Source organism: Lampris incognitus, chromosome 13, assembly GCF_029633865.1.
Source record: "Lampris incognitus isolate fLamInc1 chromosome 13, fLamInc1.hap2, whole genome shotgun sequence".
Taxonomy (NCBI): Eukaryota; Metazoa; Chordata; class Actinopteri; order Lampriformes; family Lampridae; genus Lampris; species Lampris incognitus.
In genome coordinates, this window is record NC_079223.1 from 9146346 (window position 1) to 9217977 (window position 71632).

The 71632-nt window shown below is 45.3% G+C and overlaps 3 protein-coding genes across 5 annotated transcripts; 2 read left to right on the forward strand and 1 right to left on the reverse strand.

The window, feature by feature from the left end:
• The first annotated feature begins 2805 nt into the window (after window positions 1-2805).
• Window positions 2806-11564, forward strand: ephx5 (epoxide hydrolase 5). Of its 3 annotated transcripts, none has more exons than XM_056291777.1 (9): window positions 2806-3154; window positions 4121-4319; window positions 4538-4718; window positions 4832-5041; window positions 5117-5246; window positions 8037-8248; window positions 8492-8600; window positions 10363-10488; window positions 10615-11564. In XM_056291777.1, exons 1-9 carry the CDS (start codon window positions 3135-3137, stop codon window positions 10814-10816), a joined length of 1389 nt encoding a protein of 462 aa, XP_056147752.1. In that variant the 5' UTR covers window positions 2806-3134; the 3' UTR covers window positions 10817-11564. The 3 variants fall into 3 exon arrangements, with proteins under 3 accessions (XP_056147752.1, XP_056147754.1, XP_056147753.1); XM_056291779.1 differs by having other exon boundaries at window positions 2827-2859; XM_056291778.1 differs by lacking the exon at window positions 2806-3154 and adding an exon at window positions 3899-3978.
• Window positions 11565-11680: 116 nt separating this feature from the next.
• mad2l1bp (MAD2L1 binding protein) lies at window positions 11681-21161 on the reverse strand. Its single transcript, XM_056292268.1, has 3 exons — window positions 20777-21161; window positions 14986-15266; window positions 11681-12258 (listed from the first exon to the last, which is right to left on the reverse strand). Exons 1-3 carry the CDS (start codon window positions 21159-21161, stop codon window positions 11728-11730), a joined length of 1197 nt encoding a protein of 398 aa, XP_056148243.1. The 3' UTR covers window positions 11681-11727.
• Window positions 21162-22083: 922 nt separating this feature from the next.
• kif16bb (kinesin family member 16Bb) lies at window positions 22084-58912 on the forward strand. The gene is given in 20 exon segments (XM_056292269.1): window positions 22084-22130; window positions 22864-22927; window positions 23028-23144; window positions 23427-23543; window positions 24727-24824; window positions 32373-32488; window positions 32602-32744; window positions 33094-33262; window positions 35168-35296; window positions 35755-35930; window positions 36105-36170; window positions 36647-36706; window positions 44717-44836; window positions 45495-45543; window positions 45660-45797; window positions 47560-47642; window positions 50135-50223; window positions 54804-54897; window positions 55491-57599; window positions 58769-58912. Coding segments are annotated over 20 exon segments (4128 nt in total).
• The last annotated feature ends 12720 nt before the right edge of the window (window positions 58913-71632 follow it).

A 71632-nucleotide genomic window follows, 5' to 3' on the forward strand; every position in this document is an offset into this window, starting at 1 on the left:
CAGACATATTTTAGTCCCCAACCCTCCAGGAGCAGGGTTGGGGACCACTGCAAGCATCCAAGATAGCGGTTGGGTCTTTCTTTTGATCCTCGGTCAACGTGAGGTTGTGCATGTAAATATGACGGCACTCGTTACCCATTAGCCGTCTCAGCGAGGCTGCCTGCACTTCATTCGGCTTCTCGTGTAGACCCGTTGTTAGCCAAATATCCTCGAATTCTGCCCGAAAAGCTTCCCAATTCTTTGCCAAATCCCCGGACATTTCAATGCCCTCGGGCGCCGGAAGGCTATTACTTTACTGCTTCTGACACCATGTTTCAGCTCAAGGTTTTTATTACAAAATGCCAGAACCCCCCACATACCAGATATATGACGTCTCTAACCGTGTCCGCGGGGCGTTATTATGAAACCCACTGCTTTTCTGGGCACTCTGTCTCTGATTGGCCAGTACTCGTACCCGTTTTCCGCGAACTCTGCCTCTGATTGGCTAGTACTCGTCGCCTCCGTTGGTTAGGTTGGTTAGGGTTAGGGTGGGGTTAGGGATAGGGTTAGCCAATCAGAGATAGAGTAGGGGCGGGTCTTCCTAGTCTTGCCCAGAAAAGCGGTAATGGCTATCGGACAGTCACGCTTCGCCGGAAGTGATCTCACCGGGCTGAACCCGACTGCGTTACTATGGAAACTTCAAACGCGTTCCCTCTCGTTGACAACGTTAAATATCTGCTTAAATTTGGGTGGAAAAAGTTCTATTAGCTAGCAGTTCTATTAGCTAGCCAGCCTACGTTAGTGTGTTGTTATCGTTTGCAACGGATATGGGGCATTGCGTCACTTCCTGCAAAGCGTGACTGTCCGATAGCCATCACCGCCACGACAGATTTCAATCACGTGATTGTTTGTTTCCGGGGTGGAGGCTCGTCCCGGAAACCACGTGATCAATACGAAGACAGCCGAGCAACTTCTTTTGTTTGCGCGCTCACTATTTAGATTGCAAACATTCCCAAATCGTCAGTGAGTAGTACACAAGACCATTGTATCTCTGATTAATGCTCACGCCAATATGTTCATGTGAAACGGATCATGTTATCGATTGTATCGTAGTTTATAAAGGTGGGGATACCTGCAGTCAGTGTAGACTGAAGAGGTCACTTTGATGAGTCATGAAACGTATGTCATTGTCACTTTTTTATAATGTCTATGGAGGGAATATATTCTTTTTTACTCTTTATAAATGCTCTGATGACACAAGTGTATGTTGTTGTTTTTTTTTGCAAAACCCAATAAACAATTTAAAAAAAAACATTATGAAGACATAATCTAATCTACATATGTCAAAAAACAAACATATCTGTCAATAAACGGTGTATCCAGATGAACTGATTCGGCTTACTTTGACTCACTATTTAGAGTACTAGTTCACAACGGTTTTTTGTTTTAAATTGAATGAATTCAAAGTCATCGAATCGCACACAATGCAATAAACATGACACCCGATGCACCGGCACAGCTTCAATAAAAACACGAGTCCAGGGGTCACACGTAGTAAATAAGAGTTCAAATACAAGTTAACAGAGGTTTATATACATTCTTTTTAGGCCATAAGGGTCCAATACAGAAGCACAGTTTTACAGCCTTCAGGTTTTTGGAATATTGTGTGCTGGTGTCCATGTGAGCATTGGTTTCGTTCACCAAAACAGCAAAGAAGGGTATCCTACCGCTCCGTTTACATTTATGGAGATGGAATTTTGCAAGCAAAAAAAAAACAAAAACATGTATTACTAAATATTTACCTTCGTTCTCATTCTTATAATCAAACACACACAAAACGGTATTTAAAGCTGCAGGAAAAAGCATGTATAAGACGGGTCTGACTAGGCCCAAGACTGTGTGAGCAGAATGTAAGTGTGTTGGTGTATCACCAGGACAGACATGTCATCTCTTCAGCTGCACTCCTGCAGGAAGAGCAGTCGGAAAACCTTGGTCAGATGGACTCTATGGATTAGTTTAAATGTGACTTATTTCACGTAGTAAGTAAAGGACCAGCTTCCGCAGGTAAGGACCAGACTTGTCCCCAAATAAGTTTCTAATATTTTCATTGTTAATGTGCTGCTTTGTAGAAAACAACATACCAGTAGTAGAGCGGGCTTATTCGAGTGGCCATGGAAAGTCTGCATCCCTCAGGGGCAGCAGCATTGCTACTCCAGGTGGGATTGCATCAAAAACAATCGAGTATTCCTTAACGCATATAGGAATTTGACATGTTTTTTTTAAAGGCGTAATTATTTGCACAACGAATTTGCATAATTACGGGGAATTTAAATAGTCAATAACTTCACTCTTATACAGTTTATTGTCAACACAGTCACATCACACGCCAGTGGCCTCCTGTTGGTTATACTACAACGCGTAGTTTGAGGTGGGGGGGGGGGCTCGTGCATAATTTTGGGGAATTTGCATAGGGAAAAATATTTCATAACTTCAATAACCAATCAAATGAAGGATGCGTAGGGTCACCCTGTGCTATTAGTTTAAAGGCAGTGGCCACGAGGCAGCCATGACACGATTTAGTAACCGTGGGAAAATTCAGCAAAACGGAAAACCCCCAAATTCTACAAAAGCCTCCTTTTTTTCCCCTCAAACTAAGTGTTGCAGTGTAGCCAGCAGGAGGCCGCCGGTGTGTGGAGTGATTTTGGGGGCGCTACGTTGTATAAGGGGGAAGTTGTTGAATATTAGTGTAGTAGTGCCTCTTTAGGGGGGTACTGCACTTTGTAGACGGTCCCTGCGCGCTCGCGCCACAGGCGGCTGCACGGGGAGACCGGCGTCAGCTGTCCGGAAGGGAGGACGGCTCGTTGTTTCCCCCTTACTACGGTAGGAAAGAGGCGTCGCTTGTGTTTTAACGACGTTCCTCTTGCGAGTTATTGATCCGGGAGGTTGGAATCTGTCAATAGATTTCCAATTTTACCTTAGTGTTCAGACGTCGGCCAGAGTTTATACTATAGTTTACCTGTATCCGCCCACCCCCCCGCCCCCGCTGGTCACGTGGTTTCCGACTGCGTCCGCGTGTCTTCCGGTTTATAAAGATAAACTTTGACCCCTGAGGTTTCTACCTGTACGTGCCGCCATTGAGCCAGTCGACACACGCAATGCAGAGACCCCTTGTGAAGTAAGTAGCCTGTTTCCCACAAATGCGGACACTTGCTCTGAAACGAATCGTTTGATAAAATATTACGGTGGCGCAGTGGTTAGCGCGGTCGCCTCCCAGCAAGAAGGTCGTGGGTTCGAGTCCCGGGGTAGTCCAACCTTGGGGGTTGTCCCGGGTCGTCCTCTGTGTGGAGTTTGCATGTTCTCCCCGTGTCTGTGTGGGTTTCCTCCGGGGGCTCCGGTTTCCTCCCACAGTCCAAAGACATGTAGGTCAGGTGGATCAGCCATACTAAATTGTCCCTAGGTGTGTGTGTGTGTGTGTGTGTGTGTGTGTGTGTGTGTGTGTGTGTGTGTGCGTGTTTGTTATGTCTCCCTAATCTCTCTCTACTATGTGGAGGCCTTGATAAAGTGCTGATGGCGTAACAACACACTTTAACAGATGGCACACATTAGCATGTGCAGACGAGTGTGTCCATTGGCATAGTAAAAAGATAGTGTGTTAGAGCGAGAGCTTAGATGCCTCAGACTGGGACCTGCCAAGGTCTTGTGTGTGTGTTGGCCCTGTGATGGCCTGGCGGCCTGTCCAGGGTGTCTCCCCGTCTGCCGCCCAGTGACTGCTGGGATAGGCTCCAGCATCCCCGCCACTCTGAGAGCAGGATAAGCGGTTTGGATAATGGATGGATGACATTACGATGTAAACCGGCATCCCCACTTCAACCCTTGGGTTGTTGTGAGTAGGGTGTGTGGACACCCAGCGGGACTAAAAACAAAACCTGTCAAAGGGCGGACGAGTTCCACTGTAAACCAAAGGCCATCCATACCTGGAGAGGAGATAGGGACCACCAGGTACACCGCCTACTGAAACACAATGATCACTCAACCCTGTTGGGGCATCAGCTGTGCTCCTACGACCTCCATAGGTTACGGAACTGATGATGATGATAATGATAATGGATGGAAATATTACAGGCAAACTTTTTTTTCCCAGTTTGGACCCCTTTCAGCAGCAGCTCCTTGCAGGATCGGCTGTGGCAGTAGGGGGGATATGTGTATATCTTATGTACAAAAGGAGGCAAGTCAAAAGTATACCCATTGGTGAAGGATGGTGGGGAGCAGGAGAGAAACCACCGGCAGAGGATGATAAAATCTATTCTTTTGAGGTTGAAACTTCACAAGAAGAGATTGAGGTAAACTGTACTATTTGATAATAGTAATAATGATAAACTATAGCGCTTTTCTAAAACAATGTTACAAAGTGATTTACAAAGAAATAAAACCAGACAAGGCAAAAATAAGAGTAAGACTAAATCAATAATGCATTGAATAAATATAAAGCCATACAATTTTTCATAGCAGAGGTTTGTGATCTGTATGACATTGTAGTAATCAAAATTACTTTCTTTAGGAGCTTCACAGACGCATTGACAGAACTCGCTATACCGATCCAATAGAGGATGGCTGTTTCCAGTATGGTTTCAATTCCACCTATCTTAAAATGGTGGCTTCTTACTGGAGGCATCAGTTTGACTGGAAAAAGCAGGTGGCGGTACTTAACAAGTATCCCCACTTCAAAACCAGAATAGAAGGTAAACCCAGTCTTTTGCTGGTTTGTCATTACACCTGCAGTGTCCGCAGTTCACATGTCTAGTCTGGTCATCTCACATGATACCCATTGTCTGTTGTCATCCGTGTATGCCAGGATTGGACGTGCACTTCATCCACATACAGCCACCACATCGGGAGGGTCAGCAGGTGTTGCCTCTCATGCTTGTCCATGGCTGGCCTGGCTCATTCTTTGAATTCTACAAGATGCTTCCCTTGCTCACAGATACCCAAGCTGGTCTTGCATTTGAGGTCATATGTCCATCCATCCCTGGCTATGGTTTCTCAGAGGCGCCACATAAGCAAGGTAAGTAGAGTGTGAACGTGTATGTATTAGTTTTAATAGCATTTGTCTAAATGAATGCTTCTTGAATCGCTCTAGGATTTGACAGTCTTGCTGCTGCAAGAGTTTTCCTGACACTGATGGAGCGCCTCGGGTTCTCACAGTTCTACTTGCAGGGTGGGGACTGGGGCTCCCTCATCACCACCAACATGGCACAGATGCAACCACAGTAAGCTTGTGCACACAAACAAGATTTATCAACATAGCACTGGAATTTGCAACAACATGTTGTTTTTCCAGAGAGAACATTGTGAAATAGTGACTCAATTATGAATGAAACACAGCTTGTATTGTGCCAAAGCGCACAATTCACCATGAACAATTCACCAAGAACACCAAGTCACAAGTTCATTGGGTCAATGTTTGAGTGCGGCTGAGTTTCATTATACTTTTGCCATCATAGCACTTTTTAAGAAACGGGGATTATGCTACATTTTAAAGATAAAATCCTGAGGATTTACATACAAACAACCGCCCCTTTTGATACTTTCCATCCTTGGTGTATTTATGACAATAGCTCATCTATGAATAGTTAGTCAGGTAGGACTTTCCCTGGGAAAACGTTACAGTGCAAGGTGTTTTACATTGTCACTTAGAAAGGATATGGCAGATGGCAATGAGTTTGAAGAAGCATAGTTGACATTGTAAACAAGCAGCTATGGCAGACCATTACCAACATACACAACAACATCAATAGACAAAATTACAAAATTCAGGTGCAATCATATTTTTTGAATCTGGTGCTGGAGAAGGTGATGACACCACTTAGGTGTCTGTCTTATGTCGAGTGACTCTGTGAGATTTAGTGGCCAAACACCGATGCAGTTATCAGTATTACACTAAAGGTGTTCAAAGTTGGCCACAAACACTGACCTCTAGGGGCTGTATTCATAAAACATCTTAAGGCTAAAAGTAGCTCTCAACTTGCTGATTTAGGAGAAACCCTTAAAAATAATTGGTGTGTCAGTCCTAATTTTAGAACTCCAAAATTTGTGGTCTTAGAGTATTTCACAAAGTGTTTTAGCGCTAAAACCAGCTCCTAAATCTGTATAACGTTAGGGGGAGTCAAGAGGACTCTTAGGTCACTAAGACCAAATCACAAACAATCATAAAATGGCTGCTGCCGCTCAACATTTTAGAAACTTTCAATGATACTGGGCTTTTAAAAAGGTACTGCCTTTATCATGAGGGTATTATGATCATAGAAGCGTTACTCAGGAATGCATGAGTCACTTGAATGCTGCAGTCTCTGCCCTTGCCTGAGACTGCAAAGAATACCAGCGCTCGTCAGTGGTTCTGGACAGAAGTGGGGAAGCCGCATTTACTTGCAAGCATATATTTTCCCACACTTCTTTTTTGGTTTTCGAAGCTATCCCAACTCCAAATTTTCCTTTAATAATGTCATTCCTTTCATGCACAAGATGGGCAAGAAGTAAAAGCTGTTCTTACGTCCAGTTTGGTTTTTGTTTTCACGATGAAGTGTTAGATGTCTTAATGTGAAGAAGAACTGGTCAACTTGCATCTAAAGAAGGTTCAGGAGACCTGGACCTGGAACTTTTATTGAAGCTTGAGTTGAGGAGAACAGAGATCAGCAGTAAAACTGTAGGCACTGTGTAATGCCACCCAGTCCTGGAGGTTACTTTCTGACAGGGTATTTAAAACCCTCCCCTGGACCCACGGTTAGCTTATGTTAACAGAAGTCATGTCTGCATTCAAAGAAGGTTGCTGGTCCACCCCCTCTGCCGATCTGAGCAGGGCTGTAGACTACCACATGCCTCCTCCTATACATGTGGAGTCACTAGCCACTTCTTTTCACCTGACAGTGAGGAGTTTCACCAGGGGGAAGTAGCGCATGGGAGTATCACGCTATTCCCCCCAGTTCCCCCGAACAGGTGCCCCGACCAAGCAGAGGAGGTGCTAGTGCAGCGACCAGGACACGTACCCACATCCAGCTTCCCACCCGTAGACACGGCCAATTATAGACAAGCCGGAGGTAACTCGGGGATTCGAACCGGCAATCCCCATGTTGGTAGGCAACAGAATAGACCGCTACGCTACCCGGACGCCCCACATGCAATACATATCTAAGAGGAGTCATCCTGACCGTCCCCGGCCGTCTGAAACAGAGCATCGCATCCTCTGCAGCCTTGATTTCCATAGGAGACAGCTCAGTCTTATCAGGACCTCTGCCTTGCCCAGTCAACCCTAGCAGACAGAGAGATATGAACCGTTCAGAGATGGGCCTTAACCCCCCACTCCCAGGTCAGAAGTAGAGTTCATGGGGACACTGTCATATAACCTTTCAGCCTAAAGAGGAAAATTCCACCACACATACTATCAGCCATTGTTATTCTAGTCTGAAAAGGCTGCTTATATGTATATCTGCTAATTGTTTATGAACTGCCAGACACATAAGAGGCTGACAATTAGCTGAACATCTGCTTGACTAGTAAGTGTATTTTTCTTGATTTCATGTTTAATCAGTGACACTTGGCATACATCTTCGTTAAAATCTTTGAGTACGGCAACATGATACCTCCTTCTACAGTGTTTCTATGATGAAATCACTGACAGACCCTATCAGCCAATCACTGTGGGCATAGTATGTAAGCTTGTTCATGAAACACGACTTCATCCATAGCAACGAAGTCAACCCCACCCTTTCTCGTAAGATTTCTCCCCATTCCTCGGTAAAAGTTGGTCTGGGCAGCTTTGTGAATAGGTTTTAAGAGGAAACTCTTAGGTATAAATTACTTTACTGCTATTTGGGAGACCTGTTAATGATAAAATGTTTCATGAATACAGCCCCAGGATTGTAGCTTTAAGTGATCACCAGTGTAAAATCTAGAAGGCAGAATATCATTATTGATCGACGATGTCTTTAGAGCTTCAGGCTTGAGCTAAATGAATGCTACTGTTCTCACGATCTCTTCTATGATCCCTTCTCTACCATTTTGAGGCATGTGAAAGGTCTCCATCTAAACATGGTTATCGCACGGAGGAGTCTCAAATCAATGTTGTCGATTCTGATTGGTCGCTACCTACCCTTCCTCGTGGGTTTCACAAGGGAAGATGTTCGCCGGCTGTTCCCTTTCATGGAGAAGAATGTCTACGAGACCCTAAGGGAAACGGGGTATCTTCATATACAGGCCACCAAGCCAGATACTGCAGGTCCGAACACACACATGCATGAAGTATCCTTAAAAATTTAGGTGAATACTTACAAGTCAAAATATATCTTGTATAATAGCTGAATTCTTGGTTATGGCAGTCTACTTGGCTTAATATGCATTTGTACTGGAGGCAAAGATATTTGTTCCAACAAATAACAGGGAACCAGTGTGAGATAGGCTAATGGGTTGATTTCGGTGCGTGTTATTTCAATGCCTGACATTGTCTTTCTTCCGTCTACAGGCTGTGGACTGAATGACTCTCCTGTTGGTTTGGCTGCCTATATTTTGGAAAAGTTCTCCTCCTGGACAGACCTCAAGAACAGAGACTTAGAGGATGGAGGATTGGAAAGGTACAAGACATTCAATCTTGTTTTTTTTTGTTAGCAGGTTTTGAGTGGATAAAGATGAGTCTGCAGGTATGTTGTGAACTAATGTATAAAAAAAAGATCTCGTGTGGATGTTGTTTGAACATGGATATTCTTTATTCCATAGTTTTTTCTCAGCTTTTTCATTTACATCTTGACATCATTTGACATGCTGCAGTTTGTAGAACGCAAAAGCAACTTTAAAGGTAGAACGAGTAGGATTTGTTGGCGGTTTGTAAACGCAACATTAAAAGTTGGCCCCTCCCCCCAGCTCAACGTCACCAGAACACATCCCAGAGTACAGGCCAACTCTGCGTCCCTCTTCATTCCCCCCCTGTCCTTCAGTGTTCGCCAGCAGGTGAAAACCAACCCCAGATTCACTCTCGTTTTGGAACGAGCTTTGTCCGCTTGGCGTTTCACCTCGCTGTATTTGCGTCTTTTTGGCGCTGTGTCCGCCATTGTCGTAGCTTCCTCTTGGATGCGAGCTGATGGCTACATTTTTAGTCCCGCTGCCCAAAGGTTAACACCCAGAAATGTCCTGTACACAGCAAAGAAAATACAGGCAGAGGACAGGGTCTCTACAGATACAGACACCGCCACACACGTCTAGTGGGTCATAAGTGATAATTGAGAGGGATTATTTTTGTATGAGTCTTTACATTTATTTTTATGAAATTCCCACTTGCTCTACCTTTAAAGTTTGGGACAATATGGTTTATATATATATATATATATTTTTTGTTTTGTTTGGATTTTCCCCCCTTTTCTCCCCAATTGTTTCCAGCCAATTACCCCACTCTTCCGAGCCGTCCCGGTCGCTGCTCCACCCCCTCTGCCGATCCGGGGAGGGCTGCAGACTACCACATGCCTCCTCCCATACATGTGGAGTCTCCAGCCGCTTCTTTTCACCTGACAGGAGTTTCACCAGGGGGACGTAGCGCGTGGGAGGATCACATCATTTCCCTCAGTTCCCCCTCCCCTGAACAGGTGCCCCGACCCACAGAATAGAGATCCTACAGAAGTACCAATGAGCTGTTCTACGTCAGAAAAGACGTAAAGACGCAAGCGCGTCCGCCATTGTTGTTTACCTGCAGCAGCCGGTGATCGCGCGCTGTCAGTAATTTAATGGCGCCACGACGAAGATTGTCTCGTTTCAATCAATTGATTCAAATCTGTGTTCATTTATCACAAACACACAGCTGCGGAGAGTTAATCTGACCTAATCGACAAAGAGCATTAAATATCATGCATTATTAGTGGCGAATTAGGCCCCGTTTGTCCCAAAACATCAGCACAGAAGTGATCTCACCATTTCTTCTTAGCCCCTTTGTTTACAAATAGTATTATGGGCAAACTGTAGAAATATCACTCAGAGAGAATATTTTGTACTGTGATGCAATATAAAGATGCAAAATTTCCCATCTGAACGCCATCGGACCTCACTCAGAGTGAGACTTGAACTAAACTGTTGACACTGGTACTTCTGTACGATCTCTATTCTGTGCCCTGACTGACCAGAGGTGCTAGTGCAGCGACCAGGGCACAAACCCACATCCGGCTTCTCACCCACAGACACAGCCAGTTGTGTCTGCAGGGACCAAGCAAGAGGTAACACGGGGATTCGAACCACCGATCCCCGTGTTGGGAGGCAATGGAATAGATCACCATCCCACCCGGACGCCATGTTTTATATTATTAATGTTTACACAGTCATAGTGAATCAGCATGTTATCACATTTCATTGCAGAAAGTTCAAGCTGGATGAGCTCCTGACCAATGTCATGATCTACTGGACCACAGGTACAATAGTCTCTTCAATGCGCTTCTACAAAGAAAATCTGCAGACTAACATTGAGAAAAGAGGGGATATGAGGTATGTGGCTACTTGCTCATCTTGTTGATATTTTGCTTTTGTACTGGACTGAGTTACCTCAGTGTCCCATTTTGGTCTACATTGGTTCATGTTGTCCAAGCCTCTGAGATTACATTCTTGTTTTAGGTCCGGAATATTTGTGCCTACAGGAGTGGCAGCCTTCCCCGGTGAGCTGGTGCACTGTCCCCGTTCATGGGCAGAAATTAGATACAGGAACATCCTGTCCTACTCTTACATGTCTCAAGGTGGACACTTTGCAGCCTTTGAGGAGCCCCAGCTGCTAGCTAATGATATCATCCAGTTCGTAAAGAAAGTGGAGAAGTTGTAAACTTGTTAGAGCAATGCACCTAAATTACTGTAAATTTTGTATTGCATGTGTCTCGGTACTGAGGCCATCAAGCCTAAATTCATGTTCACAACTCAGAATCTGTAGAAGCTTGGTTTTCCCTTATTTGACTGATCATTCAAAATGTGTCATACCTGCTACAACTTGTCACCTATTCTACACACCCCACTTTCAAAAGCACCAAAATTGTTGTGTACAAAATCCTTAATTAAAAAAAAATCATTTAACATGTCAAATCTTTTTGTAATACACATGTGAATAAGTTAATCGTTGTAAATTCGGTGGCCTTACGCACACGAAATAGGTAGCGATTGTACAGAAAACGGCTTGTGTTCTATTATAACAGGTGTCTGAAATTCAGATTTGACCAGAAATTTAAAGCGCTTTGAGTGGCTGTTGCAGCTAGAAAAGCGCTGTATAAAATGCAACTTGATTGATTGATTGATATTCAAATGGCCTGATGTGGAAAAAAAAACATAAAACAGAAGACCTTTTGTAAAAATACAGACAAATACACACAAGGACTTGGACCTTGTGTTGTTGTCTTCTGACTAGATCCTTGTTTGAGTTGTATTAACTCAGATGTACATCGCTTTGGATAAATGTGTCTGCTGAATGAAATTGTAACATTGTAAGGTGTGACAAAAGCTAAATGCTGGTTCTGTATGACTACTAAACATATCACAAAAGCATAATACCATATTCATTGTAATAAACTTATCATTTTAAACTGTGGCACATTTAATCTCAAATGTAAAACTAAACTATTTGTTAAAAATGTTCAGTTCAGAATTCCTCTTAACTACTGTTCAAATAATTGCAAAACATAGTCTGGAGGCTCCAGAGAGGCAGATTCTCCATTTTCTGAATTACATATTTCTCCTTTTTTGATGTCACTTGCTAAAGCCCTTGATGGTCAAAGGTGCCCGATACCATATATAATCCTGCCACTCAGATGCTGCCACCTCCAGGGGAACTCTTGAGACACCAGCAGTAGTCGACAGGGCAATAATTTGATTCTTAACACGGGTTGGCACTTTAAAATCCAATTTAGGTCGGAACCATCCCACACCGCAATCCCTGTGAGCCAGAACCAAGACTGTAGTGGCCATCAGTCGCACAGGTCTGGCATCAGACAAAAGATCGGCCACAAAAAGGGTACGAAAGAGCTGCCTCAGGCATGACGAGACCTGAAGACTCTGATCTCCGGCAGCTAAAACAAGCGCTTCCATATTGATCTCGTAGAGCTCTTTGGGGAGGATGAGGGAGCCGCCCAGCAACAATAGTACACGGGGCACCAGGCTGAGGGAGAAGAGCACTTGCAGCTGCTGCAACACCTCCTCCAGCTCGTGGAGGGTCTGCTGACACTTCCGCCAGTTCATGTCCACTGACTGCACCGGTCTCCAGCTTACCACCTCTTTATCCTGTATAGTAAATAAACTTGAAATGTAGCGACAAGCATCATACAGCACTTAATCTGTGACTTAAAAGAAAATAACGGTACTTTTCGACCTTGGTCTTATTTTCATAGTATTTTTCCATCATTCATTGCATTTACGAATTAGGCAGATGTTTTTATCCAAAGCGACTTATCCAATGCGAGTTTCTAAGGACAGGATGTTGTACTGCTGTAAAGCCCCTTCAGGCAAAGTTGTAATTTGTGATATTGGGCTACACAAACTTGACCTGACTTATTCCTATCAATTGTTATATTTTACCTACCTGCCATATTGTGGATGTCTTTGAAGACCAGCCACAACAGGCCCTCTGCTTCACAACGGCGTCAATACGACATACTAACATACAGGTTACCCCAAGCAGGTCCATTTTATCTAAACCTCTTCTTTGGACATGCAGGCAAAGTTGATATTTTATTTCTTTAGCCAAAATTAAAAGTAGTTATTTAATACTAGAACTACAACTTGCAGAAACAAGCGACCATACTTACATTCCTATTATATGATTTGGATTTGCCACCTGAGACTCACCAATGTAGCCTAAACAAATTTTGTTTGCGCACAGAATAGGTTGAGTACGGTAAGTGTCTGCATACTCAATAATCCAGGTAAGAAAATCAAAGTAAGTTGAATCAGTTCATCTGGACACAACGTTTAGTGACAAACATTTCATCACTCATCTAAGTGACCTCTAAAGTCTCAACTGACTGCAGGTATCCCCACCCTTATAAACAGTACAGTTGCATAACAACCGAAACCAACGATCAGTTACTTATGCAAATAGGCATGGCCATTAAATAGAGTTTCAGTGGCCATGTGTACTAATCAGTGTACTCAGCCCCCCCCCCCCAGTACTAGTATTAGTACTGTCCATCCATTATCCAAACCACTTATCCTGTTCTCAGGGTTGCATGGATGCTGGAGCCTGTCTACTATAGTGTAAACCAGTGGCGATTCCATATGTGGTGGGAATGTCGGAAAAGTTGAGATGTTTCTTTTTTTAATGTTTTTGGTGGTGTCGTTCTTGGAAAATTTTGGATGTGTGTTTTTTGTGTTAACACTACTGTGGGCTGGTGGGAAATGAAATTTCGTTTCTTTGTGTATGCAAGTACGTCCAAGAAATGACAAATTGTTCCGGATTCCTGATATTTTCCAAATACTGTGTCTCCGTTGCTTTCAAACCCCAAAAATTGGTCCACCCCAAGGATCAGGTCCCCCGGCACAAACAGAGCAATATAGTGTACGCTGTTAAGTGCCAGGAGGATTGCCGTGACTTGTACATCGGGGAAACCAAACAGACACTGGTCAAGAGGATGTCACAACACAGGAGAACTAACATGTCAGGCCAGGACTCCGCAGTCTACACCCATCTACAGGCAAGTGGCCACTCTTTCAGGGATGAGGATGTGCACATCCTTGATGGGGAGGAACACTGGTTTGAACGGGGAGTTAAAGAGGCCATCTACGTAAAAAGGGAATGACCATCCCTGAACTGGGGGGGGGCGCAATGAGTACATCTGTCACCAATCTTACAATGCTGCGATTGCAACTATTCCCAAATCCTCTGTGAATAGTACACATGGCCATTGAAACGCTACTTAATAGCTCCGGTATTTAAATATTTTGGTAACACTTTAGTATGGGGAACATAAAAAAACTTAATTACTAGTGAATTAGTAATGATCAAGATGTCACTTTAGTATGGGGAACATATTCTAAGTAACGAAAACTTAATTTACAGTAATTTAACACTATTAACACTTGTAGTTTTGTGTGTTGTTATGTAAGAACAGACCATATTCATTAAGTGCTAGTAAGGGAGAATAACTCTTCTTGTGGTACTACCACCTTATAAAGTCCATACTAAGCAAAGCATATTGAGATGGTACTACTAATAAGTAATAATTCTGAGGTTATAGAGGGAAAACTCATAGTTAATGGTTGTATAATAAGGCCATGCAGAATAAGGCATTAATGAGTACGTAATAATGACCAATTAAGAGCCAATATGTTGCTAATTTGCATGCTAATAAGCACCTAATTAACAGTGACTACGTTCCCCATACTAAAGTGTTACCAATATTTTCTGTCAATTTCAGCTAATCAAGTTTATCTTTCAACTTTTTTCATTTACAAATAAGAGGTTTAGTTAAAATGGAGTTGTTTGAATTAAATCGAACCTGTAGTGGTTATATGGCTACATAATTCCCCTTATTGAGCTGGTAGGAACGTTTGTTTACAGCTGCTGTTTTCTCGGTTCGGGTTTACAGCGACACACTTCCGCTGCGCGGGTTTTTGTCGTTGTTATGGCGGAAGGAATAAACGGCGCACGTTGTGTAGCCGAAAGATTGAGCTCCTCCACAAACCAATATTCTGTACCGACATTGTGAAGCAGTCTATAGCATAATCTTTCTGAATAATGAAAAACACTATGAGAATAAGACCCAGGTTAATCAATCAACTGGTATAATAATGATAATTAAATGTAACCGGTTATTTTCTTGCCCGGTGCGGGATTCGATACGAGTGTACTGCACCACAAGGCGGCACCACTAACCGCTCGGCTAAAGGGTTATTAGGAGTTTACATAAATTTGTATAGCGCTTTTCTATACAAAGGTATATACTTTTTTGGGATGTTCCTTTAATATTAGGTGTGTGTAGATCCCCCCCCCCCCCCGGTGGATCGACTGACCTGAAGTGAAGCCTGCTGTTTCTTCTGGAAGTGCACCAGTTGGTCGTAGGTCATGGGCAGCTGTTGTCTCTGATACAGGACGCACTTGAGGATCTCGCTGACGAAGCGGCAGCAGCCGTCCTGAGTGACGGCGCCGGGGAAGACCACGTCCACGCGGCCCTCCTCCCGGGCAGACCGGATCACCTCCTCGTCACTGACCTCAGCCCTGCCACGCTTGGCGGCAGTTAACGAGGGCATCTGCAAATCCTCCGGACAGTCGCCGTCTTCTTCGGCAGCGTTATCTGGCAAAGTCGAGCGAAAGCGTTAGCCGACTTAGCGCCGTACCCCCCCGCCCCCTCCGGATGACGCCACGTCAACCTTTTCCGATTTAATCATTTTTAACCGGAAGAAGATGGCGGCGGTCTAAGGAGGCGGATGTGAACTCCGTCGGACAAATTTGAGGTTTTGCGGTATGACAACCTGAATATTTGGATTTTTAGGTCGTGGAATGAACACATAAGTGAAGGGTTATCTTTGCAATTGGTACCGGGCATAGCTATCAGGGGAAATAAGACAGTATTTTGAAGGGGGAAAAAAAGCGCGGCGCTAAAAGTTTGAATCCAAATTAGCCGTTAGCTAAAATGTCTACCAATCCTAATGCTAACGTGAGTGACACTGAAACGTCCATGGAGTTGAATGTACCAGGTACGGAAAGAATGGTGCTTAATAACTCAGAGGGCCCTGTCGGTATCTTGTCTGCCCCACCTGCTGACTCTCCCTTCGAACCCGTCACCAAAAGGAAGAAGCGGGGGGGGGGGGTAACGGTAATGATCGCAGCAACAACGGCCGGCGCAGACATCTTGGCGGCAATCCGGATGCTCTCTAGCAAACACGACGAGACGGCACGCAAGATCTCAGTGATTGAAATGACAACAGGTGCCATTTCTAAACGCGCCGAGAAACTGTCCTCTATAGCGGAACAACTTGTAACCGACATAAAGAAATTCTGGAGCACACGGAGTCAGAAATTGAAGATTTAAAAAAGAAAACCGTGTAGGGGTTATGGGGCTACATAATTCCCCTTATTGAGCTGGTAGGAACGTTGGTTTACAGCTGCTGTTTCCTCGGTTCGGGTTTACAGTGACACACTTCCGCTGCGCGGGTTTTTGTTGTCGTGGTAATGGTGGAAGGAATAAACGGTGCACGTTGTGTAGCCGAAAGAGAAAGTTGTCACGACTCCTGCTTGAGCACCTCTACAACCGCATCTTAAGGGCATCCAAAGGAGCTGAATCAAGTGCAACTGGAGAATGAGAGCATTCACGGACATCTTAAGGGCAGGAGTCGCTGAATGTAAACGCCACAGTTGGAGATGGGCTTTGAAACTACGCGGGCTGAAAGGGGAAACCAACGAAAAATGTCAGAAAAACGGTGACTGATGTTGTCGGAAACGTTGCTCCCGGGCTTCAAGAATATCCGGAGGAGGGGGTTGACACTGCCCATCGTCTTGGCCCAAGATGAAAGGATGGATCCCACAGGTCTATCATCATCTTGTTTGCACTCCGCCGTGCTGCGTGGAAGAGCGCCAAAGGCTGCAAGTGTTTGCCGGATAACAAACTGCGGCTCACAGAGGCACCGAGTCCTGAAGACAGTCGCAAGAGAGAAGCTCTGCCCCCCCCTGTTAAAAAGCAAGAGAGGAAAGGGGAAAAGCTTCCTTCCGTGGCCCTTTTGCTCTGATCGATGGAGAGAAAAAAAATTGACCACTTGGACATTTAATGACTTTTGATACACTCCATGGACTTTTAGGCTCGCACGCTTGGTTGGATTGAGATGCTCACATTTAATAACTCTGTTGAGCAATTCCCCTCACTCTCTCGACCGGAGAATTAACTCAAGTGCACCTACTGAAAACAAAGTTTAAAATCCGAACTGTGGACTTTGGTTGGCTGCAGAGCGGGCCGTCCTCCACGTCAAGAAATACCCGGTAAAGAAACCTTATATTATATTGTCTTCATGATACTATATTTCTATTCATCTACTATATTTCTATACATGCTGCATTTCTTTACAAGGGTTAGCCAAGTTAAATTGCCATATATTGTATACTGTATTGAGTCATTGTATTTGGTCACCATATCCTACTGGTTGTCTATTACTCCCTCTTTCAAATGAGACTAAAACACCTTAAAGTTCTAGTTACCTGTTTACGTAAGAGCTTGTATTTTTATTTATTTATTTAATGGACTTTAAGTTAAATTCTCTATCAGTTATGTCATTGAATGTCAGGGGTATACGTGATGCTGTGAAGAAGGAAGCCACCTTTTTACTTTGTAAAAGAAGTGAGGCCGACTTAACACTTCTCCAGGAAACACATTCATGTGAGTCAGATGTACAATTTTGGAAGGGGCAGTGGGGAAATTGAATTAACTGTAGTCATGGTACCAATCACTACTAGAATCTCAATCTTCCTGCATAGATTTAAAGGGGATATTCTTGGGGTGGTTCCTTCAAACAATAGCAGATGGATTGCAATAACGCTTAAACAAGATAATTCAATTTTCATTGTTTGTAATTTTATGGTCACAACTGTCATTCCTCCAACAAGGTGCTTTTTTGAGATGATTTCTAAACTCATTGAACTCTTATATAAATATCCAGACTCTTATTTAATTTTATGTGGGGACTTTAATGAATGTGCTGATGATGCGAGGGATAGGTTTCCTCCAAAAATTTGTCATGGTCTTCAAAGAAGTAGTTTTGTTTTGAAACTGTTCTGATCTCTCTCCGACTGATGCGTGGCGCTTTTTAAATCCTGATATACAGGATTTTACTTGGTCTAATAAGAATTTGTTCTCTCGGTCCAGGATTGACCTATTTTTAATCTCATCACCTGTTCTTCATCTTGTAAAAGATGTCTCATTCTTTTACTCCGTTGTCAGATCATAAGCAAATTATTCTAAAGCTTGGTGGCCTACAGGATACTCCAAAATTAAGAGGTTACTGGAAACTCAACAATGTCCTTCTTAAAGACAGCCCCTTTAATGACAGTGTTAAAAAGTTAGTTAATTAAATATTTATTGATAACACAAATTGTGAATATAAACAAAAATGGGAATATTTTAAGTACATGATTAGAGGTGTTGTTATAGAGAAGTAAAGAGTTAAACGCCCTTAAAAGTAAAACAGAGTCTAATTAGACAGAATAAAAGTCCTCTTATCTAAGACTAGCATATCTACTGAAGGGGAACTGGAATTGAAGGAGATTCAACTAAAAATAGATCAAATTTATCTTGATTTGGCCAAGGGTGCATTTATAAGATCCAGAACCAAATGGCTAGAGGACGGGGAGACAAACTCTAGCTACTTTTTTTGCTCTTGAAAAAAGAAATGGCACAAGAAAGTCACTAGCTGCTCTTCATATTAATGGAACTCAGTGTACAGACCCAAAATTAATTTCCAATTTTGTCTCTTCCTTTTATGGGAACCTGTATATGTCTGAATTCAATGACTGTTCCTGTGGAAGTTTTATCAGTAAGATAAGAAAACATATTGATGAGGACTAAATACTCTGTGATTCTGATCTGACAGTAAACGAAATTAAAACAGCTCCTTTCTCATTGAAAAAAGGAAAATCAGTATTGATGGTCTTTCAGTTGAATTTTATGTTCATTTTTGGGACCTCATTCAAAACCCATTATTTTGTATGTACAAAGAATGTATTGATCTGAGAGAGATGAGCACAACTATGAAACAAGGTATTATTTCCCTTATCCCAAAACCGGATAAACACACTTTGTTAATAGATAATTGGCTATTGATTATAAAATGTTGGCCTTGGCTTATGCGAACAGACTAAAGACAGGGCTTAATCATATTGCTGCTGAAACACAGTCCGGTTTTATTAAAAGCTGGCATATTAGCAATAATAGACTTATCTTAGATTTATTGGACTATGCAGAGTCAGTACATTCAAAAGCTTTTATTCTTTTTTTTTAGATTTTTACAAAGCCTTTGATACTATTGAACATAAGTTTCTTTTAGAATGTCTTCAGTTGCTTGGCTTTGGGAAAACTTTTATAGGTACCATTGATAATGTTTTATAAAGATATCAATAGCTCTGTGGTTATCAACTTCAACACCTCCCATAGATTTGATATAAAACGTGGTGTCCGTCAAGGTTGCCTGATTTCACCCTTTTTATTTATTTTAGTTGTTGAATCATTATCCCTAAATATTGTACATCCAGAGTTTAAAGGCATGTCTATATTTAATAGGGAAATAAGAATTTCACAACTAGCTGACGACACAACTATTTTATTAAGAGATAAAGAGTTGCAGAAACCTATAAACCTAGTTGAACAGTTTTCACTAGCTTCAGGTTTGAAACTCAATGAATCTAAATGTGAGTTATTGCCCATACATGATTGTGAAGACCCATTAACATTTTTACTGGAACTCACATTTGGAATAAATTAACTGGCAGGAAACATGGCTTTTACCTTATACGTTTTGTATTCCTAACAAAGTCAAAGAAGTTCACTTTGAAATCTTACACAAAATCTATCCAGTGAAATGTATAATCTCCAGATATGTGGATGTCGACAACTCTTGTTCTTTTTGTGGACATGCTGACGAAACGTCGATCCATTTATTTTTTCAGTGTAAAATAACAATGAAATTTTGGTCTGATTTAAACTCTCATGTTTTCAATATCACTCATGTTACTCGTTGTTTTACTCTTAAAGGTGTAATCTGTTACTATGACGATATGAGTAACAAATCTCTGAAACATTTTTTTTTTTATTGGGGAAATTCTTTATTCATGAACAGAGGTTTTCAGGTTCACGACCTTCACGACCTCACCATCCCACCTCAGCTCGTCCGGACCGTCACAGCCTCACGGTCCTTCACGATCTCAATTCGTGCCCCCTTCCTTTGCGAAGGACGTCCCCGGCCGGACCGTCACAGCCGGGGCGCGAACTCGTGTCTCCCACACGACGAGCGACAACGTTAACCAGTAGACTAAAGGTTCCGACCCCTTAGCCATGGGCTACCGAGCCTATTCATCCGTGATCGTTACATTATATTGGCATTTTAGTATTATTATTTTGTGTTGTTATCAGCTCTCCTGTATCGTTTTTTTTTTGTACCTGACGTATTATATTGTAACGTGCATGGATAAGAAGACACGCTGGCCGCTAGGTGGCGGGTCTGACCCTTTAGTCTAGCGGTTAGCGATGCCTCCTGCGGTGCGGGCGATACGGGTTCGCTTCCCGGCCGCGGCAGTTCCTGTGGTTGCGTTGCCCCCCGAATTCGCTACATTGGTGTCAGAAGTGGGATGGAGCCACCGTAAGGCCATCGGAAGCGTATGCGCCCTGAGGCGTGAAGGAGCTGATTCCCGAAGGAGGGGGGGGTAGTGTAACGTGCATGGATAAGAAGACACGCTGGCCGCTAGGTGGCGGGTCTGACCCTTTAGTCGAGCGGTTAGCGCCGTCTCCTGCGGTGCGGGCGATACGGGTTCGCTTCCCGGTCGCGGCAGTTCCTGTGGTTGCGTTGTCCCCCGAATTCGCTACAATATACATTTTGTTATATTAAAAAAAAATCTTTTACCCGTAAACCCCAATCTTGACCTAACGTTGAATCCTAATCTAATGTTAACCCCCCGGCTGAAATGATGTACAGAAAGGCAGTCAAAAGAGTGCAGAGATCATTTCTAGGCAGGCAGAAAATCAAGGTAACTCCCGAAATTGGCCCGAGTGACGTAACCCATAAAGCCAAGTAACGCTGGTCCTGCTATTGACCCGGGCCTACTTACCAGCCGCGGGGGGTGTCGGGGACACGGCGGCGTTTTCCTTGTCCTCCGAGCTCCCCGTGTTACATTGTCTCGACTTGGGCAAATGTTCCGACAAGCCAGCTTCTTCGTCGGGCGTGTTTGGTGCGTTTAGAGACAAGCTTGTTTCCGGAGTCGAGAGCTGTTCGGCCGAACCGGTGGGCGACCGGTGCGAGTGTGTGCCGGCGTCGCTATTGGAGCGTGTGTGGCGAAAAGACAGTCTTTCACACCGCGTATCCGCTTCGTTGCGTGAGACGACGTCGTTCTCTGGCGAAGAGGCGATAGGCATTCTCCCCCGGGGGTCCACTCTGTCGGTACGCGTTGTGTTTTCCGAGACCGCCGACGAACGATTGAAATCCGCTTCCGCCATGGTTTCGAAATTTGTTCGGCCCCCCCCCCGCGGTGCATCATGGGAAAGCGGGATCAGTCTCAATCCGAGTTACGGCCGCTTTTATAACCCACCCCACTACTTCCCGAGCTCGTTTTTTTTTTAACGTAGTAATACGGTAAAGACATGACGTGTCATAATTGATTATATTTTTGTACGTTTAGTGTGATTCACTCGGTTTACTAATTTAACAGATTGCTTCTATGAGATTATGAAGGGAAGAATTAAGCGCCTATAGCGGGTTTCCCATTGAGACGGCGCCACTGCGGCCGTTCAATTACTGTACGTCGATGGCGCAAGCGGGTGGAGCTAGTGCAGGTTAAACCACGTAGGGTCACATTAAAAACACATATTTAGGCATTTTAAAATCGCTTTATTTGGCAGTTTTACAGTGGGATCACGCGGAATTTGATTTGAACTGCTCAAACACTACACTTACACGCAGGATTAACACACTGTGCAGGAGGAGGCTGCAGGATAAGACGTCATTGAACCACGCAAAGAGGGGTGAAAACGTTGGAGCCAAACAGCCATTCACTATTAATATCGTGTTCCCAAAACAAGCAAATAAACGCGAGGTTATCCCCCCCCCCGGTTTTCAGTTTTCCACTCAGGAGACTTGTAGTTAGAGTGTTGGCTGTACCCGCCCGCCCGCCCGCAGCGGGTCAGCGGCGCCTGTCATGCAGCGCACTCAACGACAGCGCGCAGGTGAGAGAATAAAGTAATTACGCTTAATGGGAAACGCTGGGCGATGACACTTAGTGCTGGAGGACAGGAGCTTTTTTTCTTTTCTTTTTTTTTTCTTGTATGTTTTAAGACTCACGTCGGTGAATTGACCGTGAAGACAAACAGTTATTGGTGATCTTTTTTTTTAAAAATTATTTTTATTTTAATTTGGCCAACTATGGCCCCAGTGCGCGTGGCGGTCCGAGTCCGACCATTGACCAAAAGGTAGGCTACATGTGTTCTCTCTCTCTCTCAATTCAATGATGCTTTATTGGCATGACTGCATTAATTACAATATTGCCAAAGCAGGTGACAGCAAAACAGGTCAACAGAGTACCAAACAAACAAACAGACAAAACAGAAAAAGGAATAGATAGACCTGGCAGAAACATACAACAGCACTTGAACAGGAACTGACAGTGTTGTGGTCACTCACAGACCCTTAGGCTATGGCATTGTGACACATATTGTGCCGTAATGTGTGCACTTTGGCCCTCTCCTAAAATAAGTGGCCATTGCTCTTTCTCATTCAGGAGTGGAACATTTGGAATCTGGTTTTCAAATTTCCCCTGGTGTTTTTTGCTTGTGTTCTGGGGTTTCTCACAATTTAGCAGGAAGTGCATCTCTGTCTCCACCTCCCCTGCCATACAGGGACCACATATTCTTTGCTCTTTTGGTAGCCAAGATTTTTTGTGTCTGCCCTTTTCAATGGCTAGGACTGTGATCACTGAGCCTGTACTTGTACCTGTACACACACTCTCTCCCCCTCACCCTGTCTCTCTCTCTCTCTCTCTCTCTCTCTCTCTCTCTCTGTCTCTCTTTGTCTCTCTGTCTCTCTCTCTCTGTGTCTCTCTGTGTCTCTCTGTGTCTCTCTCTCTCTCTGTTTACACATTCAGTTTTATGAAATTCACATTCACGCTTAATCACGTCGCTCAGATCTCATTGTTTCCACACGCAGAGAAAAACGGTTGTCTTCGAAAGTGATAGTACAGCTGAAGGGAAACACCGCCACCATCGTCAAGGTATAGTGCCTGCACAGCATAGTGGGTGATGATGCGTTGCACTTGATGGGCACATACAAAGTGGAATTAGAATAATTTCTGGTTTCCTTTTTCCTCTCAGCTCTCACCCAGTGTTATCCGTGGGAATGGACAGATGGATAGAGGGAAATCCTTTTCTTATGACTTCTCCTATGATTCCACTGACAGAAAAAGCCCCTCTTTTGCAGCCCAGGAGAAGGTGTCCGATCCATTTCAACTGTGTAATATTTGAAGTCTTTGTCTGCTGTTGGGAAAGTTCCTCACTGTATAACCTTCATTGCAAAGTTGAGGGTCGACTTGTGTCAGATGCCTAAATTTGTGCAGGATGACAAAAAGTGAGATCTAGTTATTGGCAATTAACCTTATCTGGCAGTCAGATAGTCAAACTTATACATGATCTGTTTCTATCCTCTTAATGTATTTTAGGTGTGCCGTGTGCAACATTTCTCTCATTTTTAGTAACCTGCCTCTGCCATTTCAGATTTTTCAAGACTTGGGAACTGATGTTCTGAAAGCTGCGTTTGAGGGTTTCAATGCCTGCATCTTTGCCTATGGCCAGACAGGGACTGGAAAATCCTACACAATGATGGGTGATATTGTAAGGCCTCTTCTTGGTGTCCACATCACATGCTGACACTGGATCGGATCCACCCACAGTCCGGCAGATCCGCAAAGAGATCACATCTGGTCCTAGACCGCCCCCGCCTCTGCGCCGATTCCGGCCATGGATGTATTATAGTTCTACTATAATACATCCATGATTCCAGCAGATCAGCATAGGGATCACATCCGGTCCTAGATTGCCCTGCACCTCTGGCCAGAGTGTGGTCTCCTTACAGAAGTCAGAACCCATATATAAATTGGGCCTTGCGGGTCTAAAATGAGTCAAGAGTCAGCACCTGAATTCTCCATTTCTCGCTTCACATTTTTTTAGAAACAGATTTTAATGGCCTGAAGAACGTTTACGTCACTGAATACGCTGCCGTGCATTTCTGTACCGGCATCATGGTGGGTGCCAGATGCTGTGATCCATTCGGTCCAGATCCAGCCCAGTTTCATTTTTCTGTCTGCTGCTTGTTTTGACATGTTAATTTGCTCATGATGGAAACCTTCTGAATGTCTCATTTGGATTGTCCGTTCACAAAGCAGTCTGACTAGCAACTGCACAGCGCCGAGGACGCAGGGGATGTTGTGTAACAATCGCAATGCTATAGAGTTTACACAGTTTGTGTACCTTCACTTCTTCATGCACCACTTCTTCCCAACTATGAAAGGACTGACTGGCAGCCTCATTAGATGTACCCCTCCTCCTCCCCCATTATGTTTGTCCTCTCTAATCAGAAAATACAATGAGGCGAGAGAGGTTCCCATCTTTCCCTCTCCCCACCTTGCACAGTGTTGGAAATTTCATGTGGCTGATGAGATTTATGCCTGTCTACCAGGAGACTCGTGCAAGGTCGTCAACTGAGTTGCTGTCAACATCCTAGATAATTATATACAGCTCTCAATGCTCACTATCTGTTACTTTGTAATTAAAACAAGAGGGCACACAATTCAGACTGGAATTGGTTTTATGCTTCGGTAGCTCCATCAGACGAGCTGTTATTTGTGTTTAGCAAGCTTTGCGCATCCTGAGTTGTGGTCAAAGAATGGGGAAATATGACTAAATTAAAAGACAGTGTAGGGACAGAATGTCATATTCATTTCACAGGTTTACCTAGTAACATTATGAGATTGTGTGTGTGTGTACATAATTTTGCATGTTTCCTATATTGTGGCAGGAGGATAAAGGCTTAATTCCACGGATCTGTGAACATTTGTTCTGTGAGATATCCAAGAGAAGCAAGAGCGATGCGGTGTCCTTTCGCACAGAGGTCAGGTAAGGGGTCATCATCCAGTGAATGAGGTAACGCTTCTGGTCATTCAAAAGAGAAGTTTCAGGACTAACAGAGGTCTCTCCAGTCACTATTCGAAGTCTCTCCAATTAACGACAAATTCACAACTTTCATTTTGCTACAAAAGATTTCATGATGATCAAAGAAAGTTGAATCAGTTCATCTGGACACAACGTTTATTTAGAGAAACGTTTCATCACTCAACTGACTGCAGGTATCCCCACCCTTATGAACAACACAGTGGTATAACAACTGAGACCAACCATCAGTTTCATTTGCAAATAGGCATGAGCATTAACTAATGTTAAAACGGCCATATTCGCCAGTGGCCACTCTTTCAATGATGAGGATGTGCACATCCTTGATAGGGAGGAACACTGGTTTGACCGGGGAGTTAAAGAGGCCGTCTATGTGAAGAGGGAATGACCATCCCTGAATGGGGGGGATGGGGCTAAGAGTACATCTGTCACCATCTTACAATGCTGTGATTGCAAACATTCCCAAATCCTCTGTGAATAGTACACATGGCCATTGTAACTCTAGCTAATGGTCACACCTATATTTGCGTATGAAACTGGTCATTGGTTTCAGTTGTTATGCCACTGTATTGTTTATAAGGGTGGGGACACCTGCAGTCAGTTTAGACTGGAGAGATTAAACATTTCTGTCAATATATGTTGTGTCCAGATGAACTGATTCAACTTTCTTTGATTTTGTTACCTGGATTATTGAGCATGCATAATGTCAGAGTTTACTCCCATAGGCTGTAGTTGGAGTACGAAATGAAGCTGTTTGAAAGGACTTAATGTTTTTCTACATGACCAGTAGACGGTACCTTATTACCCCTCAGGTTTGGCGTAATCATTTAGCCACTTGGCATGACAAGTAACCACGGTACAAAGGGGTAGAGCTGTAGACATTGAACTGTCGTTACTCATCATCGCAGTTGGGCAGTACTTGAGCCGGTGCATAACAGATTGAACAGGAAGCCCTTAGGGTCATCCCTAATTGCTCATTTACTGTGAGAAAGAATGCTAATGGACAATGAGCCTTAATATCAAATCAAGTGTAATAGCACTCCCTTAAGATGATGATGGGAGCTCTGTCTGGCTGGCAGATGAGGAGCGTGGGTAAAATAGTGATATAGTAGTCATTATGCACAGAGAGATGTCATTCTTTGCTCCTTTTTCTCTTTAATAGTGGTGCTATGTCCTTTGCTAGTGTTATTTGATTGCCAAGTGGTGTACTTCACCTGGACTATTTTTGCAGACAAAACGGTTATACATCCCCTTATGTTGGAACAGTATTTCTATATCCCAGAGACCTGTTTCCCCCCCCCCCCGTTTTTAAAAGGACAAAAAAAGTGTAAAAATAAGGGTAGCTGTGACTCGAAGGGTAAAATGGTAAAATGTTTTCCTTTTCAAACTGATTTGAGCTTTAGCTCTAGCACCACATTTGATTTAAGTTACTTTTTGAACGAGCTTTCTTGAAATTGAAATGGCTAATAGCTTGTGTAATGTGAAGATTATGTGTCTAGAATGGCACAAAATTTACACTGCATCTCAGGAGTTGAGGAAACGCATTGACAGTGCTTAAAGGAAGAATCTCAGGTCAAGAATTAAATTGTCTTCTAAAGCTTTTAGTTGAATGAAACTGTCCAATGTTTGTAATGCCAGAGTTTTTGTTAGGCTTATCCAAATAATTTAAACTTGGATGAGAATGCTGCAAATATAGATCTGTGTTTTCATTGAATAATAAGCTTTGCTAAAACTCAGAAGCCTCCACAAGCTGTCATCAAGCACAGGCACAAGTTATATGTTGGTCTCTTCATGCTGTTCCAGTGTTTCTCACTAAAGCTTTGAGGCATGTTATTGATCCTGTAAGGGAAATGATGGTGCCATAAGGGAACTGATCACAGAAAGTTGAATCGGTTCATCTGGACACAACGTTTATTGAGAGAAATGTTTCATCACTCACCGAAGTGACCTCTTCAGTCTCAACTGACTGCAGGTATCCCCACCCTTATAAACAGTACAGTGACATAACGACCGAAATCAACAATCAGTTTCATATGCAAATAGGCATGACCATTAACTAGAGTTTCAGTGGCCATGTGTAGTATTCACAGAGGATTTGGGAATAGTTGGAATCACAGCATTGTAAAATGGTGACAACAGATGTACTCTTAGCAATTCAGGGTTCAGGGATGGTCGTTCCCTCTTCACAGAGATGGCGTCTTTGCTCCCCATTCAAACCACCGTTCCTCCCTATCAAGGATGTGCACATCCTCATCCCTGAAAGAGTGGCCACTGGCCTGTAGATGGGTGTAGACTGCGGAGTCCTGGCCTGACGTGTTAGTTCTCCTGTGTTGTGACATCCTTTTGGCCAATGTCTGTTTGATTTCCTCGATGTACAAGTCACGGCAATCCTCCTGGCACATAACAGCGTACACTATATTGCTCTGTTTGTGCCGGGGAACCTGATCCTTGGGGTGGACCAACTTCTGTCACAGCGTTTTCTGGGGTTTAAAAGCAACTGAGACGCGGTGTTTGGAAAATACGCGTCTCAGCTTTTCTGACACTCCCGCCAAATATGGAATCACCACTGGTTTACCTTTAGGCAGCTGTTGTCCATCTCCTTTCTTTGATTGGCTGGTGCACTGTTTGGGCGTCTTCCTGGCTTTGACAAACACTCAGTTAGGATAACCACACTTAACCAGGGCCTGTTTGATATGAGATTTCTCCCCTTTGCCTGCCACTGTGTCAGTGGGGACTTTGTCAGCTCGGTGGTAGTGTCCTGATGACTCCTAGTTTGTGCTCCAGTGGGGTTGTCCACAAATCTGAACCAATGGCTAGGTGGTGTCCCTGGATAGGCCATCAGGGCCCTCTTTTCCACTTCCTCCTTAAACAAGTTGGCCACGGCAGGTGAGACTTGGGAATCCATAGCACACCCATGCCTCTGCCTATAGTACTGCCCCCTGTATGTGGACTGAAGACACAGCTTCAGGAGCAGACACACTTGGTCTGTGTTAAGGGTGGTCCTATTGCTAAGGGTGGGGTCATTTTGTAATTGCATAAGGACTACCTCCACTGCTTCATCAACAGGAATGTGAAGAGAGACTTAACATCATCAGAGACCATTGTTTCATCTCCCTCCATAATGATGTCCCTCACCTTATCCACAAAATCCATAGTGTTCTGAATGTGATGTTCATTACTGCCTACCAACAGGTTAAGAATAGATGCAAGGGGCATCTGGGTGGCATGGCGGGCTATTTCGTTACCTACCAACATGGGGATTGACGGTTCGAATCCCCGTGTTACCTCCGGCTTGGTCAGGCATCCCTACAGATACAATTGGCCGTGTCTGCGGGTGGGAAGCCGGATGTGGGTATGTGTCCTGGTCGCTACACTAACGCCTACTCTGGTCAGTTGGGGCGTCTGTTTGGGGGGTGATCCTCCCACGCGCTACGTCTCCCTGGCAAAACTGTCACCTGTCAGGTGACAGGAAGCAGCTGGCGACTCCACATGTACCGGAGGAGGCATGTGGTAGTCTGCTGCAGCCCTCCCCGGATCGGCAGAGGGGGTGGAGCTGTGACCAGGACGTCTTGGAAGAGTGGGGGTAATTAGACGGGTACAATTGGGGTGAAAAGGGGGGGTAGTTGCAGGAAACTTAGAGATGTTCTAGGTCACTGAGTTAATCATACAAACAATAGGCTGCAATGGCACATCCTGTTTATGTGTCGTAGGTAAACCATACAGACTAGGTGTAGCTTCCCCTGGATATAATCTTGGGTATAATCTATGGTATAAAATTCTGTCAATAGCATTGTCCTGTTCTAATAGCTTCAGACAGTCTATCACCTTTTTCTTGTAACCACTGCCCGGATCTTGTTCCAGGGGCTCATAAGTATTCATGCCGCTGAGTAACAGCATAACTGTCTCATGATAGTCTGTCTGGTTTGATACAACAGTGCATCTGCCTTTGTCTGCCGGAAGGATGATGATGTTATTGTCCTTACTGAGAGTTGTGAGAGCTGTCCTCTATTGATGTTGGATGGCGGCTGTCGCCATCTTACAATGCTGTGATTGCAACTATTCCCAGGAAAGATGCAACACACCCAGGTCTGTTTGTTCCCTTGCCATCGGGGAAAACATACCGCACCATCAAAACCCAGACTAACAGGCCTAGGAACAGCTTCTTCCCCAGAGCTGTAGCCTCCATCGCCCCCCCCCCCCCACACACACACAAACATACACCTGCCTACAGCTGCTGAGGACTAACTGGTACTAAAACCCCTGCAATATGGATAACTACATGTTATAATCCCATGCACTATTTTGAAAGTTGAAAGCCCGCTGCTATATTTTATTGTCTCACTATCATTTTTGCTACCTCTCTTATTTTTACTACCTCACTTGTTTATACTAAATGTTGTTTGTCCTGTTTTTAATCTTGTTTTTTTTTAATCACTTAGATGAGTGATGAAACATATCTCTCAATAAACGTTGTGTCCAGATGAACTGACTTACCTTTCTGTGATTTCCTTACCTGGATTGTTGAGCATGCATAAAGACAAGGGAAATTATGTTTGCTATAAGCAAATATGAGATCACATTACAATAACCTATCTAATTACACATGTTTGAAACAAGTTCCGTAAGTGTTAAGAAGAACATGTAGGCGTCATAAGGTAGACTGAAAATACTGATGGTAAACTACACCACGCAGAGGGTGATTCATGTTGTCTTTAATGGTGCGTGATTACTTTGTCATCTTTATCACATCACCCCAACGGAGTCTAATTCTTATCATTTCCCAAGTGGTGGCTGGCCAGTACAGGGCGCTGGGGCGCCGCCCCCTTCAAATATCAAGAGATTAAAATCTACTTAAACATGTTAAATATTATTTAGTTGTATAATGCAAATAATTATGAAATGAAATTGTTTTTCAGTCTGTCAGCAGCATTAAATATTGGTTCATATGGTATTTGGTTGATTTCTGTCTGAATACTTATACTTCCTGGGTGAGGGGCGCCAGCCAAATGATACCTTATGTAAGCCCTCAAACTTGTGGCGAGCAGGTGACCTGAGGCTGCTGTCTGATTGGTTTCTTCAGATTTTCCAAGGGGCGCAGTTCTGTGCCGCTCCAGACACTCCCACTTTTATTGGCAGCGAATTGGTATTGTTTTAATGTTTTTTAATCTAATGTGAGTGGACAATTCTCGTGGCTGTCAATCATGTTCACACCCACCACCATGCCTCGTCTCAACTGTCAATCATCCACCGTCTGCGAACCCTGATAAAATTTATAGGCTACATTGTCCTTCTTAATAACTCTGACTGTGTTGACATTAAAGCAGCTGTCAGGTGTGCTGTGCAAAGGTAAATTGCGCCCCTCCCGCCCCAAATTTTTTTAGCACCAGCCACCACTGCATTTCACTTGCTGTTTCCAAGAAGGCTGCCTCCCAAACATGCATCTGTTTGGTGAAAACATGCTTTCTTGAGCACCTTTGTAATGTTGACAAGAGATGCTTTTTACAGAGATCGCGTGGGGGTTTCTTTCCAATTTTGTCTGTATAGATTTCTAATATTTCAGGGAGTCACAGATTCCTAAATGTTGCACTGGGACACAATCTCCACCGCTTGCCCTTTGACGCTAATAGGGCTTGGCTCTGGCTACTTGTTCCTGAAATCCATGACAAGTTTCTCCCCACATTACGAAGCTGTCAGTTTCTCACAACACTGTGTTGACATTTGTTTTGCACAATTAAAACATTGTAAATTTATGTGCACCACAAGGAGGTGACAATAGATGGTAACATCTTTGAGTAGTGAAAAGAGCCCATTAACATGCAAATTCTATTGCATTAATCTTTTTAGTTGCTTTTAATTGTGTAACATTGTGAAAATGGAGATATGTATGGCTACACCCACAGTGTAAGGTCTCTGCTGTTTGATTGCCACCATGTTTTTTAGATTAATTTATCCACGACACTGCAAGGACTCCTTTTTTGTGAATTAGGTAATCTGCCAGTTTTTAATTATACAATCAGGCTCTCAACAATAGTGATATTGGTGTGTCTGCAAAATTCCAGTTCACATTGGTTTACATTACATTACAGTCATTTAGCCGACGCTTTTATCCAAAGCGACTTACAATAAGGGCATCATTAAAGTAGGAAATCAGGAGAACTACTAGTCATCAGAGGTCATAAGTGCATCTAAACAAGCTTCTAAGAGCAAAACCAGTGCTAAAGTAAAAGTGCAAGAAAGAGATTTTTTTTTAATGAGTGAATACAATAAGTGCTAAGAGCAAGTAGCAGGGTAGTAGTTCTTAAAGAGGTGAGTTCTCAACCTGCGCCGAAAGATGGGCAGCGACTCTGCTGTCCTGACATCAGTGGGGAGTTCATTCCACCACTGTGGGGCCAGGACAGAAAGAGCCGTGACCGGGTCGATCGGCAGCAGGGGCCTCTGAGCGACGGGGCAACCAGGCGTCCCGAGGCAGCAGAGCGAAGTGTTCGGGCGGGGGTGTAGGGCTTGACAATGGCCATGGCCCTGACTGGAGTTTACTTGTGATAGTTCCGCTTCCGGTGTGGGAAGATGGCGATGCGAATTCATGTTTGCAGTGGCCTCACTCTGTACCGTCCATGCAGTGTCTTTGTCCACATCTGCGTCTAAGTTTGTCTTCGTTTGATGGCTGGGAGAGCTTGTTCTGCTGCGGCCTGTGGGCCCAGGGACCACGGCCCTGCCTGGAGTTGTGCCCGAAGAGGTAACACTGAGGGCAGTCTGACAGGACGCGGAAGTGGGGCAGGCTAAGCTAACTGCTAGCCCATGCAGACCAGCAGTTCTGATAACACTGAGGGCGGTCTGGCGGCGGCCTTGCCTAGCCTTGACTGTGTTTTTAGTGTCATCGTGTGGAGTGCGATGAGGTGTCTGGCTGGGAGAGCTGGCATTGGATCAGCTGAGGGAGCCTGGTCTACTGCATCCTGTGGGCCCAAGAACCACAACCCGAGGAGGAAACACCGAGGGTGGTCTGACAGGATGCAGAAGCGTAGCAGGCTAAGCTAACTGCTAGCCCATGCAGACCAGCAGTTCTGACAGTCATCCTGGCCGGTGTTCGTTCTCCTGGACAGTGATTATTTTTTCATTTTTTTAGTTTAGCTATATGTGTTAGTTTGGATATATGTGTTCTTGTAGTTTTTTTGATATGTGTTTTTGTTTTTGTGTTGCACTGCTGTGGGCTGGGGGAAACGATGTTTTGTTTCATTTCACATGCGCAAGTGCGTGAAATGAAATGACAAAGTGTTTGTGATTCTGATCGTGCTTGCTTTTAGGTATACAATCGGGTTTTAACTTATTTGTACATTCCTCAGTAGATTATTTGTAGTTTGTGAATAAAACACAGTTTGTTTTGCCCCCTATAGTTGAATGTAGTCATAATCATAGTGACCCTTCATTATTTTCGTTTTTTTGGTACAGGCTTTTTCCTGTTCAGTGTGGTGTCAAATGTCTGTCCTTTCTTGGCATCAGCTATTTGCAGATCTACAATGAACGTGTGCAGGACCTTCTCAAGAGGAGGCCAACAGTCAGCGAAAAAAGAGGATTGAGAGTGAGAGAACACCCCGTGAACGGACCTTATGTAGAGAGTAAGGCAGCCTCACACTTGTACATCCCATGTCAAGCTCTGTTTGACTTTTAAGGTCTTAAGATTTAGTGTCTGAGAGTCAGGGCCAAAACTCTTCCAACAAAATGTGTCCAGACCTGTCGCAGCATCTTGTGTGCAGCTACAGCGATGTGGAGGAGCTGATGATGACAGGGAATGCCAACCGCACCACGGCCAGCACGGCCATGAATGACATCAGTAGCCGCTCTCACGCCATCTTCACCATCCGCTTCACACAGGTAAGCGACACCACATGCGCCTCCGGTGCTCAGTTATAGGAAGAGTTCATTCTCTGTGGCATGATCTCAATGTGTTGTGTTTGAACTTCAGAAGGCTTTAAGAAAAGTTTCTCAGAAAACTACATAGCCTTAGGTGTGAGGAAGGTCAAGCCCCAAGAGCTCTAATTAATTATATCCTATTTATATATTTTGTTTAATGGTATTTATTTTTTTTAGCAATTCTCTTTTGCCATCTTCAAAGCCTTTTAAGTAGCACTGTTGTGATACTGCCTATACAGCTAAGTATTCCTCTGTGAGACTGCCTTGTTTGAACTAAACGGGTTGCTCGGTAATGTTTCCCACGCCACAGGCGTTGTTTAATGCAGAGCTGCCATGTGAGACGCTGAGTAAGATCCACTTGGTAGACCTGGCAGGCAGCGAGAGAGCTGACGCCACGCATGCCACGGCTGTCCGGCTGAAAGAAGGTGCCAACATCAACAAATCTCTGGTCACCCTGGGCAGTGTGATCTCGGCTCTGGGTAAATGGAGGTCGCATCTTGAATGACTCATCATCGCACCGCACAGTCTATTACTGAGCAAGCCATTCGTTAATGGCCAAAAACCAAAATTTGTACAAGCACACAGATTTTAGACTGGCATCCTTCCACTTCTTACTGCAAAACAATAAATGGCATTTAGGCTGACTTCAAGTAGACTGTGGTAGTGCATTTAAGTTCTCAAAATCCCCCCTAATGAAAACCATGTTTTTTAATCTCACTGTTTTTTAACGGAGGGTATGTTAATGTAGCGGCATCATGGTGGCGCAGTGGTTAGCGCGGTCACCTCACGGCAAGAAGGTCCTGGGTTCAACCTTGGGGCTCATCCCGGGGCGTCCTCTGTGTGGAGTTTGCATGTTCTCCCCATGTCTGTGTGGGTTTCTCCGGGTGCTCCGGTTTCCTCCCACAGTCCAAAGACATGTAGGTCAGGTGAATCGGCTGTACTAAATTGTCCCTAGGTGTGAATGTGTCGGCCCTGTGATGGCCTGTCGGCCTGTCCAGGGTGTCTCCCCACCTGCTGCCCAGTGACTGCTGGGATAGGCTCCGGCATCGGGCGACCCTGATTAAGATAAGCGGCTTGGATGATGGATGGATGGATGATATGTTAATGTAAAGTTACCCAAAATATTAGAGCTGTTGTTGGTGTGAAAACATGACGAAAGCACCTTGAAAAGCTATCCTCCTGGTTGTCACCGTAAGTGTACTGTTTCAGAAAAACCAATCAGCTTCTGGGAATTAATTAAATTATTTATTGCCCTGGTTTGATTGGACGGTCAATGAACTGTCCTCGTCACTCTGTTGGTCTGTTTTTGAATAGTTGCCTAGCAACATCGTGTAAATTGGCGAGCTAGCTAGCTACCAATAAACTCAACCACCTGAGATTTGGCTGTGTTCGGAGAGGGGGCGCTAGAACAGTTTTACCAAATCGAATGATACTTCTGAAGCTGAAAATTGCCACTCCTAACACTAATTTCCCATGATAATACTTTACTGACTGAATTCAATTCATTGAAGACTGACTCTTTAAAGGGAACGTGGACACATGGCGAAAGCACAGTGAGGAAGATAGATTATGATATACACTAACAACTCGTGCAAATGACTGACATGTACAACTTACCAGGCCGTCTTCGACACTCAGTTTATAAGCAGAACTCCATCATCATCATCATCATCATCGAAGGACGCCACCGTTGGAACTGTTTTAACCGGATCGCTTGTTGCCGTTGTGATCAGAGGCCATTACATCAGCTGTTTTTTAACGTGCATTTTTTATTTATCAGCCGTTTTTTCCTCCCTCCTGTGCTCAAGGGCACCGTCAGTCTAATTTGTACTCGCTGGTCGCTGCATTTCGCGTGAATTTCCGCCAACTTTGTCTGTGGAAGTTCTGCCCCGCGGAGCCTATATGACGTCATGCCTCGCTCTTCCAGCAGACTACGTGGCGCCTCCTTCAACAATGCTCACAACTTGTTTTGTAAACAGTCAAATACTGTGCCCGGAACTTTTCTCTCACTGGCTCTCAATATTTAAAGCTACCCACCCACACACGCGTTAGCTAAAGTTATTACTCCTTCACCGGGATTCCTTGCAGGCTGACATGAGCTTAACTCCGAACGATGTCGTGTCTGACAAATACTGTGCCAAATGTACAATGGCGTAAAATTCACAGTTGAATAGAGTTTAAAATTGTTCACTGTCTCTACTCTTTTTTTCTTTTCTTTTTTCAAAAACAGTCTGTTTTTTTTTTCCCTGGTATTTATTTTAATGTAGGCCTACTGGCCAAGAAACGTCAAATAACTTTTTCGCCCAAATATATTTTTCGATATACAAGCGGTATAGTCTTCAGTTTGTTAAAGTAAATTATTGTTTTCTTCTGTGACACACCAGCTGACCTGAGTGACGACGGGCAGATGGCAAAAAGGAAAAAGCAGCTCTTCATTCCTTACAGAGACTCCGTGCTGACATGGCTCCTAAAAGACAGCCTGGGGGGGAACTCCAAGACTATCATGATAGCAAGTAGGTCCATCTGAACTTGGTTAACGCTGCCATTTTAAACCATTGTCAGGTAGCCGTTAGAACAGTGTTTCTCAACCCTGTCCTCAAGGAACCCCTATCCTGCATATTTTCTTTGCAACCTGTTTGTAGTTATTCAACCAATCAGCAATGGATTTTGTCAGATGTTGCACACCTTGCATAATTAAGTGCTGCGAGATGATTGGTCGAGTAAGTACAAGCAGGGCTACCTATGCAGGGTTACAATGAAAATCTGCAGGATAGGGGGTCCTTGAGGACTGGGTTGAGAAACACTGCGTTAGAATGTTCCCAGTTGTTTTTTTCCTCATCAGCAAGTTAAGGTGTACTTAAAGTTGGTGTTGAGCTGTCGCACTGTATCTGACACAGTGAATAGTCCTTTACAATGTCATACCCCACCACTTTTGCTCAACCCACGGTCATTCCTCTCGGGGTGATGGCAGCTATTTCTCCAGCTGACGTGAACTACGTGGAGACCCTGAGCACGTTGCGTTACGCCAGCCGAGCCAAGAGCATTGTGAACTCACCCGTGGTGAATGAAGATGGCAGCGTAAGGGTGATTCGAGAACTGCAGGCAGAGATCGCCAAGCTCAGAGGGATGGTGGAGCAAGCCAGCCAGGTCTGCCGTATTTTTTTTTAAATATATATATATGGGCATTTACAGGTCACACACTTGAACCTTGCATAAAAGGTCGTTGTACATTGCGCAGTATTTTTATATTTTTGGGTTTTTTTTGTAGGATTGGTTTAGGGAGGCCATAATGGGGTCTACTTTTCTCTGTTTTTTCCTCAGGCTCACCATCAGAACCAGTCGGCCAGTTTGAAGGTAGAGGAGAGGCTGGCTGAGAATGAAGCGAAGGTGAGTCTTCATATCCTGAGCATGGAGCAGTAGTATTAATGTTCCCCAATATTGGGTGGCATGGTGGCCCAGTGGTTAGCGTTGTCACCTCACAGCAAGAAGGTCCTGGGTTTAAACTCCAAGGTTGGACAACCTTGGAGGTCATTCCAGGTCGTCCTCTGTGTGGAATTCGCATGTTGTCCCTGTGTCTGCGGTGGGTTTTCTCTAGGTGCTCCAGCTTCCCCCACCATCAAAAAGACATGCATGTATGTTAGGGTAAATACTCCTGTCTGTGCCCCTGACCAAGGCAATGAGGAAAAAAACTGGAGTTGGTCTGCGGGTGCTGCATGGCGGCTGCCCACTGCTCCCAGCTACACAGTTAGGATGGGTTAAATGCTGAGCAGAATTTCCCCACAGGGATTAAATATAGTATATCAAAATCAAAAAAACAAAAAAAAAATCAAAAATATCAACAATGATCCATTCAATTGTGTTAGGTTGAAGAGCTGAGTAAGGAGCGGACCAACAAGTGGTGGGAGACTGAGAATATTATGAAGGTGTGTTCAGATAAATGTTAGTTATGCGTTGAAATGGTTCCATTTACACCATATTGTCAAGACATTTCCTTGCCCCGCCAACCCCCTTCTAAGTAGCTGAAGCATTTAAAAGTGTGGGATCAAGAAAAACCAACCAAAGACTGAATTCATACCTCTGTGGCATTTACATAGATTTTTGGTCTTTTTTTTCCTGTTCGCTCAGTATTTGAGGCTGTGTCTGTCACAGGCACACAGGTGGCTCTGTGTAACCCCTGCTTCGGGACCCGGTCTGGCTAGCTCCAGAGAGGTTTAGCAGGCGATGCTGGAAATACTAGCGCTGTTCATTGTCAGTTTTTGGCTGTCATTTTACACCATCCTCTTGTGAAATGTATGAATTAAAATGAAGACAAGCGATGACAGAGCTTTTAAGTAAATATCTTGGGGCCAGTTTAATGTTAATAAGCTTAACTCAGAAAAGCACAGCATTTTCTTTTTCAGCAGTAGTGGGGAGTATTAAATCTTTTAAGGTGTTTCACTTCAGAGTGGAACGGTGGCGCAGTGGTTAGCACGGTCGCCTGACAGCAAGAAGGTCCTGGGTTCGAGCCCTGGGGTAGTCCAACCTTGGGGGTCGTCCTCTGTTTCGAGTTTGCATGTTCACCCCATGTCCAGGTGCTCCAGTTTCCTCCCACAGTCCAGACACATGCAGGTCAGGTGACTTGGCCATACTAAATTGTCCCTAGGGGTGTTGTGTGTGTGTGTGTGTGTGTGTGTGTGTGTGTGTGTGTGTGTGTGTGTGTGTGTGTGTGTGTGTGTGTGTGTGTGTGTGTGTGTTGGCCCTGTGATGGCCTGGCAGCCTGTCCAGGGTATCTCCCCGCCTGCCGCCCAATGACTGCTGGGATAGGCTCCAGCATCCCTGCGACCCTGAGAGCAGGATAAGCGGTCTGGATAATGGATGGATGGATGGATGTTCCGCTTCTGTTTCCGTTCTTTCAATCTTATACTGTTAATCATGATGGGAAACCATGGCTAAAATAAGTGACGGATCTGTCATAAATTTGTTGCAAATTAGATTTTCAAGGTCCATATTTGCACTTTTAATGTACTCCACATGTAATCTTATCCTTAGCATGTGCAATATAAATGTTCAGTTGTGCTACTGTTGCTTTACTGAGTTCAAGGTCACAAAGGAATAGAAGTGGGATGGTTACCTCATTCATTTTAACCCCACCGTTCAGTTGCTGAGGTGCTTTGCCACTTTCAGTTCCGGCATCCCACCAGCTGGTGTCACTGCAAGTCTTCTGAACTGCCTCAGCTACTTCAGAGACCTGGAAAAGGGTAATTTAAGTGGAAGTCAACCAACCTCGTGTTTACATCTAATTTTACAGCAATTTGGATGGGAACGGCGTCCAACGGCCAACAGTCTTCAGAGCTGGTGTAATGATTCTGAAGTTAACACATGACGGTGTTTAGGAGAGTCGCTCATCCCGTCTGGTTTCTCTGAGGTCGAGACAGAGCTGAAGCATCCTTGCGGTGTCCGCCGCTAAAGGCCTCTGCGGGCCAGCCCAGAGTTCACACTCGACTTTTTTTTTTCTTTACCTCAGGACATCTGTTGAATATGTGCCCAAGTTCTGCAGCATCACCCCCGAATCTCATCGGTCTGACGCCTCTAATATGCCCCCCCCCCCCCAAATAATCTGCCTGCTGCATTATTCATTGAGCTACAGAGCATGTCAATCATCGTGCCCTCTGACTGGGCTGACATAATGTCTGTCTCCAGCTGTTGAGGATTTGCCACATCGTTTTTGCACAGCTTTTGAACTGAGGCTTTGAAACGGTCGTATGTCAGAAGATGTCGCAACATGGATTTAGGATTTCCTTAATTACTGGAGCAATAACTCGGGTTCCATTATTGGTGCCCTTTTCTTTTAATGCTTGTGGTTAAATTTAACGGTGTAACAATATCCAAACACCTGACCCTGTTGTGGACTTTTCATGCAGTATCTTAGGGAATTGAAATTTGTATGTTCGGTAGCAGTTTGACATTTAGGGGCAACAACAGCCTCTGAATTTAATTCGTCATAGCAAAGTCGGGCTCATTAGCAGCTGTCAGAGCTGATAATTAAGAGCACCTGATATTGACACCCGGGCCTTTCTGCCTGTCGGGCATGTTAAAGAGGCCGTGTTGTAGATCCTCGCTTGCGTGTTCACGTGGACAGGACGTTGTACTGCGAGACGTTGTCCACCTCTACGGGCCGAGATGAGTCGCCAAAGCAGCGTGGCTTCTCTGGGGCCGTGCCCGTCCATGGAGAGACGCCTGTTATGATTCACGATGCAGCGTGACACCTAGGCTGAAAGGCCACTGTACTGGTGACTGGCTGGCAAACCGATGTTGTCGTATCTCAAAGTGTTTGATGAATGGCTTTATAGATTTGACATTTGTCTTCCAGACCTGCCCATTTGCATTCTGCATGGGGGAGAAATGGTAAGTGGGGTTCATGTGTGGAATGCTGCAGAGGCATTAGAGGCAGGGTCTGGGTCTGTTCAACACAGCCAAGTGCATCCATCCGCCATTTCGTATTGCCTACTTCTGGAAAAAGAAAAATCAACAATTTGACATTGAGTAGTGTACAGGTTGACATAGAAACCTAAAATCCAGTCAAATTTCTCATTTTTTTTGTTGTTGGTTGGTTTGCTTTGAATGATTGCCCTGATATGACCACCCTGCCATGTTGTCTGACAGATGTGTCGCACAAAACATGTTGTACATCTCGTGTTTATCACACATCGGTTGTGTATTAAGAGCAGTCTTCACGTTGTCAAGGAGGGTATGTATATTTCACTGGTTGCGTCTTTTGATTCTCTCGCTTAGAGTTAGATTAAATTTCATGGTCGGGCTGCGAGCAGGCAAGCTGACCAAGAACGGTGTAAGCGGAATTTGAATTCTCCATCCGAGGCAGATTTGGAATGCAAAGTTATTCATCCTCAGCTTCCTAGATTGGTTACCGGGCATGTGGGAAAGGCGAGGCAATTAATATGAGATGGATTCCAGAGCGGCCTCTTACCAAACCGAGACAGCAACAGATTGAGAGAACAAAAAAGGCAAGAAAGAGGGTAAAGTGAAATGTTGTTCCACCGCGCGGACACAACGCGCGCACACCCGCATGCATGTGTACACACTCAAGAGCGCATTTACACACACCTACACACCTTGTGTTTGCAGTGCCGCTGCTGCAGGATTGGGTTGCATTCTCCTGCCCTTGGCCTTTATTTGGGCTCCCCTTTATAAAGCGGTGTGGTGGGAGATAACCTCTGTTTCAGGGAGAGAATGTGAACCGAAGCGTCGGTTTGATCTCGGCAGGTTTTTGTTTTTGTTTTTTTATTCCCCGGCAGTTAAAACTTGCATTTCAGCATCGGTGGACCCCATACGCCCTGAGTCGAGCAGCGTTTAATCTCTCATCAGCTGTTATAGATCATATTCCAACATTATTGCATCCTGTGAAGTTTAATCATTTGTTCCGGCGTTACCCTTGATGCATCACTGTGAGTTGCCTCTGAATACTCCAGGATCATTTTGTGACTTTATATTAATTGCATTTTCAGTGACATCCATAATGATGCTGGTTCACATAATGGCGAATGCTAGTCGCAGGTGTCGCTTCTGCTAACAAAGATTGAAACCCCCTTGTTAAAAGGTTGTTTGCATGCCAGTATGCTAAACTGTGCTGTTCAATTCCACAGTCTTGAATTTGAAGATGAATGTCGTGTCTACCTGAAGAGTTGGTTCAGTTGCACATTTGCAGCTCTGCAAATCAGGAATCAGGAGCAATTTATTGTCATGTCTGCCATGTACGTGTGTGCAAAAAAGAAACCAAATTTTGTTTTACCCAGCCCATAGCAGTGCAACACAAAAGATACAAACACGTGTCCGAAAATGTCCAAAAACGACACCACCAAAAACATACAAAAAACACTAACAGTTAACAACACAGTCCACTCAGTGCAACACAGTCCAAAAACTCCACTGTCCAGAGAACGAACGCCAGCCAGGATTACTGTCGGAACTGCCAGTCTGCATGGGCTAGCATTTAGCTTAGCCTGCCCCGCTTCCACGTCCTGTCAGACCGCCCTTGGTGCTTCCTCTTTGGGTGAAGCTCCAGGCAGGGTCATGGTCCTTGGGCCCATCAGATGCAGCAGACCAGGCTCTCCCCGCCGATCCAACGCCAGCTCTCCCAGCCAGACGCCTTCGACACACCTCCCCCGCACTCCACACGACGACACAGATGCAGACAAAAACACTGCAAAGTCGAACCGAGGTGAGGCCACCGCCAGACCGCCTGCGTCCCTGGGCCCACGGGACGCAGCAGACCAAGCTGTTTTAGTCCAACGCCAGCTCTCTCAGCCATTAGACGAAAAAAAAAAATCAAACGACAAAATAAAAACTTCACACGATGACACAAACTTAGACGTCGACATGGACAAAGACACTGTAGTCGGTACTGGGTGAAGCCCCTGCAGACTTAGAGTTCACGCCGCCATCTTCCCACACCGCAAGCTCAGTTGTCATCCCCACCAAATTTATTGTACATATCTCAGCTATTAAGAATAGCTGGAGAATTTAAAAAACGGACAATAACATGTGATCTAGGTCGTGGCAAAGAAGCTAAAGGGTTCGGTTATGTGTTTAGAGAAGGAAGACGGCGTTTCTATCATTCGAGTGACCCTTATATAAAAGGTTTTATCGGAACCGCTTATCCTGCTGTCAGGGTCGCAGGGATGCTGGAGCCTATCCCAACAGTCATTGGGTGGCAGGCGGGGAGACACCCGGGACAGGCCGCTAGACCATCACACAGGGCCGACATACAAACACACACACATTCACTCCTAGGGACAATTTAGTATGGCCGATTCACCTGACCTACTTCTTTGGACTGTGGGGGAAACTGGAGCCCCCGGAGGAAACCCACACAGACACGGGGAGAACATGCAAACTCCACACAGAGGACGACCCCCAAGGTTGGACTACCCCGGGGCTCGAACCCAGGACCTTCTTGCTGTGAGGTGACCACACTAACCACTGTGCCACCGTGCCGCCTGAAAGGTTTTATATGTAGCACAAATAAATAATGAAGCAGAGCTAATGGGAAGAAGATCATTATCCAGAAATCACTATACTTCTCTGGGCCAAGAAACTCAAATTTGTATTTTGTAAGACGTAAATCAGGAACTTTATGCCGTTTCAACACTGGCAACGTGGCAGCCTTCCCCCTTTGCACTCTAATGTAAAGAACTTGTGGACGTCAGTGCACTTCTTCTGAGGGAAATTAGCCTTCCAAGGCACAAGCGCACTTCACATGCAGAGGCTTTTCTCATACGCTGAGTTCGGTTGCCATTGATGTATTCCTCGATGTGAGTTACCTCTCAGAAAAAAAAGAAAACGCCTTGATGGGCATCCAGGAAAGTGTGATAGTCTGGTTCGCTACGGTGGTGTTTTTATATGCATGCTAACCAAGTTGTGAACCCGAGCCGTTAAAGCATCAAGAAAAGCCATTAAAATTTCCACCCGAGCACAGATGATGGCTTTAATGGGAGCTTAAATGCTGCCCAAGTCTGGCTGCTGGTGTAGGCCACAGTTAATTATATTCACCAGCTGCCTCTATGAGGGGAGAGGAGAAGTCGGGCTTTCGCCTCCCAGCCGACATACTGACTGGGTGTGGTGGGAACGTGCACTCTGTGAGTGTGTGTGTGTGTGTGTGTGTGTGTGGGGGGGGGGGTTGCAGGATCTCATCTGTTCCCCGTGTCTAAGGAAAGTGACGCAGTGCATTAATCTGCCAGACTGCTCCTCACCTCTAATGAAGTCTGCGAAGAATCTCTTTTAATTAAGTACAGGGGCTGAGGTCGATGCCGCTCCCTCCTCATTAGAGAAAAGGATTTCTATCATCTTGTGTCTGCCAATGAGGGAGGTGGCGGACATGTCTCTCACTCTATGGCCCAATCTATATGGAGGGGAGCTGCAGGAGGTCCGGGGGGTGGGGGGGTGGCGCTATGCGAAGTATTGACTCCAAATTCTCCATATACAGCGTATACAGGATGTTTTCTGCTCTGCCTCATGGGCAGGTACTTAGGATCATCTGTAGCAATGTGAACCATTACTCCATCATCCTAACAGCACAACCCCTCTGACGGGGGTCGCTCATGTGCTCGGGCTCACTCCAGGGTGTTCCGCTGGAAGGAAAAGGTTACAGGCCTTGAACCAGAACGTGGAAAGCTTAACCCTGTTGGCTCAATCATAATATTTGTATTATATATATATACCCCCCCTTTTCTCCCCAATTGTATCTGGCCAATTACCCCACTCTTCCGAGCCGTCCCAGTTGCTGCTCCACCCCCTCTGCTGAGCCGGGGAGGGCTGCAGACTACCACATGCCTCCTCCCATACAAGTGGCGTCGCCAGCCGCTTCTTTTTCACCTGACAGTGAGGAGTTTCGCCAGGGGGCTTTAGCTCATGAGAGGATCACGCTACCCCCCCCAGTTTCCCCTCCCCCCTGAACAGGCGCCCTTACCGAACAGAGGTGGAGCTAGTGCAGCGACCAGGACACACACCCACATCCGGCTTCCCACCCGCAGACACGGCCAGTTGTGTCTTTTAGGACGCCCGACCAAGCCGGAGGTAACACGGGGATTCGAACCGCCGATCCCCGTGTTGGTATGCAACGGAATAGACCGCTACGCTAGCCGGACACCCCCGATTATAATGTTTAAAAAGCAGATCTGTGAAGCCAGTTTTTTTCTTGTGAGATAGTTCCAGGTACTCCGCCAACTGACTCATCCTCCGATTGTTCTTAATCGAGTCCCTCTCAGCTTTGCCCTGATATATATATATATATTTTTTTGCAACGTTAAGAATCAAACGAATTTCAGTCGACGTTTTATGTGAAATGAGTATTTCCCCCTCGATAGACACAACGAGGCCGTGTGTCACACGCGTCCGCTCTTCCATTGCGACCATATTTGGAGTTAGTGGAGCAGATCCGAGGTACGAGTATGGCCATCCAAGAGTTAGGAAATGGCTTTCATGGATTAAATCAATTTCTCTTCCTCTTATCACCTTCCTGTAGAGGGGCGCTGAAATGCCATTGAATACATATTTAGCAGGGATTTCTGGACGAGCAGAATGGATTTCTCCCGAGGACATTGATTTCCGTCTGACTCCCAGTTTGTGATGGGACTATAATACTGCCGTGTGATTGGCTGTAATCTGAACGTCTCTACTATAGACAGCATTAATCAACGGCCCATGTGTGAAATAGGACATTTAAAGTGTTTAATTCTGAGATTGGACGTTGGTGTGACCAAATGCCATTTTTCACAGGGAAGTCTGCAATGGCTTTATGCATATATAGCAACATTAGGGCGGATTTCTACACCAATTCTCGTGCTCAGAGGATGGTGCCTTACAGAGAGACGTGTTGCTGCATGCATGCACAGGGTATAAATGGCATACTTGCGTTCGATTTGTACAAAAGACAACATTTCTCAAGTGTCATTCGATGCCAGTCAACATCATAGACAAAAGATTTGCTCAAGTTTGGTCCCGTTTTTTTTTTTTTTAAGATTGCACACTTTTTACCACCGGGAGTATTTTAATAGTAAAAGCAATGTTTATAGTTGGATACCTCTAAAGTTAATGGTGCGTGGTGTACAACACACTCTTTTGTGCGTGGGTGGTGAAAACGCGTCTCTCGCCTGGTGAGCACCAGGTACAATTTGACTCTCGCCGTGAAAATCTGAATGATTTATGGTGCCTCTCTTGCCGTGAGCCTCTCTGCTGCTTCGTGGCGACACATGGCTGGAGCGCCGCTATCATTCTGCATGGCCTTCAGGCAAGGAAGAACACTCATAAAGAATTCAGTTTTCTGCTGGTTGCCATTAAATGTCTGTCAGCGTTTTTGCTTTATATTGTGTGCCATTACGGGTACAGGCTATTGAACGCTGATATTTTATCCTGACTGTGTATTTTCATGCGTCCCGTAGGAGGAGAAACTGGCTCTGAGGAAGAGGGGGCACGGCGTTGTCCTGGACTCTCAGCTTCCTCATCTGATTGGCATAGATGAAGACCTGCTGAGCACTGGCATCATCTTCTATCATTTAAAAGTGAACAGACTACTTTACCTACATTATGTTCTCTCTGTCTCTCTCTCTCTCTCTCTCTCTCTCTCTCTCTCTCTCTCTATATATATATATAAGGGTGGCACAGTGGTGCAGTGATTAGCGCGGTCACCTCACAGCAAGAAGGTCCTGGGTTCGAGCCCCGGGGTAGTCCAACCTTGGGGGTCGTCCCGGGTCGTCCTCTGTGTGGAGTTTGCATGTTCTCCCTGTGTCTGCATGGGTTTCCTCCCACAGTCCAAACACATGCAAGTCAGGTGAATCGACCGTACCAAGTAGTCCCTAGGTGTGAATGTGTGTGTGAAGATGTATGTCGGCCCCTTTGATGGTCTGGTGGCCTGTCCAGGGTGTCTTCTGCCTGCCGCCCAATGACTGCTGGGATAGGCTCCAGCATCCCCACGACCCTGAGAATGGACGGTTTATATATATATATATATATATATATATATATATATATATATATGAGAGAGAGAGAGAGACATGTGTTTTGTGTCTGAGCACAAAATACAATATACTGTATTTGGGAGGAAGTGTTTGACTTTCATAGTCTGAGAAATCATTTAGCCCTAGCCTTTCTGCTAGCGGATCATTGCAGAGTGTGATAAACAGGCAGCGTGAATAGCATGACCCTCTCTTCTCGATGTAGGTGGGCAGAACACTGGTGGGCAGTGATGAAGCATCGAGGCAGCACATTGGTGAGTAAGGTGTAAGAGATATCTCCTTTTCAGCTAGCTACCATACATTCCACAAATGCCGCGTCGGCTGCTGGGCTGAAGGTAACAGCTCCTCTATTTTAATAATTCTCTTTCAGTTCTCCATGGTCTGGGGCTCCTGAGTGAACACTGTGTTCTTGAGAACTGTGGCGGGATCGTTCGCCTGATCCCTCATCGTGGCGCACTGTGTTCAGTCAATGGGATGGAGGTAACTGAGCCCTGCAAGCTGACTCAGGGTAAGAAATCCTCAACACAAAATTTTTTTTCCCACTAGTCTAATGGAAAATGAGTGAGAGAGAGAGAGAGAAAGGGAAAGAAAAAGAGGTAAGGAGTGTGGTTAGGCAGGTTTCCTATCTGAGATTCACAAGTATTCAGCAAGTGGAAGGCAGCTCCTCTCCTCGCCATCTTAAACGCCATGATATGAGGTCCCTGCCTTTCAATTCTTCATATGGAATCCACTTGGCGCGCCCTCGTGGCGGTGCGACCATGAGCACTCCGCGGTATAAGTGGATTGTGAATGTGGCTTTCTATATAGGCCATTTCTCTTACTAAACATTTTGAAGGGTGAGAGGCCCGGGACAAAGCCCCAGGCCCTCCATTTAATTGGCAGATGGCGCTGATAGGCCCGACAGGTTTGAAGAGGGCCAAAGTATTAACCTTTCAAAGGACAGATTCAGGCTGAGCTGAGACTCCTGCCCCTGAGAAAAACCAGAGCTTCCCCCGCTAGCCTCCGCCTCTCCCTGCCTAACATCCGCACTGCCTTGCTTCTGAGAGATAAAAACTGTGCACAGAAGCGGACGGCAAAAAGGACCAGGCCATGCCAGTCTCTTTTTATAACCATTTCATTACCCAATATCCCCTTCAGAAATGGCTGCATCGGAAGCTATTTTCTTGAACAAATGATAGTAATTTTCGGTCTAACAGCAGCCAGAATCTATCACAGGCTGCCCTCTCAGGTGCTTTGTCACTTGTCAGAAGTCATTAATAGTGGCAAGATTAGGATTTGCCCTGCTGAAGAGCGGGAGAAGGAGAGGCGACCCAAAGAAAAATGTGGCTTGTATGAACGTGAGCCTAATATCGCTTCAATTCCATAGCCTTACAAGACTCCCCAAGTTTCTCTCGCCCATTTTCTCTGCTAAATCACCCCCCCCCCGGTCTAGGCCAGTGCCAATCACATGAGAGATTGTGTTCTTCATGGCAGTTCTTTCACTTTTGCCCCCGCAAAGGAACTTTAAGCTTTTGAGCCGCTATGCTCCCTCAAAGTTCACTGGCGGAGAGAATAAATGAGAGGAAGATTCCCATGGTGAATATTAACTGTATCGTTGCTATTCAGTGGATAGGGCCCCACACCTAATGGAGGAGTGTGTGTTGCCACGGCAAACTTTTAGCCCCATCAATGGTTTTTCTCATTTATCTCGAAAGCAACACATCTCTCCGTCCACCAGTCTCATCCCCAAGGGAAATGAGACCCCTGTGCACAAATGTGACACCGGAGACGAAGGTGCTTTTTGTTTTGGATTTATCCCCCCCCCTTTCTCCAAATTGTACTCGGCCAGTTCCCCACTCTTCGAAGGCGTCTCTGTCGCTGCTCCACCCCCTCTTCCGATCCGGGGAGGGCTGCAGACTACCACATTCCTCCTCCAATACATGTAGAGTCACCAGCCGCTTCTTTTCACCTGACAGTGAGGAGTTTCACCAGGGGGACGTAGCGCGTGGAAGGATCACACTATCCCCCCAGTTCCCCCTCCCCCCGAACACGCGCCCCGACCGACCAGAGGAGGTGCTAGTGCAGCGACCAGGACACACACCCACATCCGGCTTCCCAGTCCGGCCAATTGTGTCGGTAGGGACACCCGACCAAGCCGAACGTAACATGGCGATTCGAACCAGTGATCCCCGTGTTGGTAGGCAACGGAATAGACCGCTACGTTTCCCGGATGCCCGTAGGGAGAGATTTCTGTTCCAGCTTTCATAGAGTTTTGTTGTTGTCACCTCCAGGGGCAATTATTGAGCTGGGGCAAGGGACCATGTTCTGCTTTAACCACCCCAAGGAGGCTGCCCAACTCAGGAAGACCCATGAGGTAAATTCAGAGCCCAGAAAGGGCCACAAACCTGATCTCTTTTGACCCGAGACTACTGACGATGAGACATTTTTAGTTCTTTCTTAGTTCTCTCTAGTTTCTGTCCTTTAATTGAGAAATGATGAAGTTGGATTTTCTTTAAAATGACTTTTTGACTTACCTTGGAAAAACATGTTTTGAAATAACTATTTTTAAAAAAAAAATTAGATGCAAGGCAGACAGTACTTGTGTGAACACTTCGTTGATGTAACTAAACAATGGGACACACAGTGGTTTTGGAATTTATCAAAACACCACGGGAGGGGTTTATATAGAGTATGAGGGCCATTGTTCACACAGAAACTTGAGGAAAAAGGCTTTTGCAATTTGTCTCAGTGTCAAAATTATCCCTGCTGTGCCACTGATGACCTACTTTTAACCAAGGAATACTCATGTCTTTATGCTCAACACTCCAGGTGAGGAAATCACAGAAAGGTGACTCAGTTAATCTGGACACAACGTTTATTGAGAGAAACGTTTCATCACTCATCTAAGTGACCTCTTCAGTCTCAGCTGACTGCAGGTATCCCCACCCTTATAAACAATACAGTGGCATAGCGACCGATGGTTTTCAGTCGTTATGCCACTGTATTGTTTATAAGGGTGGGGATACCTGCAGTCAGTTGAGACTGAAGGGGTCAGCCATACCAGCATGTACACTGGCTCTGCCAAATGACGGAAGCTAAGCAGGTATGGGCTTGGCTACGGCGACCCGCCGGCAGAGCTAGTACTTGGATGGGAGACGTCCCGGGAAAACTGAGTTGCTGCCGGAAGTGGTGTTTGTGAACCAGTAGGGGGCAGTCTTCCTTCTGGTCCTAATAAAAACAACAAAAGTCAAATCCCAACGCCCCAGTGCAGTGACGGGGGCACTGTGCTGTAGGAGATGCCGTCCTTTGGATGAGACATTAAACCGAGGTCCTGACTCACTGTGGTCATTAAAGATCTCCTGGCGCTTATCAAAAAGAGTAGGGGGTCCCCTGGTGTCCTGGCAAAATTCCCAACCTGGCTGTCTCCATCTGGCCACCTAATCATCCCCCATGTAATTGGCTCAATGATTCCTCCCTCTCCACCTCAAGCTGATGTGTGACGAGCGTTCTGGTGCAAAATGGCTGCCGTGCATCACCCGGGTGGTGCTACACATTGGTGGTGGTTTAAGTGAGTTACCCCCTTCAATGTGAAGCACTTCGGGTGTCTAGAAAAGTGCTATATAAATGTAATGATTAGTATTATTATCATTATTACTTAGATGAGTGATGAAAAGTTTCTGTCAATAATCGTTGTGTTCAGATGAACTGTTTCAAGGAAAGGCAGTCCCAAATCCTTTGAGCTACCTCGTATGTTCCCATAGAGATGTGAGAAAAATTCCTTGGATCGTTGACAAAGAATGTGGAAGGCGGTCTGAATGTGTGTCATGCTGCTTTGCAAACAAACTTTGTTATGGAGGCAGTTTCGGCAGGTAGCGGAACATCTCCAGACTGGATTGGTGGTGTAATTCAGGTTGCTGCTTTTTAACCCCTTTCCATAAGACTGGATTAATGGGCGGACATCGTCCACCAACATTTCCAGGATGTAAATCTCGTCATGTGTGGCGTATTGTTTGTTACATTTCGATTTTGAAAAAAACATGGCCATATGTTTTCTTTGAGTGATAAAATCCATAGGAGTTGTCTTTTACTTTCCAAAACTGACTTAATTCATCAGTAATTTATATAATTGCTTGAAGTGAAATTGGGTCCAGACCTTTCGTTCCCTCTCGTGCTTCATGCATTATCACTGAAATGGGCTCATGCAACATTTTACAGGCGCAGCTTAAGACGTTAGAGCTTAATAGCTTTCTGCATTATTGAAAACTGCACTTTGTTGCAGTCGTACAGAAAAGCCATTCTGGCCCTGCTGGTGTTTTTTTCCCGTCATAGATTTAATTAGGGGCTGTCTGAAGTGTCCCACACACCCCCTCAGTCAGTCTCACTAGAGCCGAACAGTCGAGGTGTTGTGAAACAGGCCTCTTTGATTTATTTATTTTGGACACAACTGCAATTATAGCACTTTCCGTTTGTATGATCTGCATTTTTCGGTAGCTTTGGCCTTGAGCAGAAATAGATTTCTGACCCATAGTGGGGGACCTCTTAGCGCTGTATTTATATTTTATTCATGTATTTGCAGTTCAGCTAAATTGAGTGGCAGATGTAAATCGAGTTCCTAACTTGAGGAAAACAAGTCTCATAAAGCCCTCAGTATTTTGAGAGGAGAGACTCTTCAGAGTGTTGTCGGAGCCCTCCAGTGTCCTGGGTTGGGTTCAGTCAATAACGGGGACTTGCCATGAATGCTAATGATATAGTTAACTCAATTAAACCACAGCTTACGTTAATTGCGTATTTGTAACAGGCAGCTGCCACTGAATTACGATGCGTGACTGGGTTTTGTATTGCCAAATGCTGTCATTCTGTTTCCAGGGAGGCCCGCCTTCTACCCTCAGCCCGTCCAAGGCCAACCTGACTACATTCGCCAAGAACCTGGCCAAGGTGCTGCTGCTTAATCCAGGGTGAGCCTAGTGCATACGTGTGGCCTCGCTTTAATACCAGCGTGTACGTATACGCTTCGTGGTGGTGCACCTGAAACCCCCCCCTCATTTGAAGCGGTGCACCCACCTCAATCTCCACAGTGTGCAGGCCTGCTTATTGCACGGCATTTGTTGGGCCCACGGAACAAATGAAAGCCATAAATCATGGTTATGTCCCTGTGAGAGAGAGGCAGGAGACACACACACACACACACACACACACACACACGTGCAGAAAGCCACTCTGGAATGCACCTGCTCCATAGACAAAGCAATAGAGATCACAGCAGGTATCTGGTACCAGCCCTACATAGGGCTGATGTGGGGATGTTTTACAGCGACCCTGTCTGTTAGACATGCAATTTTCTTTGTCAGGCAGCATCCCCAAATGGCAGTGCTTTTGTAGGCAGGGATACGGCATTGTGGGTTTTTACGGAGCAAGGCGAGATGGGAGCGAGCAGAGGAAGGCTGGAGGGAGAGGAGCGGAGTGCGTTGGGTTGGTCCCCGCAGGTGGTAATGGGAGATGCTGAGAAAGTCATTCGTTCAAGAGAGGACTTTCTTCAGCTGTCAGCAGCGTAAAACAGATGAGAAATGGTAAATGGACAGGCTGTCAAGTAGTGATTTCTCCGTCGGCCTGAATTGTCACAGTCCCCAGACCATGAAGCTGTCACACACAGAGTTGAATTAAACATGGTTTGTCTTCCTTTTACCCAGTGTATGAAACCTGTTTGAGCACCTCTAAAAAATCTCTTAGTCAGTGAGCGTTTAATGGTAGAACGAGTAGGATTTCCCTAAAAATCAAGGTATAGACTCATATAAAAATGGTCCCTCTCAGGCATCCAGGTGGCGTGGCAGTCTATTCTGTTGCTTACCAACATGGGGATCGCTGGTTCGAATCCCCGTGTTATCTCCGGCTTGGCCGGGCATCCCTACAGACACAATTGGCCGTGTCTGTGGGTGGGAAGCCAGATGTGGTGTGTGTCCTGGTCGCTGCACTGGCACCTCCTCTCGTCGGTCGGGGTGCCTGTTCGGGGGGGGGGGAACTGGGGGGAATAGAGTGATCCTCCCACGCGCTGCGTCCTCCTGGTGAAACTCCTCACTGTCAGGGGAAAAGAAGCGGCTGGCGACGCCACATGTATCGGAGGAGACGTGGTAGTCTGCAGCCCTCCCCGGATCAGCAGAGGGGGTGGAGCAGCGACCGGGATGGCTCAGAGAGCAGGGTGATTGGCCAGGTACAATTGAGGAGAAAAAGTGAGGGGGGGTAGGCCTACATTCTTTTAGGTCAGTCTAACCAAAACTTCTTTTGTTGAATCCAGTGTTTACACATCAACCCCTGTCCTGTTATCCTCCTCGGTATACTGTTGAGTAGATCAGCCTTAAAAGTAATAATGTGCATTTGGAGAATTATTTACCCTTATGGAGGGAGAAAAGAGGTTGAGCATCATGGGCACAGATAAGGAACTGGAGGTGTATGTGTGCAGACACAACACATATCAGCACAAAACTGCTTTGTCCACAGGATCTTGCTTTAACTAACAGATGCTTTATTCACGGGAGTTAATACTTGACATTGTTGGAATTTCTGCCATTATCAGTGTGTGTGTGTGGGGTGGGGTGGAGGGGGGGGGGACTATCAAGCCTGAACAAAGCCCACATCAGCAGCCACGTCACGTCGCCATGTGTGATTCGGTGGCTAACCATCTTCGTATCATTCTCATCATCACCGTGCCTTAGATGAATAGACTCCAGCTAGGAAAAAAATCAGCCTCTCTGATCTCAAGTCTGATCTCTACTGTAAAGTATGAGTATTTTCAAGTGCAAAATGCTGCTGTCAGAAGTAACACATTACAAATTACATTCTGCTTTTACCAGACTGATCAAATATGAATCACAGAATACTCAAAAGTAATCAAAATGCATATTTCAAATACGTTAACTTAAAATACTGCCCGTCTCTTACAACTTCAGTACAGACATTGGCAGCAGAGGTCTACGCAGCAGTGGGAGCTGCACAAAAAACAGCCATGAACTGATCTGCAATTTCTTTAAGGGGGTACTCCAATCAGAACAAAACCATCCCACCAATTACCGACCCTCAACTATCAATTACTGCGATAATGGTCCCCAGGCTGTTTAGTTGTGAGAGTATGGTTAGCAAGACGGCTGCATGACCAAGTACATGTCACTGTGGCGTGAGAACACTTGACATTTTAGTATCTATTCCGTTTTTTAGTTCACAAATTATGCAAAGGTGTGATTACAGTGCCACCTGTATGATGATTGTCTCAGTTGACCTTAATCAGGAATCAGGAATCACTTTGTCATTTTATTTCATGTACTTGCGTACATGAATGAAATGAAATATCGTTTCCCCCAGCCCACAGCAGTGCAACACAAAGACAAAAACACATCCAAAAACTGCAAGAACTGCAAGAACACATATATCCAAACTAACACATATATCCAAACTAAACAAAAAAAAAAGTCACTGTCCAGGAGAACAAACGCCAGCCGATGACTGTCAGAGCTGCCGGTCTGCATGGGCTAGCAGTTAGCTTACCCTGCCCCGCTTCCGTGTCCTGTCAGACCGCCCTTGGTGTTTCCTCTTCGGGTGCAGCTCCAGCAGGGCCGTGGTCCTTGAGCCCACCGGACGCAGCAGACCAGGCTCCCTCAGCCGATCCAACGCCAGACACATTCGACACACCTCCCCGCACTCCACACGACGACGCCAAAAACACAGTCAACGCTAGGTGAGGCCACCACCAAACCGCCCTTGATGTTATCGGGAAAAAAAAGTTGAAACGTGGTGACTCCCACCTTAATAGGCCACAGGTTTGAGACACCCCAGCAGTGGAATAGGCAGGCTAATGTCTGACCCACACACCGTTTAATGGCTACCATAGCGCTCCATGTCCCTCCTCTTGACAGCTGTCTTGGTGTACTCTGTCTCTGACCAGAAGGCCAGGTGGCAACTTTACACTTCCTCTGTTATTCTTTGCTCTCATCCCTTGAAATAGTGGGGATGCGGCTTTTGTTTTCACACTGGGGAATCTATCACTGCTGCAGCTTAAGCCTACTGCTGCACACTTGTTCAGTTTGTTTACCAAATTATTTGTCCTGATTGCTGTGATTTTATTTATTCTTTTAATCACCTAGATTTGTTATTTTGCATTTTATTCCATGATTACCAGTCCTATTCAAGCCGAGGTACAATTACCCCTCTCTTGCCATTTTCTAGGTTGGAGTTTGAAAAAAAACTACAATAATCCTAATGCAATGCTGGACGTGCAGTGTGTCTGTTGTGCCCCCGAAGTGTAGCTTCAAATGCTGCAAATTACACCGGTTGTGTTGTGCATGCGTCATCGCTTTATGTTTATTGCCACTGTATGTGCGGTATATTGCCATGGTATGTATCTACTTGGCTTGCTGCCGCCGCGACCCGACCCCGGAGAAGTGGCTGATGAGATGAGATGCATGTGTGTGTGTGTGTGTGTGTGTGTGTGCGCAATCCTATGACTGGGAGGCTGGTAGAGATGTACCGCCATTAAGGGGTGGAGTGGTAGCAGGTTCAAGATAGCGAGGGGCATTAAAAGACTCTGGAGACTGCCGGAGTAGAAAGGAGCTTCCATTGAAAGTAGAAAGGGGAGAGAGACAGAGGGGGACGGTCGGTGGGCACACAGGCATGGTCCCAAACATGTTGAGGACATTTAACAGTCAGGCCATCTGCTGTGAATCATGTCTTGGTGGGCAGACCCGGGGGAGATGATCTGCATCGGTAAGACAGCCAGTATCGGCGATTCATTCCCCTCTGCTGTCAGAGCCGCATCAGCCTCTGCATGTGAGATATATTTGACAGTAGAAGGCTGGTATCCAGTCTGTGTTCACTAAAAGCCTTTCACTCAGGGAATCCCACGATCCCTCATTGGACCAGTTTCCTTCCTTTTCTTACTGTGAGTGGAATGGGCAAACGCTGCCGAGTGCCAGATGCCCTCTGCGTTGATCTCTGGATCTGCAGAGGTCCCCCAAACCGCCAAGCGAAGCCGCGTTGTGCTCATTTTGCCGATGCTGTCAAGAACTTTGCTCTCTCCTTCCCTCGCCCCCAACCTCTGCTGTACTACAGAAAGTTCTGACGAAGCTGTGTTTGGTGTCACAAATCTTTCTGGTGCTGTATGTTTGCCCCCACCCGCCCACCAAAATAGACCATTGTATGTAAATCCGCCAATCTGCATGCGCAGATTCTTTTTAATTTCACAGCTAGTTGAGTGGCTCTAATCTCATCCTACCATTTGGGCTGTTTGCTATTCAAATCTAATGGATGGTGTGTGTGCGAGGGGGGGGGGTATTGCAATCTCGTCTGTTGCCTGCAAACTGAAGTCTCGAGTGTCAAGCCACAGCAAATGATTCAATTGCTTTTGAAAACGGAGCCTGACAGCGTTTGTTAGGATATAAACCCACACCTACCCCTTCATATCATTAAGACACAATGGGTTTTTTATTCTGAAAGAAATAACAAACGTACACATTATTTCAGTGTTCTATCTCAACTGCCTCCTTTTTAACAGGATGGATGAGTCTGCTGCTGCTGCTGTGGATGCAGACTCTGGACTGCCAAGCAGCTCTGTGCTCTCCACCTCATTACAGATGTGCATGACAACGGTGGGCATGCACATTAGCAGTTGGATCACACACAGCGTAAAACAAAGGTTTTACTCATTACGTCCTCGGTGTTTTCTCATCATGAAGTTGCTCGAGAATTTTTATTGTTTAAGAAACTGAAAGAGATTAAATACAGTGGTCACACGGTAATTGGTTTTCTTTTGACATTTGCATCTAAAATACCAGTCCATTATGTCCATATAAAACAGAGCAAAAGTCAATATCTCCCCTCTCTGGACAAGCCCGGTGCAGAATGTTATGACCCTTGAAATGCTTTTTCATTCACGGCAAGTTGTGATTGTTTATTATGCACATATTAGAAACCTATTACACTGTTCTGTAGAGTTTTCAAATGAAATGACTCGTTTTTTTCAGTGTGGACACTTAAGACATTTTTTTGTTTATACCGTGTTTTTCCTGAATTCCATTTGCCTGCAAGTACCATGACACATTTACATATAATAAAAACATGGTTTTGAAAGTTTTTAAGAAAATAAGAAGCTAGGATAATTTTGCAGGTACTATGTTGTAACTTTTCGTTTTTGTTTCTTCTCGCTGTTTTTCACTCTCTCCCTCTCCTCACTATAAATTAGGCCATGCCTGGAAACTGTCCTGTCTCTCACTCTGGTTTGGAGCTGGATGAAGACACACCACAGGGTGGAGTAAGCACCAGGGATGGCCAAGAGCAGGAAAAGCACTTGTCTCATAAATCAGGGCAAGGCTTCATGTCTGAGAGGCTGTGGAGAAGAGCTGACACGGAGACCGGTGTTGAAATTTGTGGGGGAGGAGAGATTTGGTCTGGGGATGCCAGCCTCCAGCAGACAAGTGTCCTGGGCCTGGGTGATGGATGTTGCATAGAGCCGGAGGGGAATGCTAATGAGAGCCAAGGTGTAGTGGCTGACTGCTATAGGGGGTGTCCTGGCTCTGATGGGAGCTCATTAGGCAGCATGTCCCACCTGCAGAGCACCAAAGGAACAAGCTCCAGGTCTTTCTTCCCACAAGCCAGCCCTCATTCTCAGCTCTCCGAGAAGACATACAGCAACCAGGCAGTCCAGTGTCCACCTGATGAGGCTGCCTTGAAGGGCCAGTTCAGCCCTAAAAAGATGGATGAGTCCAGTAATTCGGAGGGGATCTCAAGAGAGTGTGAAGTGGGGGTCAGGGCAGTTGCAGAGCAAAAGTCGGGGCTTTTCTCTTTGGTCAGCAGAGTTTCTTGGATGGTCCAAGATGCAGGCCGCCTTCTGTGGAGCGCTCCTTGGGTATTGCAGAAAGTCAGGAAGGCAGGGCTGGAGCCTATAAGGGCCATCTGGTCCAGTCAGGTGGTCTCTCAGATTAAGGAAAATCCAGTCTTGTCTATAGTGAAAGACAGCCATGTCTTTGCTCTAGTCAAAGAGAGCAACATGCTCTCTATGGTAAAAAAATTGCTAATGATACAGCACATTCGGATGAAGTTCACTCAGGATTCTCTGCCAAAAAAAGCAGAGGGGACAGTGCAGAGCCCCACAAACCCAAGCAAAACTTTAACCCTGACCCAAATACAAAAGGGTACAGAAGAAATCGAGTTACCCCATGACTCACCCTGTACCCGAGAAGAGAAGTGGTCAAATGATAGCAGTATAAGGGAAGTAGAGTTGCTAAAACAGCATGGCATGATTGATATTTGTTCAAAGCAAAAACAGAGCATGAGGAAGGAGTTTATATTAGAAGGGAAACAGAGCTGTGTGCCACGTGGTCCATATACAGCTGTGAACAAGGATCTTCAAGCAACAGCAGTAAACGACTCAAATCTAGATCTGGAGTCACAGGAGAACTTGGTGACTGTTCGGAGAACTAACAGTGTTCAGATTTTCTGTCAAACGTTAATAGAGTTTCCAGATGCCCTTATGAATCTCCAACCTTTGTCCCAGCACAGACTGGTGGATTCTCTACAGTCTGTCATCTCCACATCACTGTTCAACTCCCAGAAAATGGTGGCCCTTTTCTGGTTAAGTGTGGCTAAATGCAGCCAACCTCAGCCCCAGCCTGCCCTCCTGATTATGACTGACTCTTTCCTCTATACTTAGACCTCTGACCCCGGGTCCTTGGTGTTGTTTCACCATCTGTCCTTGCTGCAGCTGAAGGAGGTGCAGGTGGGCTTTGCTGGCCAAAGCGTATGTTTCATGGGCACTACAGAGGAGAGCGTCCTGGTTCTCCACACCCGCAGCAAGAAGCTCACCCAAGAGCTTTGCAGCATCATGCTTGGTGTCATCTGCCCCGGGGACAGCAGGGTTTCTCAGCACCCCCTTTTCCACGGAGACTTGATGGAGATGTCTCTAGACTGGCAGACCGATATACCTGAGTTGCTGCTAGATTCCGGTTTGAGGGTCTACTGTCACTTCCAGAAGACTCTCGCCAATCTTGTTTACCTTCTTCATGGTAACATGAATCAACCAAGGCCCAGCATAGGGGAAGTGCGATTGCTATTGTACACTAGTGTAAGGGTGAGCAAGAGTCCCGAAACCAGTGCTGAGCACCTAGCCCAACTTCTCCTTACTGATACCCACCTATGCCTGGTGCAGGAGCACACCGTGTTTCACCCTGCTCCTAAATCAGTGCAACCAGAGCCCCACCGCAGCCAATTCAAGGATTTAACTCTGTGCTGTCGCTCAGATATACGGTGTGTTCTGGTGCATAGTGGAGACAAGAGAGGATCTACCAGACTGAATGTAATCATGTCACATGGAAGGGCCAGAAGTCACTCTGAAAGTGTAACTGAGGTAGCTAGCCCGCCTCCACTTGACTCTCATCCCTCTCCACAGACTGAAGTATGGAAATTAACTTTTGGTTGTTCCGCTGAGGTTGCTTGCCTGATCAATCACTTTTCAATGTCTGAGCCATGACTGGACAGCCGATAATGAACCGCACAGCCAGAACCCCCACACTTACAAACCAGGGAGCCATGGTTTTAGAGCGCCCTTCCATGATGGGTAAAGGATGTCTCCGTGACGATCTTCAGCTCATAGTACTTGGATCACATGACCCGTGTTGGATTTTTTTTTTCTTGTGTGTTTTTCTACTGATGTCAGTTTACACAATATCATTTGTTGTTGTTTTGTTTTTTTTACCATTTCTTATGTATGCAAATTCAGTTTGGTTGTATAATGTTCTTCTTTGCCACTTGTTCTATGCTGCTGTTACTGTTACTTCTTTACTAGAGTGTCATTTTTCACATTGAGGAGAGCATGTCAATTTGATCTTTGTCGCTATTATTACACTGTTGTATAATGTGATTATTACACTGGAAGCAGCAGGCGGTTTTGTTATTTTTTTCCAGTGTGATGATCTAACAATTGTCTCACTATGCTGTCTCAGTTTACTTGGTCCATGTGTTTCGTGGATATTGTGATATTTTTATAACGGTTTTTACATCGAAGGGAACTGAAATAAATTAAAATGGTCAGAACTGCACTTGTATATTAAAACGATGCAAAATTTGAAAAAAAAAATGAAATTTTATCTGAAAACAGATTTTTGAAATGGATGAAATATATGGGTGAAACACGTTTTGTTATAATAAAGGAAGTTAAAGGTGTTAATACTCGGAGTCGGTTTGTTGAACGCCCAGAATGCAGACGAAAGCTGCTTTGGTTAAGCTGTTGACTTGGGATACTGGGGAATTCAGAGCATGATGCGTTTCACTGCTCTTTCTATGTAACTCCTAACATTGTCTCTTTGCCCCCCCCCTACCCCTTCTCTCTCTTTCTTCCACTCTCTCTCTCTCTCTCTCTCTGATGTTACCTTTGGCACTTTGTTGACTTTGGTCCCCAAGGATCCATCTCTGACAGTCTGGAGGACCCCGCTCGAATCATCATTCCACTCTCGACTCTCAACCCAGCGGTGGAAAGGTAAAAACTTTGCAGCTGAGGTCAAGGTCAGCCCCTCTGCTACTCAAGTTACTATCCGCCCAATGCCCGGCGGGTTTATCCTCGCCAGTCGACATGATCCTTCACAGGAAAATGTCTCGGCATATGAGAACTGAGGCAGATAGCTTGATGGGTTCCTTCTTAGAGGAGGGAACTTAGGTCAAACTGGCTGCCAAGCCTGAAGATGGAGCGAGTGGCCGGTCCTTATCATGACTGAATGACCCCGATGTAGCGGAGCAAAATAACCGGGACAGTATCCAGTAGTGCAATCAGTCTTGTGTGCTCGGTCAGGGAGGGGGAGAGAGAAACTTGGCCTTGAATAAAGACACGCACTGCACTCCATTTGACTGGAGGTTTGAGCTGTGGTGAACCATCTGCTGTGAATCGTGTCTTGCAGTCGAAACAAAAGTAGATGTAGAATTCATAATCCAAGAATATTGGAATTAAACTCGTCATGTTTGCAAGAAAAGAATGATGGATTTACCCCCCCCCCAGGATCCTTCAGATTATACGGAGGCCAGTGTGTTGCAGATATTTTTTAAAGGCAATGCCGAGTGTAATGTATTGATGGAAAAGGGTGGCCGTAAATTGAGAAAGCAATTTGAACAGCTGAATTCATCATTTTGCATCTGCACATCTGAAGGGTTTCGGAAGGAGTCGTCGATGTAAGATCTTTTAGTCTTGCTATCTCGGATGGATCTGCGAGTTCCTCGGTGCTCGGGGGCAGCGGCCCGACATCCGCCTCACATCTCTTTTTGAAAGACTTTTCAAGTTTTTTTTTTTCCTCCTTCCCTTTTTATTATAGCAACTTCTCATTGCTTTGAAAACTCAGATTTGATCCAATAATGGACCACTTTAATGTGACTCCGTAAGGAAGGTTTTAGAAAATCTTGCACAGAGTGAAGTGTGGTTTCCTCCAACTCAGAGTTTGAGAATAACTGTGTGTGTGTGTGTGTTGGTTTGCTGTGTCATGTCTGTTCACTGTGGCAGGTTGGTGTCTAATGGATGTGAGGTGCTCACTTCTTCCATGCAGACACACAGACATGGTCCCAAACCGCTCATCACGCCCCTGCGCTTCCCCACTGGTGTTTTCAGCCCTGACGTGCACCGTCACTGACAAGCTCATCAAGGGATTCATTTGTTTACCGGCGTGTCTGGAACGAAACAAAAACGTGGCCCAGCCTATTGTTATTGGACTGAACTGTTCTTTGATTGATCTTCACTAATGACTCTGCCCGCCTGAAACACAAAACAGAGTCACTTCACATCGGGTTGGTGTTCACCGATACCGATGGTCTACTCCACGCCCTGCTGTGCAGGTAAGACTTGCTGGTGGGTGGGCTGGTTGTGATTATGTAGAGTTGAAACCTGTTTTTGACAAATGAGGTTTAGGATGGATCATGTCTCTTTTTCCTTGCCTGGACAGTTGACTACCCCGGTCAGATAACAACGCTCGCCCTAGAAACCAAGAACTGCGTTACCAGAGAAGCCGGCCTTCTGACCTCGCCCAACATCAACGTGGAGCCTTCAGACAAACGGACAGATCAGCACACCGCTTTTACAATACAGGTGGTGTGAGAGTGAATGGTCTGTGGCTGAAATTCAACTCTGAGAAAGGTGTTACCAAAAGCTCAGTTACTTGGAATCATGATGTTCAAATATGTATATTGCCCCCCCCCCCAGCATTTATTTTGCAAACAGCTCTGTTGTTTCTCTATGTGCACACGACTCCAGATATTTTGCTTTTCTCCCAGACTGCTCAGCACGGATTGTGGCATGCAAGAGGAATAATATGTGACTTCTAAATTGGAAATTCATTGAAGTCACACACGCGTGCAGCTGGTAACATCCATCCATCCATCTCCATGTGTGTGTGTGTGTGTGTGTGGGTGGGGGGTATGTGTTTGGCTTCTTTATTAATGCTGGTTTAATTGAGGTGGGTGGGATGGGGTGGGGGATGAATTGAATTTAGTGATGCAATTGTGTTCATTTATGTAAGCATGCATGTGAAAGCATGTGTATGCATGGATGGTGTTGTAGGATGTTTGTAATGTGTTGCCTTGGGTAACAGCTAATGGGGATCTAAATAAACATAAACGTCCATCCGTTACCCAACCGCTTATCCTGCTCTCATGGTGGCGGGGGAGGCTGGAGCCTATCCCAGCAGCCATTGCGCAGCAGGCGGGGGAGACGCCCTGGACAGGCCGCCAAGCCGTCACAGAGCTGGTAACAAACATGTTGAAATCACTCATTTTACAGACCAAGGTTACATTACATTACAGTCATTTAGCCGACGCTTTTATCCAAAGCGACGTACAATAGGTGCATTATTTAACGTAGTGTAACCGGTTATTTTCTTGCCCGGTGCGGGATTCGATACGGGGTGTGCTGCACCACAAGGCGACATCACTAACCGCTCGACTAAAGGGTCAGACCCGTTAGCTAGGGGGCTAACGTGTCTACTTATCCATGCACGTTACACTATTTTGCGCAGCACAGATTGTGGCATGCAAGTGGAACGTGTGACTTCTTAATCGGAAATTCATTTAAGTCACACGCGCATGCAGCTGGTAGCAAACATGTTGAAATCACTCATTCTACAGATGAAGGTTTCTTAATGGGTTTTCATCCCACTCTGCCCATTAAGTCCACCAAGAGTGTTGGATTTAATATGCAGAGTGAGAACTAGTATTTCCACTGTTCAGCTATCAGCCACCCTGAACAATGGTGCGAATTTGTGCAGTGCTGAATGTAAGGACAGACGTTTGTGTTAGTTTGTGTAATGTGGATTGTTGGGGCTAATGTCCATGCCCATTAGTAGAGAAAACCTAAGTCACTTCATCTGTTCTCGTTGTGATGCAGTCTTTTACACCAAAGGATTTTTTTTCTTCAAGCTCCATTCCAGCTGATTGGAGAGCACTAAAAGTCCAGTATGAGCTTCCCGCCGTTTTAAGTTAATTTCAGTCAAAAGCAGCACATTACAATAATTGTCTTCATTGCTACACCCTCATCTAATGAGGCCTTGTGTGCGCCAGCAAAGGGGGGGGGGGTTATCCAAGCCTCTGATGAAATTTGTTGGGGATGAGTCTCAAAGGAAACACTCACAATGGCAACCTGAATGTCACTGGCATCTTTGATCTGCACTCATTTGTGAATATCCGTCCGTAGGGCAAAGCAATTTCAATGCCCTTTAGAAGGTTGGTTTTGTCACACAGTGTCATTTCTAAATTGGACTCCACTCGATTTCCCCCCCCCCTCCACCCGCCCCACCTCGGTTTTGGACCTCACACGAGTGCCATTAGCATTTGCAGGAACTGCAAGACATTTGCCACCATGGATTGTGACAGATTTCACAAGCTCAATTTTACTGTTGCCCTGAGGGAATGAGGCAGTGCTCGCCATCTGCTGATTGTGACTGTACGTAGCAGATCCTAAAGAGGCTGCCGTTTCTGTCACTGCTCCAGTGACAGTTCTGCTGTTTGGGTGCTGCAAGGTACTAGGTCCTACCCGAAAGCAGAAAGGGGGAAAAAAATCAACTTGTATTCGGTCGCACTGGGCGTCGATGTCTAAACTTCCTCTTTATTCCAAACTGCACGGTGATAGCGGGATGACAAGCGCAGAACAACTATATTTCTGCAAAAAAGGCCGCAAGTATGACTTTGAACCCATGAGCAGGGTGCTGCCCCGCCTGCCGCCCAATGACTGCTGGGATAGGCTCCAGCATCCCCGCGACCCTGAGAGCAGGACAAGCGGTTTGGATAATAGATGGATGGATGGATGGCTGGCAGGCTGGAGCTGGGTTCATAGTGGCACAATGAGCAAGACTCAGAATTCCTACCAGCCCCCAGAGCACTGTTATGCAGCTGAACAGCTGTAGCCTCCCTGCTGAAGATGGCAAACTTCCTATCATGAGTAAAGATTCGAGTGCTACGTAGCCAACTGCTCACACAAAACTTGGTAGTGTAGAGCAGTGGTTCTCAACCTTTTTGGGGTCCTGGACCCCCTGCGTATTTTTGATCTACCCTGAGGACCCCTCCACCTGATCTTGGGGGAGGGGGGTTGCAATTTGATAGAAACAGTAGAAACTGCATTTTAAATTGCATTATAGCATTTATTCACTCTTTGGGGCAAAAATAAGAGCTTTCAGTTGTAACTTAGATATAGTTAACAAAACAGAATTCTTATGCAGTAACTTTCAGATATATGTAACAAAACAGAATATGTATTCAGTAACTTTCAGATAGATGTAACAAAACAGAATATGTATTCAGTAACTTTCAGATATATGTAACAAAACAGAATATGTATTCAGTAACTTTCAGATATATCTAACAAAACTCAATATGTATTCAGTAACTTTCAGATATATGTAACAAAACAGAATTTTTATGCAGTAACTTTTAACAATGCAAACGGGAGCGAGATCTCTTATTGAAATACAATAAATTACACTTGTGAAACAGGTGTAATTAGAGAAAAAAATCCTGTTACCCTTTATAGTTTAGGTGGATAAAGGTCTCAGTCACATTTGAGTAAAATAATCCTATTTCTATAAATGTCATAGGATCTTTTTTTTAAAGATATTTTATTTTCACGGACCCCTTGCAATTACACCACGGACCACTAGGGGTCCGCGGACCCCCGGTTGAGAAACACTGGTGTAGAGGAGCTGAAGCAGGAGTCGTGACAACTTTCTCTTTCGGCTACACAACGTGCACCGTTTATTCCTTCCACCATTACAACAACAACAAAAACCCGCGCAGCGGAAGTGTGTCACTGTTAACCCGAACCGAGGAAACAGCAGCTGTAAACCAACGTTCCTACCAGCTCAATAAGGGGAATGATGTAGCCCCATAACCGCTACAGTAGTGTTATTTGCTCGGATGATGTGCTCTCACTATCTGCGTCTGCATGCCCATCACTGGAGATTAATCTGTCCAAAACCAATTCCACCCGATTGAAGAGTCCAAATGGAGCGTGTCTTTGTACACCAAACGGGGCGACGTGTTCAACGTGTCCGTTTACATGTGCAATATATCTGCAGTCCATACACAACTTCTGCCCACGTGAACAGTGGTATTTGGGGTCACGTTCCCATAAGGAGTCCTTTTCCACAAACACGGCTGACGTACTTCCGCTTCGTCTTATAAGGATAAAGATCGGTCCATCGATCAAACCATTTTTCTTTCTACCCGTGCAGCCGTCTGACAACAACAACAAAGACATGCCAATGACAGCGCCTCTATTACGTTATAACGCTGTGTTGAAACCGGAACAAGGACCCATCTCTCCTCACGCTTCTGTGACGAAGCGGAAGTACGTCGGCCATGTTTGTGAAGACGGTCTCCCCAGATGACGTTTCTGTAGATCACGTGGAAAATCTCGTAATCGTACGCGGAGAACCATCGTGCCTTTTGGATCCCAGATGATTAAAAACATCGGCCGTATTCGGCAACATGTCACGGATCTCAGGGTGAACTTTACAACCGATAGCTAGTGTAACCGGTTATTTTCTTGCCCGGTGCGGGATTCGATACGTGTCTTATTAGTAGTTTACAGTCGTCACCCGCTCCCGGAAGCGCTTTGTTCTTCCCGCGCTCCGAAGAGACTTCTGAGGATCTGCACACTTCCGGATCCCACCGCTGCCACCAATGTAACCGGTTATTTTCTTGCCCGGTGCGGGATTCGATACGGGGTGTACTGCACCACAAGGCGACATCACTAACCGCTTGGCTAAAGGGTCAGACCCGTCTTATTAGTAGTTTACAGTAATTTCCTTACGTCCTCACCAGTCTCCTCTTTCACCCCATCTAACTTCAAATTCCCCTCCATCGTCAGTGTGGCGATGTATTTCATTCATTTTCCTTTTCAGCTGATGATTTTCCTTTTGCAGTTTCTCAGTTTTCTCAGTATTTTCCCACCGTGTGTGGTCACCTGCTGTAACAGGGTTTGTACAGTAGCGGTGAGCGAGTCCATGGCTTTTGCAGTGGACTGGGGATTTTTCAGTGAAGGAAAGCCGAGGATGACACGAGGCGTTTCGTGCGAGTCGTTATAGAGTCGGCTGAATTTGGGAAGGGGGCTTTTACAGGGCGTGAAATGAAGGGGTGGCTCGATTGCGATATCTTCATGGGGGCCACTGTGGGAAATAGGTTGTTTAGGAATTTACAATCAATAGGCTTATTTTTATACAATCTATGATGATTTTTTTATTAACCCAGAATCAGATGCTGGATTGTAATGGTAACTATTGTGGGTACTCAATTTTTTTAAAATTAAATACGTATTGCAGCGAATTAGGGGGCAGCTCGGCAACCGCCGCCACAGCCGGGACGCGAACCCATATCTCCTGCACCACGGGCGACAACGTTAACCAGTCGACTAAAAGGTTCGACCCATTATGTCACTACTTATTTGTATAGGTTACAGTATGTAAGCTTGTCCAGGGTGTCTCCCCGCCTGCCGTCCAATTACTGCTGGGATGGGCTCCAGCATCCCGCGACCCTGGGTAAGATAAGCGGTTTGTATAATGAATGAAATGTAAAGCGCTTTGAGTGGCTGTTGCAGCTAGAAAAGCGCTATATAAAACGCAGCTTGATTGAATCAATTAATTAATATGTAAGAACCGTGGAAATAATGGCGTACATAGCAGGCTAAGAATTGTAGTATATTGTCGATACCACTAGATGGCAGTCTAACATGCCACACTGCCTAAAAAGATTGAGATTAGACCATTAGATTCTGGAAACGTATACGTACGTACACCGAAACAATGTCCATCCATCCACCCAGCAAGCACAACCACATTGGCCCCATGTGGGCTTTTTGTGGGCAACGAGGGTATGGGCTAGCCCACAAGAAACCAGTATTGGCCCCACCCACTTGGGTATCCACAACGCTTATCCCAGATCCTAATGAGGGTCGCGGGGATGCTGGAGCCTACCCCAGCAGTCGAAACAATGTCTTGATATTGTAAACTACTAATAAGACACGTTAGTCCCTAGCTAACGAGTCTGACCCTTTAGCCGAGCGGTTAGTGATGTCGCCTTGTGGTGCAGTACACTCCGTATCGAATCCCGCACCGGGCAAGAAAATAACCGGTTACAATAAGAACATAATGGTGTATAATGGGACGTGATCTAAAGTCAAAGGTGTGGTCTAAGGTTAAGCCCCACCTTAGATGGGGTCAAGCTACAGTATAAAGCGGAGTGCTTTGGGCAGGTTGTTTCACATACGCTAGTTTCCACCCGCCACTGAATACAAGAAGAAGACGACGACGACGACGACGACGAAGAAGAAGAAGGTTGTTTCAGTCGCTCAATGGACTAGCGCGGTATATCGTGTCCTTGTGTGGATTATTAACAGTAAACCAACTCACAACCGCGGCACATCAGACTTGTAAGTACTGAACCTTGATTGACTGACTTTGACTCAGTTTGTCGAGAAGAAATTCTGCCACTCTACACTTGTCCATGTCGTTGCTAGCATCTGAGGTGATTAGCACTTGCACAGCCGTGCTTTGTCTTTCATCCCCCCCTCTCATGAGACTAGGTGAAACGGGGGTATATAGATCACCTTTTGTATTAAATAAACAAAAAAAAACGGGTTCAGATAGCAATTAGGATGAAAAGTTCATCAAGTAATAATCACATACGCCAGGACAGTCACTTCCGCTCACCGTGACGCCATCTTGGCATGCCGCCGTTATTATCGGCGACGTCGCCGAGGCGCCATTTTGAAGGTAGTGAGCCGGTACGGTAGACCAGTGTTTCTCAACCGAGGGTCCGCGGACCCCTAGTGGTCCGTGGTGTAATTGCAAGGGGTCCGTGAAAATAAAACATCTTTTAAAAAAAAGATCCTATGACATTTATAGAAATAGGGTTATTTTACTCAAATGTGACTGAGACCTTTATCTACACGCCGAATTTCAAGTTGGTTAAAAACAGAGAAATGGCGCCTAAAATAATCTGAAGATTTTGAAAAACATCCTTTCAATCAGGTGCGTTACTTGATTTGCAAGGAAGAGCATCGTCACCCCCCTCTGTCTAAGTAACACGGGACCAGGTGACGGCAGTAAGCGCGACTATGTTGGAAGTTTGTCCCTTCCACGGACCGGTTCTTACGACAAGCTGCCATGCTTCGTTTTGCTGGGTTTCTTTAAAATCTCCTCCTGTATTTTCACAACGTGTGTCTTGTGTGTGGTGTGTGTCTGTGTGAGAGTCTATAAACGGCCAAACTAAAGCACTTGGGGCCTTGATTCTTTCTGGAGGTTATTGGGGATGATCAGGGGCACCTATAAAAAATAGCAGAATTCAATTAAAATTATGCATAATTAATTATGCATAAATATGCAAAATATGCATTTTTCTAAAAATGGCTAAAAACCACTTTTCTCGGCATTTTCAGATAATTCTGAGCATCTTTGATTTTTTCACCTATATAAAAACAAATTTCTGGCATTATGCAAAATATGCATTTTTGCAAAAATGCACTTATGACCCTCATTTTTTTTGGAGGTGGTAGGTATTGTTCCAGAGAGGACCAGAAAAATAGCAGAAAATTAAAATAATTATAATAATTATGCATAATTATGCAAAATATGCATTTTCTAAAAATGGCTAAAAACCACTTTTCTCAGCATTTCAGATGATTCTGAGCATTTGGGGGGGGGGTTGGAGTGGGGGGGGGTTTAGGGGCAGTGGGGAAGGCGGTTAGCTGGCAGGATGAAGAGGAGGGAGATTTAGACGGGTGGATAACCAAACCGCTACGTTGTGGCGGGGTTCTTCTAGTACAGAACATATTTACAAAATATTGCAAAGACAACAGGACAAATAAGCAAATAACTCGAGCAGGCTTGAGGCTACAACAGAGTTTCCAGGCCGATAACGTTCTTCCGATTTGTTGATGTGAAGGTTAATCTGTCTGCTGTCAGATTATTTCACTACATGTAAACATAGTCATTAATTATTGTTTCGCTTCAAAAGAATAGTGTGTTCCTTGCACACACAAAAAAAGAGGCTGAGGCCATACTTGGAGGTGTGCGTGTGCGTGTGCATGCGTGAGTCAGATGGCATTACGTCTTGCATATGCGGCCCATGTCAGCACAGTTTCTTTTCAGATGACTCCGCCGGATTTCTCTTCCTGTGGCAGCTGTTCTTAAACTTCTCAGCTCATTACGAAGCAAATCATTGTGGCGTCGCCACGCTAATGCTGATCTGAATCTGAGTCCGAGTCAATGGAGCATTATTAAGTAAGATTAGTAAATTGTCTGCAAGAATGGTCGGATTTGTCTTGCTCGCCAGGTGCGCCACCGTCTTTCATGGCCGCTCTCGTGGATTTCATTGTGTTTTTGAGGGTGTAAGCACAAAGTTAATTGTGCGCTTCATACAGGGCAGTGGCAGGCTGTGATATCCAGTGAATATTAAGCATGCTCAGAATCTGTTGAGGCATCGCAGGGAATAGCGCAGTACAGTTGGAGAATAGGATCCATACCTGTGCCTTCCATTGTGCTGTCTCATTTCATTATTCTGCAGATGCATGCATATCTATTGTCAGATGAACTCGGGGAGACCGAAAATGTGACTACGTTTCTTCAGAAGTACCCTGTTTGGTAGGATGAATCAGTTTGCGTAACAGGACTCTTGATATAACCTCTCTTTAAAAGTATGTGAAAGTCAGCTAGACCTGCTAAAAGTAGCTCCTCTGATTTGATGCTGAAAGAGAAACTGTAAAAATTAGTTCATTGGCGTGTGAGTCGATGATCACACCGACCGCTGGTTTATTAAGAACAAACAAAACCCTGTGTGCAAAGGAGGCAATCTGCGCCTCTTCTTGCATGACTGAACGTGATGGCGGAGTACCTGGCTGCAGCCTGCAGAGTCCCACCTACCCCTAATCCTAACCCCCAACTGTGTTTAACTTCGCCCAGACCAGTGAAATCGACATTTAACCCCACCCACATTCGACAGTTAAACCAGCCAAATCAAACGGTGGGTGGGACTTCCTACCGAGTAACGGGGCAGTTTATGGTTTATGGAGAGCAGCAGTAGGGAGATGCATGCCTCGGCCATAAGAGCGGTGCGTGTATTTTAACCTTCCGGAGCGTCGCATCACTTGTACTTTTCGCTGTGTGGCTGGCAGCGGCAGATTAAGTGCCAGGGTAGTGATGAGTTCCATCAACAGCGCTCTCTCCCCTGAGGCCTGACATACACGCTATTTACGACAGGCACTCTGACAAACAGGACAAGGCTGTTTTCCAAACGTGCTGCATTTTACTTTTATGGGTAGCGGGTGTGAGCCCTGACAGAAGGAGCGGGCCCCAGACTGCTGATGTTGGCGATGTGAGCCTCCTTCGCCTCGGATCTCTATTTCGAGGTTCACAGCACTGCCGTGGTGCCGTTAATCAGGCCAAGTGTTCATCAAGTGGTACAGCAGGTGTCGCGGTGGTATGAATTGCACGGACAACACACAGTTTGTTGGTAACAAATATATTTTGCAGTCACACTGTTAGTCAGTTAGGGACGTGTTTTGTTCCGATTGTTTTTCTGCCTGGACGATAATCTCTGCTTTGGACCAGAAAGGGTGCTGGCTCACCCGACGAGAGAGATCCAGAGAACGGGAGCCGTTCGCAGGCTCAGGAAAATCCTCTGACGTTGAAGAGAAAACGCCTCTAAAGATCCAGCGTCCTGTTCCACGCTTACGTTTGTGAGTTATTGGATGATGTGAAGCAGAAAGGAAGTTCACACATGTACATCTGAGAGAGATGAATTTTGGAGGATCCCACTGAGCGATGAGGTGAAGAGATGTCTCACTTTTCCTCCTGATTTATCGCAGGTTTTCTGTCCTCTGGGCATCTTCTCTAAGATGATCACATGCATCCACACATGAAAAAACCCCCACCCGACCCGTGCGGGTTTTTTGTTTACTCGTTTGAAGCCTTTCATAGCTTGATTTGAACCCCACCCTCAGTTCATTTTCAAATTTCCTGGCGCGGTTTGTTCGGCTCCAAATTCAGCGGCAGTTCCCTTCAAGCTCTTTGTTCGAGGTGAAAGGTGTTCACTCAGTTTCTCCCGTCTTCTGCCCGTCAACAAGACCTTGTCCCAAACTGAATCTTTTGCAGTCTAATTGGTGCTGATGTTGCTCCAGGTGCCATTTTGTGTTTTCATATAGCCCTGCCTCCCGAGCGGAGGGGACGGGGGCAAAGCGTCCCACACTACAGGCGGCAAATTGCTCCTCAGAACTCCCTTAACACCCCTGTCGAGCGCAGAGCTGCCATAAAGGCAAAACAATTTGTCCAACAAGAGTGGGCTCCCTGGGGACTTACTTTAAGTGTTAAATGACCTGGGTGAACCCAATACTAATCCACGACTGGGAGATATTCAGGCTCGGATGGCTAACACTTATACCCTTCCGCGAAGCCGTTTGAAGGCTGTTTATGCAAATTCAAGGTGATCTGATTTCCCCCCCCCCCACCTTATTGCTTAGCTGACTGTCTCTTTGAGTCCCCGTAGACTCTCACGCTCACTCCAATCTCTCTGACCCCCTCCACCCTTCACACACACACACGCCCAGCACAGGCATATACTACACCAGGGTGTGAGTGGGCATGAATACACTGGGACAAGAGATTTCACACACAGCCTCACATAAATTAGACTTCCTCAGTCTTGGCTTCAATTTCAAGTTGACGTGAGCGACGAGCGTTCCAACACAGCATGAATCCGTGCAGACAGAACAAAGAAGAAACTACTTAATTACAATTTCATAAATATGCTAGTGTGTTGTTGCCTGTGTAAGTGTATACCTGTGTAAACAAACTGAATAGGTGGTTATTTAACGAGGATACATGGAAAACCACCCACCACCACCACCCCACCAACCCCACCTTCGCACACATAAACACTGAATTGAGACTCAGCCCCACAGTAAATGGCTTTGGCAGTCGGTTCTCTAAAACCACCACATAGACTAGCGTTTGGTATGCAGGCTCAAGTACCATTGTTGGCACAGTAGGGGGCAGCAGTAAGCCATGGGTGGCACTGGTTTTGACTTTCTCTTTACCTTGTTTTCTCTCTCTCTCTCTCTCTCTCTCTCTCTCTCTCTCCTAATAAACATGATTGTGGTCTGCCCTCCAGACATCTGTTTGGCTGTAAAGGGAATGGATAAATAAAAACAAAGGCCTATGAATGACGCACCGGAATTTATGTTCCGTGGAAACGTATATTCTGTTTCAATATTATAATCCTTATTGGTACATTTATGGTTGGTGTCAGCGTTTATGTGTAAGTGCATATGTGCTGTCCTGCCATGTCTCTGTGCCATAAAAAGGGGGATAAAAGCGTAAGGAGAGCAAAGGCGGAGGAGAGAGTGTGTGTGTGTGGGGGGGGGAGTGTGGTGGTGCTGGTGAGAGATGAGTAAAGAAAAGTGTAATGTGACAGCCAGTCACTGTACAATACAGGGAACAGATCATTAATTAATGCTGCCGAGAGAGTGAGTAGAATCAATTCACTTGAGCATGACGTGCACCAACACCCCAATGTAACTAGCATGGGGGAGGAAGAGGTGGTGGTGGTGGTGGGGGGGGGGGTTGGCTTGTCAGTTCACCTCCATTTTAATCGCTTGTAATTGTTCCCCATACCAGACGGTAAATATCCCTCAGGATGAAAGAAACATGCGCTGGCTCTGCTTCTTTTCCATTAGGGAGAACATGATAAGACAAGAGAGTCCTCTTCTTCAAAGCTAGACTGTAGGACTTTTACATATAAATGAATGTCCGTGACCGTCAAGCCCTTGCCAAACGAGTTCACACTGATGATTGAGCCTATCGCCACCGGGTGAAT

Excerpts from the sequence above, each read along its gene's own strand:
- ephx5 (XM_056291777.1), top strand. The coding sequence starts at position 3,135 with ATGCAGAGACCCCTTGTGAA. Across the intron at positions 4,719-4,831 it reads CTTCAAAACCAGAATAGAAG|GATTGGACGTGCACTTCATC; the intron begins GTAAACCCAGTC and ends CGTGTATGCCAG. Across the intron at positions 5,042-5,116 it reads AGAGGCGCCACATAAGCAAG|GATTTGACAGTCTTGCTGCT; the intron begins GTAAGTAGAGTG and ends GAATCGCTCTAG.
- mad2l1bp (XM_056292268.1), bottom strand. The coding sequence starts at position 21,161 with ATGGCGGAAGCGGATTTCAATCGTTCGTCGGCGGTCTCGGAAAACACA. Across the intron at positions 15,267-20,776 it reads CCCGACACCCCCCGCGGCTG|ATAACGCTGCCGAAGAAGAC; the intron begins GTAAGTAGGCCC and ends CGACTTTGCCAG. Across the intron at positions 12,259-14,985 it reads AACAGCAGGCTTCACTTCAG|GATAAAGAGGTGGTAAGCTG; the intron begins GTCAGTCGATCC and ends TTTACTATACAG.